General features: G+C 49.8%; 1 protein-coding gene across 1 annotated transcript; it reads left to right on the top strand.

Annotated features, from left to right (window-relative positions):
* The first annotated feature begins 34637 nt into the window (after window positions 1-34637).
* Window positions 34638-35507, top strand: LOC123752019 (golgin subfamily A member 6-like protein 4). The gene has a single exon (XM_045734082.2). It carries the CDS (start codon window positions 34638-34640, stop codon window positions 35505-35507), a length of 870 nt encoding a protein of 289 aa, XP_045590038.2.
* The last annotated feature ends 36582 nt before the right edge of the window (window positions 35508-72089 follow it).

The raw sequence follows: 72089 nt of genomic DNA, 5'->3' as shown, positions 1-72089 counted from the left end.
TAAAAATGGATTGTTAGTCCTAAATAAAGTTTACGTTTCATACTATTAGTATACTCCGGTAAACTATATCGGATGGATACCCGGCGTTGCTCGGGTGACGCAGGCCATATCTTCACTATACATGTGTCTTCCTCGCTGTAACTATCTTCACTATACGCGACCTTCATCACTGTAACCACCTTCGGCATGTAGGCCCCGTCGGGTACCCTATCTAACCACATCATTATCATCACCATCATCACCATCACCGTCACCATCATCACCATCATCCCTACTCTTCACTACCTTCGCGACCGTACTGGAGAAATTGCTGACCTGGAGAGCATGCAGAGATCCTTTACTGCTAGAATCCACTCAGTAAAACATCTGAACTATTGGGACCGACTAAAGAGCCTAAATCTATATTCTCTTGAGCGCAGGCGGGAGAGATACATAATAATTTACACATGGAAAATAGTAGAGGGGCTGGTCCCAAACCTGCACACAGAAATAACATTACATGAGACCAGAAGGCATGGCAGGATGTGCAGAATACCCCCGTTGAAGAGCAGAGGTGCAACAGGTACTCTGAGAGAGAACTATCAACATCAGAGGCCCGAGACTGTTCAACACGCTTCCACTACACATAAGGGACATAACTGGCCTGCCCCTCACAGTGTTCAAGAGAACTGGATAAACACCTCCAAAGGATACCTGATCAACCAGGCTGTGACTCATACGTCAAGCTGCGAGCAGCCGCGTCCAACAGCCTGGTTGACCAGACCAGCAACCAGGAGGCCTGGTCGACGACCGGGCCGGGGAATGTTGACCTCCGGAATCACCGCAAGGTAACATAACCCTTCACCACATTTCCAACACAATATATCCTCTTCAAAATATATCAACAAATATATTCTTTTCAAAATATATCAACATAATATATCTTTTTCAAAATATATCAACATATATATCCTCTTCAAAATATATCTTGAGATACCCAACCGCTGGACGGTAGAGCGACGGTCTCGCGTCATGCAGGTCGGCGTTCAATCCCCGACCGTCCAAGTAGTTGGGCACCATTCCTTCCTCCCCCCCTCCCCGTCCCATCCCAAATCCTTATCCTGACTCCTTCCAAGTGCTATATAGTCGTAGTGGCTTGGCACTTTCCCCCCTGATAGTTACCTTCCCTAACAACGCTACCATAATGTTGAGATAATTTTGGGGTCAGCGTAACCGCGGCCCGGTCCTCGACCAGGCCTCCTTTTTGTTATACACCCCCAGGAAGCAGCTCGTAGCAGCTGTCTAACTCCCAGGTACCTATTTACCGTTTGGTGAACAGGGGCATCAGGGTGAAACCAATTCTGCCCATTTGTTTCCGCCTCCATCAGGGATCGAACCCGGAACCTCAGGACTACGAACCCCGAGCGCTGTCCACTCAGCCGTCAGGCCCCCTTCACCGCTTATCAACAAATATATTCTCTTCAAAATATATCAACATAATATATATGCTAGACTAAATATATTACACTATATCCTGAAGGGAAATATGTCATAAAGAAATGGTATATTTTCCAAATCAAAATATCTTTACCGAGCTGAGAGTGATGGGAGATGGGCTGACAAAGACGAGGAATGTGAGGGAAGGGGTGAGGCGCCCCCTCCCCCCCATCACCAGTGGGGGGGGAGGGGGGGGGGCGATAAACATAACAGTACGCTGTGGTAATTACCCTTGTTTTGGGCAGCGGTTCGTGACTGGTTCACTACCACCTTCCCCCACCTCCAGCACATGCCCCCTCCTCCTCCTCCTGCTGCTGCGACCTGGGGCTTGCCCGCGGTGACTCCATGCCCAGGCCGCCGGGATGGGTGGGTGGGATATGCAGGAGTGGGTGGTTATGTTGTTAAATGGGTGGAGGGCGGTTTGATGGTTGGGTGGTTAAACTCCATCTCGGCCGACCAGCTCTGAGACGTCACCACCACCACCACCACCACCACCACCAGACACCCTGGTAGACGCCTACACTGGGGCTAGTAAGCGGGTACCTGGCCATGATGGGCGAGACACACAAGTACGACACTCTTGTCTTCCGAGGCAGACACTGACACACACATCTATTTCAAGTTCTGATGAGTTTTGTCATTGGTAGAGAATACTTGTCACGTCTCGAGTGTAGAGCAGCCCTCAGATGTGTGGGTGGGTGTGGGTGTGTGTGTGTGTGTGTGTGTGGGTGGGTGTGGGTGCGGGTGTGTGTGTGGGTGTGGGTGGGTGTGGGTGTGTGTGTGTGTGGTTTTTGGTACGGATATGTTTCTGGAGGATGGGGGGGTATGTTTGTTTGGGGTGGGGTTGGGAGAGCCTCGATTTACTAGAGGCAAACTCAGCCCCACAATACATAATTCTCAGATGAAATACTGACCAGAAATCCTTCCCCCAATAATTGGATAAATTTAGTATGTATGTGTATAGTTGTGTATATGCATATGTATACGGGTATATATGTATAGGTGTATGTATGAATAATTCAATAAATAATAATAATAAAATAAAGAGCCTTAAACAGAACAACATGTGTGGAAGCATCGGAGTGTGTATATATGAATGCTACACAGTATTCATCTATGGACATCCATATATGGTGAAACACATGTGAAGAACCTCTCACACACTCACAGCTCCCTGACAAGAGGGAGCCAGCTTAGCTTAGCTGCCAACACCCACACATCGTGTCAGCAAGGCGGACAGCCCGCCTGCTTTCATACCTCTCACTGTATTTCCCACTTCTATACTTCCCTTCACCTATGCCTCTCCTTCCTCTTTACTCCCCCAAAAAAGGTGGGAGTGCTTGTCATTAAATTTGTGTTGTACTCACCTAATTCACCTAATTGTGCTTGCGGGGGTTGAGCTCTGGCTCTTTGGTCCCGCCTCTCAACCGTCAATCAACAGGTGTACAGGTTCCTGAGCCTATTGGGCTCTATCATATCTACACTTGAAACTGTGTATGGAGTCAGCCTCCACCACATCACCCCCTAATGCATTCCATTTGTCAACCACTCTGACACTGAAAAAGTTCTTTCTAATATCTCTGTGGCTCATTTGGGCACTCAGTTTCCACCTGTGTCCCCTAGTGCGTGTGCCCCTTGTGTTAAATAGCTTGTCTTTATTTACCCTATCGATTCCCTTGAGAATCTTGAATGTGGTGATCATGTCCCCCCTAACTCTTCTGTCTTCCAACGAAGTGAGGTTTAATTCCCGTAGTCTCTCCTCGTAGCTCATACCTCTCAACTCAAGTTCTAGTCTGGTGGCAAACCTTTGAACCTTTTCCAGTTTAGTCTTATGCTTGACTAGATATGGACTCCATGCTGGAGCCGTATACTCCAGGATTGGTCTGACATATGTAGTATATAATGTTCTGAAAGATTCCTTACACAAGTTTCTAAAGGCCGTTCTTATGTTAGCCAACCTGGCATATGCTGCTGATGTTATCCTCTTGATATGAGCTTCAGAGGACAGGTCTGGCATGATATCAACCCCCAGGTCTTTCCCTCTCTCTGATTCTTGAAGGATTTCATCACCCAAATGATACCTTGTATCTGGTCTCCTGCTCTCCTGTTGTCTGTGTTTGTGTGGGTGGGTGTGGGGGTGTGGGTGTGGGTGTGGGGGTGTGGGTGTGGGGGTGTGGGTGTGGGGGTGTGGGGGTGTGGGTGTGGGGGTGTGGGTGTTCATGGTGTTGTATGAAGCTATATAGAGAGAGAGGAGGAGGGAGTTCTACTCATAAGTATCATGTACCCTAACCTAACCTTTTTCCCACGTACGTACATATCTTAGCGGCTCTAACACACATAAACTTCTGGAACTTCTTCCAACAACATCAAATTCTCTTGTGTTGTTAAGAGTTCCTCGCTGTCAGTCTGATTGGCAGCCTTGTCTGTCAGACCTGTCTGTCAGTCTTCGTCGTATGTATCATCAAGCTTATGTGAGTAATATTATCTTTCACCTTTCCATCATTCTCTCTCTCTCTCTCTCTCTCTCTCTCTCTCTCTCTCTCTCTCTCTCTCTCTCTCTCTCTCTCTCTCTCTCTCTCTCTCTCTCTCTCTCTCTCTCTCTCTCTCTCCCTTTCTTTCTCCACAAACCAACCCGTCTACCTTCCTCCCCCTCCCCCCCCCCCCCCCCCCCCTCCCCAGAACCAGACCCAACTTATGCACAAACTCCACACACAATTTTCGGTTTAAGCCACAAACCACCTGATCCAACTATTAATATTTAAACCAAATATACAAACATAAAACAGCGCGGGTTAAAAAATTTTGCCAACTTGGAAAACTTCTCGAGGTGAACTGAGTATCGAAATTTAAAGTCGATGTTTTTAAGTATTGTGACATGTGGACTCCGGTATAATTGAGGCGCCTGTCAGGGAGCCATCGCTCCGGCCCCGCCCGCCCATCTTACCACTATTTAACAATGCAACTGTTGAAAAATGCCATGACAAAACGTGTTTATAGTGCTCGAGAGTTCCATGTGGGATTTGTAAAGCGTTTCCTGAAACCTGACGATGGAGAGTGACAGTTGCGTGTGTTGACCTATTTCTGCAGCGAGACCTGGTGACCTATTCCCTATATGCAGCGAAGGTCAGACCCACTCTTGAATGTGTGTCCCCAGTATGGAACCCTTTCCTGAAAAAGGACAGGGAGAAACTAGAAAGATCCAAGAATATGCAACGAGACTCGTTCCGGAGTTGAGGGGATTGAGCTATGAAGAAAGACGGAAAGAACCTGACCTTGCCACACTGGAGGAAAGGAGAAGTGAGATCTGATAAGACATATGTGATTGCAATGGTTAAGTGTCAGCTCCTGGGCTCGCCTTATAACATAGTGGAGGCCGCCTCCACTGTTCACTCACCTCCTCAGTACTGCCTGTGCCTGTTCACGTGATATTTCTAAGCAACTAAACACATCAGTAATAAATGAATTCATTCCTGTTGTAGGGGACAAAGAGCCTGTTTATATATATATATATATATATATATATATATATATATATATATATATATATATATATATATATATATATATATATATATATATATATATATATACGGTAATTGGTCTTTCCTATGTCTTAACTTAAACAATTTATACCCATTGTTTCGTGTTCTGTCTTGTGTTGATACTTTTAATACCCTATTAATAATGTGACAATGTGACATTGTCACATTCTTAATCACGTGTTTATTTTCGTGATATACACACACACATATATATATATATATATATATATATATATATATATATATATATATATATATATATATATATATATATATATATATAAATATATGCCCCCCCCCTCTTCCAACATTTAACTACTGGCCCTCCCCAGGGTGCAGCCCCACAACAGTTGCCTAAAACCCAGGTACCTATTTATTGCTAAGTGGACAGCGACATTAGGTGAAAGAAAACGTGCCCAACCATTTCTGTCACGCCCGGGGATCGAACCCGGGATCCCAGATTGTGAGTCAAGAAGGAAATAACCCAACTCACACTTGGGAACTGAAATAAAATCAATGATATGTTAGACCGGCGTAGACCTTATCAATAATAATAATAATATAGATGATAATGATAATAATGCCGTCAGCCAGAACACACAGTCTCGTTGTTCAACAGTGATACCAAATTTATGGTTTTGTGGCAAGTTGAAGAGTTCTGTTGACGGGTTCATCCGTCTCCTTCCTCTCTGTCTTCAACATTCTCTCTCTCTCTCTCTCTCTCTCTCTCTCTCTCTCTCTCTCTCTCTCTCTCTCTCTCTCTCTCTCTCTCTCTCTCTCTCTCTCTCTCTCTCTCTCTCTCTCTCTCTCCCTCTCTCCCTCTCTCTTCCTGCTACCTTTACTTCTACATATTTTTGAACTTAGGAAAGCGCCTGTGGACATTAATTACTAAAATTGTTTAGTGGTCTCTGAGGCAGCGTGGCGGGCCGGCCGCCTGGCTCCGGCTATGGTGTCCACACCTGCTAAGGTGTACGTCCACACCTGCTGAGGTGTACGTCCACACCTGCTGAGGTGTACGTCCACACCTGCTGAGGTGTACGTCCACACCTGCTGAGGTGTACGTCCACACCTGCTGAGGTGTACGTCCACACCTGCTGAGGTGTACGTCCACACCTGCTGAGATGTACGTCCACACCTGCCGCGCTAACACCACACTGTGGCCGGCGGTTATGTGGTGTGGCTGGCCAATGGCTGCCGGAAACGCTGTGCGTATTAGTGGTTTTAGGCATAGTATGTACTAGCTCTATCTAGCTCTAATACTAGCTCTATCTAGCTCTAATACTAGCTCTATCTAGCTCTAATACTAGCTCTATCTAGCTCTAATACTAGCTCTATCTAGCTATAATACTAGCGCTATCTAGCTCTAATACTAGCTCTATCTAGCTCTAATACTAGCTCTATCTAGCTCTAATACTAGCTCTATCTAGCTCTAATACTAGCTCTATCTAGCTCTAATACTAGCGCTATCTAGCTCTAATACTAGCTCTATCTAGCTCTAATACTAGCTCTATCTAGCTCTAATACTAGCGCTATCTAGCTCTAATACTAGCTCTATCTAGCTCTAATACTAGCTCTATCTAGCTCTAATACTAGCTCTATCTAGCTCTATATAGCTCTAATACTAGCTCTATCTAGCTCTAATACTAGCTCTATCTAGCTCTATATAGCTCTAATACTAGCTCTATCTAGCTCTATATAGCTCTAATACTAGCTCTATCTAGCTCTATATAGCTCTAATACTAGCTCTATCTAGCTCTATATAGCTCTAATACTAGCTCTATCTAGCTCTATATAGCTCTATCTAGCTCTATATAGCTCTAATACTAGCTCTATCTAGCTCTATATAGCTCTAATACTAGCTCTATCTAGCTCTATATAGCTCTAATACTAGCTCTATCTAGCTCTATATAGCTCTAATACTAGCTCTATCTAGCTCTATCTAGCTCTAATACTAGCTCTATCTAGCTCTAATACTAGCTCTATCTAGCTCTAATACTAGCTCTATCTAGCTCTATATAGCTCTAATACTAGCTCTATCTAGCTCTATATAGCTCTAATACTAGCTCTATCTAGCTCTATATAGCTCTAATACTAGCTCTATCTAGCTCTATATAGCTCTAATACTAGCTCTATCTAGCTCTATCTAGCTCTATATAGCTCTAATACTAGCTCTATCTAGCTCTATATAGCTCTAATACTAGTTCTATCTAGCTCTATCTAGCTCTATATAGCTCTAATACTAGCTCTATCTAGCTCTATATAGCTCTAATACTAGCTCTATCTAGCTCTATCTAGCTCTATATAGCTCTAATACTAGCTCTATCTAGCTCTATATAGCTCTAATACTAGCTCTATCTAGCTCTATATAGCTCTAATACTAGCTCTATCTAGCTCTATATAGCTCTAATACTAGCTCTATCTAGCTCTATATAGCTCTAATACTAGCTCTATCTAGAAATCCAACATTCAGGGTGTAACTCATCCTGTATGTATGTAATTTTACCAGAATAAACATATATTTATTTATTTACATGAGATATAGTTGCTCACTTACAATAGGGCGCCGTGTTTGGTGCCATAGTTAAGTTATTATAGAACAAGACATTATTAAACTAACTGAAATGGTCAACAATTACTGTCCCACCTGGGGTTCGAACCCGGGACTGCGAGTCGAGGACGGGTTGCATTACAGTACCTCATTACCCACTGCTCCTGTGACCAACATAAGCCTGTGAGACCTGCCAGAAGTCATCAACAAAACTAAGAAAAAGGGGATCACCATAGCCCGTGCTACTTGGAACGTTTTGTTCCAAGTAGCGAATCTTAAACAACAACAACATAAGAAGGAGGGACAGAGAAGAGAAGGAGGGATAGAGAAGAGAAGGAGAGACAGAGAAGAGAAGGAGGGACAGAGAAGAGAAGGAGGGACAGAGAAGAGAAGGAGGGACAGAGAAGAGAAAGAGGGATAGAGAAGAGAAGGAGGGACAGAGAAGAGAAGGAGGGACAGAGAAGAGAAGGAGGGATAGAGAAGAGAAGGAGAGACAGAGAAGAGAAGGAGGGACAGAGAAGAGAAGGAGGGACAGAGAAGAGAAGGAGGGACAGAGAAGAGAAAGAGGGATAGAGAAGAGAAGGAGGGACAGAGAAGAGAAGGAGGGACAGAGAAGAGAAGGAGGGATAGAGAAGAGAAGGAGAGACGGAAGGTAGATGGAGAAGACCGAGCCACTAAACAAACAAACAAACTTTACCAATCAGCCAAGCGTCACCTTGTAGACAAGAGTAAGAAATCCAGCAAGGCCAAAATGACCCAATTACCTGCAGTTAATGCTGGGGTTCTCGACCCTGTAGGAGGCTGGGCGGAACCACTCCATCCCGGTGTGAGGTCTCCAACACCAGTGTCCTAACAGTGCAATTTCCTCTACAGGTTCGGTTCCCCCGTAATTGTCATATTGTCGGTGCTGCAAAAAACTACAGAGCTTCCATTGAAAGGAAAATGGGAAGTGGGTCGTAGTTTCAGCGGGGCTAATCCTCCTTGGAGTGGGTTTTAGGGGGGATTGTGGGTGTTTAGGGGGATTGTGGGGTGTTTAGGGGGGATTGGGGGTTTTTAGGAAGGGATTGTGGGTGTTTAGGAAGGATTGTGGGTGGTTAGGGGGGATTGTGGGGTGTTTAGGGGGGATTGGGGTGTTTAGGGGGATTGGGGGTGTTTAGGGGGGATTGTGGGTGTTTAGGGGGGGATTGTGGGTGTTTAGGGGGATTGGGGGTGTTTAGGGGGGATTGGGGATGTTTAGGGGGGATTGTGGGTGTTTAGGGGGATTGGGGGTGTTTAGGGGGGATTGTGTGGTGTTTAGGGGGGGATTGTGGGTGTTTAGGGGGGGATTGTGGGTGTTTAGGAGGGATTGTGGGGTGTTTAGGGGGGAAATGTGGGGTTGTAGGAGAGATTGGGCGGGAAGAGTTTCGAGTCTACTCTTTGGGTCATGTTTTCGTAATTAACAGAATGTAAACTTAGCAGAGGAGTTAAAGCATACATTAGTTTACTGTGTATATGTAAGGCGATGGTTTACCAAGGGTATCATCACATGAGTATCCCAGAGAGAGAGAGAGAGAGAGAGAGAGAGAGAGAGAGAGAGAGAGAGAGAGAGAGAGAGAGAGAGAGAGAGAGAGAGAGAGAGAGAGAGAGAGAGAGAGAGAGAGAGAGAGAGAGAGAGAGAGAGAGAGAGAGAGTGAGAGTGAGAGAGAGAGAGAGAGAGAGAGAGAGAAGGATTAAGTTAAAAGGGTTGGGATAAATTAGGATGAAGAAGGATGGTGAGGGATTGTGGAAGACTTCCAGGACAAGAATACTTGAGAATGTGATGAAGGTGAAGATGGTATGATTAGGGATGGTGAGGAATGGTGAGTATAGTGAGGGATAATATGGTGAGGAATGGTGAATATTGCGAGAAATGGTGTAAACGGCGAGTACGGTGAATGATGGTGTGTGTAAGGTGATGGGTGGTATAGTTGAGGGATGGTGAGTATGGTGAGGGATGGTGTGTATGGTGAGGGATGGTGTGTATGGTGAGTATAGTGAGCACGGTGATGGTGTGTATGGTGAGTATGGTGAAGGATGGTGTACTCACCTAATTGTGTTTGCGGGGGTTGAGCTCTGGCTCTTTGGTCCCGCCTCTCAACTGTCAATCAACTGGTGTACAGGTTCCTGAGCCTACTGGGCTCTATCATATCTACATTTGAAACTGTGTATGGAGTCAGCCTCCACCACATCACTGCCTAATGCATTCCCCATGTTAACTACTCTGACACTGAAAAAGTTCTTTCTAACGTCTCTGTGGCTCATTTGGGTACTCAGTTTCCACCTGTGTCCCGTTGTTCGCGTACCGCCAGTGTTGAATAGTTTATCCTCGTCTACCCTGTCAATTCTCCTGAGGATTTTGTAGGTAGTGGTCATGTCTCCCCTCACTCTTCTGTCTTCCAGTGTCGTAAGGTGCATTTCCCGCAGCCTTTCCTCGTAACTCATGCCACTTAGTTCTGGGACCAGTCTAGTGGCATACCTCTGAACTTTTTCCAGCTTCGTCTTGTGCTTGACAAGGTACGGGCGCCATGCTGGGGCCGCATACTCCAGAATTGGTCGCACGTATGTTGTGTACAAGATTCTAAACGATTCCTTACACAGGTTCCTGTAGGCTGTTCTGATGTTAGCCAGCCTCGCATATGCCGCAGACGTTATTCTTTTTATGAATTACGTAATTCTTCAGGAGACAGGTTTGGTGTGATATAAATTCCTAGATCTTTCTCTCTTTCCATTTCATTAAGTACTTCATCTCCTATTCTGTATCCTGTGTCTGGCCTCCTGTTTCCACCGCCTAGTTTCATTACTTTGCATTTACTCGGGTTACACTTTAGCAGCCATTTGTTGGACCATTCATTCAGTCTGTCTAGGTCGTCCTGTAGCCTCTTACTATCATCCTCTGTTTCAATCCTCCTCATAATTTTTGCATCATCAGCAAACATTGAGAGAAACGATCCTATACCCTCTGGGAGATCATTTACATATATCAGAAACAGTATAGGCCAAGGACTGACTCCTGCGGGATTCCACTTGTGACGTCACGCCAATCCGAGACCTCACCCCTCACAGTGACTCGTTGCCTTCTGTTGCTTAGGTACTCCCTTATCCAACGGAGTACCTTCCCTTTCACTCCCGCCTGCATCTCCAGCTTTTCCACTAGCCTCTTGTGTGTGGCACTGTATCAAAGGCTTTTTGACAATCCAAAAATATGCAGTCTGCCCACCCCTCTCTTTCTTGCCTGATTTTTGTTGCCTGGTCGTAGAATTCAAGTAACCCTGTGAGGCAGGACCTGCCATCCCTGAACCAATGTTGATGCTGTGTTACAAAGTTCTTTCGCTCCAGATGTTCCACTACCTTTCTTCGCACAATCTTCTCCATCAGCTTGCATGGTATGCAGGTTAGGGACACTGGCCTGTAGTTCAGTGCCTCCTGTCTATCCCCTTTCTTGTATATTGGAACTACATTAGCTGCCTTCCAAATTTCTGGCAGTTCCCCTGTTGCCAGTGATTTATTATACACTATGGAGAGTGGTAGGCACAGTTCTTCTGCTCCTTCCCTTAGTATCCAAGGGGAGATTCCATCTGGACCTATAGCCTTTGTCACATCCAACTCTAGTAAACACTTGTTTACTTCCCCGCTGGTAATCTCAAACTCTTCTAGTGGTTTCTGGTTAACTATTCCCTCTCTTATCTCTGGAATCTCTCCTTACTCTAAGGTAAAGACCTCCTCGAATTTCTTATTCAGTTCCTCACACACTTCCTTGTCGTTTGTAGTGAATCCTTCTGCCCCTATCCTTATATTCATTACCTGTTCCTTTACTGCTGTTTTTCTCCTGATGTGACTATTCAGCAATTTAGGTTGAGTCTTTGCCTTGTTTGCGATGTCATTTTCGTATTGTCTTTCTGCCTCTCTTCTTATCCTAACATATTTATTCCTGGCATTCTGGTATCTTTCTCTGCTCTCAAGTGTCCTGTTATTCCTATAGTTTCTCTATGCCCTTTTACTTTGCTGCTTAGCTAGCCCACATCTCTGACTAAACCATGGGTTTCTCATCTTCATTTCATTGGTTTCCTTTTGGACTGGAACAAACTTGTTTGCTGCTTCCTTACACTTGTGTGTGATGAAGTCCATCATGTCTTGGGCCGTCTTTCCCCTGAGCTCTGTTTCCCATGTTATATCTGTTAGGAATTTTCTTAACTCCTCATAGTTTCCCTTTCCGAATGCCAGTTTTTTGTTTTCAGTACCCCTCCTCGAGTTCAATAACCCTTCTTCATCCAGATACTCAAAAGCCAGTACACTGTGGTCGTTCATTCCTACTGGGGCCTCATAGCCGAATTCCCTTATGTCGGAGTCGTTCAGAGTGAAGACTAGGTCGAGTCTCGCTGGTTCATCGTTTCCTCTCATCCTAGTTGGTTCCCTGACATGTTGGCTTAGAAAGTTTCTTGTCGCCACCTCCATTAGTTTGGCTCTCCATGTATCCTCGCCTCCATGCGGTTCCTTGTTCTCCCAGTCTATCTTTCCGTGATTGAAGTCTCCCATGATGAGCAGATGGGATCTATTTCTACAGGCAGCAGAGGCTGCTCTCTCAATTATAGTGTTAACTGCCATGTTGTTGTTGTCATACTCTTGCCTTGGTCTTCTGTCATTTGGTGGAGGGTTGTATATCACTGCTACTACTACTTTTGGTCCTCCCAATGTTATGGTGCCTGTTATGTAGTCTCTGAAGCCCCCGCAGCCCGGGATAACCATCTCCTTGACGCTCCATTCCTTTCTCATTAGTAGGGCCACTCCACCTCCTCCCTCTCTTTCCTTATTACAGTGCAGTTCTGGGGAAACACCGCATTCATTATGATACCTGAGAGTTTTGTTTCTGTGAGTCCGATTACATCTGGGTTCACTTCTTGTATGGTGAGTATTGTGAGGGATGGTGATGGAGGTGGTGAGGGAAGTGAGAGTCCATCAGTTAGTGGAGGACCAGCTGCTGGAGGACCAGCTGGTGAAGGACCAGCTGGTGAAGGACCAGCTGGTGAAGGACCAGCTGGTGAAGGACCAGCCTGGGATGAAACACCACTAAAGCATCAAGTTACAGAAAGACAATCAGGTTTGCTCCACTAATTAAGCAAAACAATGGCACAGTGTAGATGAGTGGGGGGGGGGGTGAAGGTAGTTATAGGGAGGGGGGAATAGAAGGGGTACTGGTAGGAGGGGAGGGAAGGTAGGGGGGGGGAGGAAAAGTAGCGGGGAGGGAAGGTAGGGGGGAAAGAGAAAAGGTAGGGGGGAGAAAAGGTAGGGGGTGGGGGGCTGTATAGGTGAGGGGACAACTCCTCAAGTATTCTACACACGTATGTATCATGTCTTAATAGCACATTACATTTTCACGCAAGTGGTTAATTGACAACATGAATATAGGCGCCTAATTTGCATACATTAAGTAGGCCAGGCCAAATGGAGCCCATAAAGCCTGGCGCTAAGGAATTGGTTTAATTAAGGATGAGGAGACGTATAATTTTTTTTATAAAGTAATCTACCTGGGTTCATAAAGTAGGTGGAAGCTTTATATGCGCGCGCGCACACACACAGACACACGCGCGCGCACACACATCGGCACACAGGTGGAAACACAGTTGGAAACTGAGTACCCACATGAGCCACAGGGACGTTAGAAAGAACTTTTTCAGTGTCAGAGTAGTTAAGAGATGGAATGCATTAGGCAATGATGTGGTGGAGGCTGACTCCATACACAGTTTCAAATGAAGATATGATAGAGCCCAGTAGGCTCAGGAACCTGTACACCAGTTGATTGACAGTTGAGAGGCGGGACCAAAGAGCCAGAGCTCAACCCCCGCAAGCACAACTGGATGAGTACAACTAGGCGAGTACACACAAGCACACACACACACACACTCACACACACACACACACACACTTACACACACACACACACTCGCACACACACACGCACACGCAAACAATAATCTTATAGGATCCACTACATAGCCTAAAGTCTTTTTTCCTCAACAAAATTTATGTATAATGACAGGTGTGTACAGTTAATGAATATTGACAGGTGTGTACAGTTAATGAATATTGACAGGTGTGTACAGTTAATATTTTATTTTACATTTAGCCTTTAAAATAAATTATTTTGCTCGTAAAATTGCTAAATATAATCTGTGATTGTTAAACATTTTCATTATAATAATTAATATTATTTTGTATAAATGATTAACAAAATATTTATATTATGACAATGTTTTGCTTACCACTATTTCTCTATAATTTGGTATTTTGGTCCATAAGTCAGTGTGGCAAAGTTGCTGTTCCTATGTGTTGTTGTTGTAGAGTCAGCTACTTGGAACAATACGTTCCAAGTAGCGCGGGCTATGGTGAGCCCGTAGTGGACTTACCTGGCACAGGAGCGGCAAGTAGCACGGGCTATGGTGAGCTCTCAGTGAACTTTATATATTGCTATTTATTAAAAACTGTTGTTGTTGTTGTTAAAGATTCGCTACTTGGAACAAAAATTTCCAAGTAGCACGGGCTATGGAGAGCCCGTGTATTAAAAACTAGCAGTACCCGGCCACGCATTGCTGCAGAAGTATGTACTCAGCAACGCATGTGCGTTGCTGAGCCACAGCAACCTTCCCTTGTGTCTCAGTCCTCCCCACCATTTCCCCCCTCACCCGTCTCCTCGGCCTTCCAACCATTCCCCACTCCCCCATAACCTTGTCTTTCCCCACCATTACCTCCCTCCCTTGTCCCCTCGTCCTCCCCACCATCTCTCACTTCCGTCCCCTCGTCAACCCCACCATTCCCCACTCCCTCGTCCGATGCCTTCCCAAATGGTCTGATGTTCCCATCAGAAAATTGGGAACATCAAGTGAGCTGATGTTCCCATCACTGAAATATAAGAAAAACTGTTAAAAATGAAGTGAAAATATGAAAAAATACAAAAATAAACTATACTCACGAAATGAACGGTATGGTAAACAACACAGCTTAATTCCAATGCAATTCACACAAAATAATTAAATAAAAATGAAAATAAATCAAAATCTATAAAAATTCAATTTATTAATGCAATCAGAAACATTGAAATGAACTTGTAATATATTTAGTATAGCGTATGTGTGTTGCTCTCATATGTAACAGATGGCGCTGTTTTTCAAGAAAAGCATAGTTTTACCTGTCACAGGTGTGGCATCTATACTTATACTTACGAAATGAACAGTATGGTAAACAACACAACTCAATTCCAACAAAATGTCACACAAGATAATTCAATAAAAAAATCAAATAAATCGAAATCTATGAAAATAGAATTTATCAAAGCAATCGGAAACATTGAAATGGCATTCGTGACATATTTAGTATAACGTGCATGTTGCTATTATGTGCAACAGATGGCGCTGTTTTTCAAAAACGCATGTTTATAAATATCAGAGGGGTGGCTTCTATATAGTAGGCATATAAAAAGACGCGCCTATTCGAATGCAATGTTGTGTCAAAATTTCATAGCAATCAGTGAAGAATTTTCGGAGATTACAGCATGTGTTGCTCTTACGTCCAACAGATGGCGCTGTTTAAAAAAAAAATGTTTTTTCCTGTCACAGGTGAGGCATGTATATAGTAGATATATAAAAAAGACGCGCCTATTGGAATGCAACGTTGTGTCAAAATTTCAAAGCAATCGGTAAAGAGGTTTCGAAAATTTCTCACATAAAAAACAATTTTTTTCAGAAAAAGCATGTCTTTTTACCGTCACAGACGTGACATCTATACAGTATGTATATAAAAACCTGCTCGGATGCGAATGGAACGTTGTGTGAAAATTTCAAAGCAATCGGTGAAGAACTTTCGGAGATTAACGATTTTGAACAAACGAACATTTCCAGTTTTATTTATATAGACTGCTTATCCCTATAAATAAAAAATAACTATATAAATATTCTATATAATTATAGAGGCTATAACGAATATAAATATTCAGTTTATAGCCTCAAACTTTGTTTCTGTGAAGGACGATCATATTTGGAAATTTAACTGCCAAAATTGCTGCTTTTCTTTCACATAAAGTCAGAAAAAATTACAATATACGGATCAAAGTTAACTTGTATTTATATTAAACTTATACCAAAATTACCACAACAAATTTAAAAGTAGTTTATCGAGATTTACAATTTAACTGTAAATCACTTTCAGGAATCCGCCCCGGAATGTACTTCTGGCTACAGTGTGTTTGGGAGAGTCGTTCACGGTACAGGGTACTGTGAACGGTGGTAGTGCTTCCTCCTCTGAGTACTCTCTCATGCTCTTGAATTTATCATGATAAACATCAAGGGATATGGACTTTGAGGGAGCTCTTTGTGCCGTAGTTCTTCACCAGTCTCACCTTGGGCTGGACGGTAGAGTGACTGTCTCGATTCATGCAGGTCGGCGTTCAATCCCCGACCGTCCAAGTGGTTGGGGCACCATTCCTTCCCTCCGTCCCATCCCAAATTCTTCCCAGCGAGTTTCTTGAGAAGCGAAGTTTATTCCTTGCACTCCGGGCAGTCACGTGTCCACTTCGGCCGCTTGAGCTAAACTGAACTAGTGGGCTTAATTCCCCTGTATTACTACTATTTATATTGCTAGAAAGATCTAGAGAGTTCTAGATGTTTCTCCAAGTTTACTCAGCACTGAATCTATCTGGAATGTTCTGGAAAATAGATAATTTGCAAAATGTAACTGTCCTGGTCACAGAGGCAAAGTGTGAGGGGGAAAAACAGGTATTTTCTATATTTTCATGACAAACAATTAGCAAATAACACTTAATATCCAGGAATATTATTGCTTTTAGACAGTTATCTGGCGTAATGGTGATGAAAGAACGTTGAAATTGCAGAGTTCGTGCATAAGGGAACACGTGTCTGGTAATCACTTGTGTTACACCTGTCGGTAGTTGACTTTACCTTGAGGTTATCATGAGATGGTTCCCAGGACCCCTGTCCAACGACCCGGCCTCTAGGTGAGCCTCCTGATTGGTGGTCTGGTCAACCAGGCTATTAGACCAGCCCGTCCTCCAAACAAAGATCCAAAAGTGATTCCATGCACCCGCCAAACCCCCTGTTTATGAATGAAAAACGGTTTACACACGACTCACAACTGCTGACGTTCGAACATATCCGGATCAAGTGCTTCACTGACGAATTTTGTTCGAATCACAACGCTGTAAATGCTTCACCCACGTACTACAAATACAAATAATCGCCAACAGAATCTAAACACCTAACCTAACCTATCCTATGCCTATATATATACACAATATGCTAATATATTATAATATTAATTTATACTTGAGAAAATTCCCGTTTTGAATGAGCAACATGTTAAAATTTATGAATGCGTCTGTGGGGTCGACCGCTGGATGTAATGGACTTGAGTCGAGGAAGGGTTGATTAGACACCGTTGATCAGGTGGATAACGCTTTCTTTAACTTTCTTTAAAGTTAAAAAGTAACTTTCTTGCCCTTGGGCAATGTTGTTTTCAGATTTGTTATGCCTCCGAAGCATAGAAAATGGAGGTCATTCCCAGCTCAAATTTTGCCTTGACTTTTGCTTGAGGAGTCCATTCTCAGAACACATCCATTACCATAAGCAACTATCCACCCCGTCAAACCACCTGGAACAACTATCCACCCCGTCAAACCATCTGGATAGTTATCTAGATATGTGTGATGGTCTAAAAGCACATGGTTCCTGTAATAGTGTTCTTGTAAACTGGCAAGCGAACCTTTGTCCTAAACAGAGATTATTCTCTAATTAAAACTTTTATGTATTATAAATCGTTGGTTTAAAATATAAAAACTGTATGTTGAAAACGTTTTCTTAGAAACTGTCTGAAAAATTTGGTTTTCTGAAAACGAAATTCAAGGGTACACTTAAATAGTTTTCGAATTCCATATTTCCCATTTTGTACTGTATTATACTGTATTAACGTAATGAAACCTACCCTAACCTAACCTGACCTTAGTCTAAAGTAACCTTAATCCAACATAACCATGGATAGAGTAGATAATAATGCTAATTACATACTCGTTCTGAATCCATTATCAGGAGCAGATGTTCTCCCTGAGGACAGTCTGGCTTTATACCGCTTAGGGAACACGCCCTGAAGGTCCCTGGAGGTCCCTGAGGGTCCCTGGAGGTCCCTGAGGGTCCCTGGAGGTCCCTGAGGGTCCCTGGAGGTCCCTGGCGGTCCCTGAAGATCCCTGGAGGTCCCCGAAGGTCCCTAGAGGTCCCTGAAGGTCCCCGGAGGTCCCTGAAGGTCCCTGGAGGTCCCAGGAGGACCCTGAAGGTCCCTGGAGGTCCCCGGAGGTCCCTGGAGGTCCCCAGAGGTCCCTGGAGGTCCCTGGAGGTCCCTGAAGGTCCCTGGAGGTCCCTGAAGGTCCCTGAAGGTCCCTAGAGGTCCCTAGAAGTCCTTGGAGGTCCCTGAAGTTTGGCCACTTCATCTAGAGCTGTCACAGTTTGTTGCAGCTAGATGTATACTACCCTGTGGTACACTACCCTGGGGTACACTACCCTGTGGTACACTACCCTGGGGTACACTACCCTGGGGTACACTACCCTGTGGTACACTACCCTGGGGTACACTACCCTGTGGTACACTACCCTGGGGTACACTACCCTGGGGTACACTACCCTGTGGTACACTACCCTGTGGTACACTACCCTGGGGTACACTACCCTGGGGTACACTACCCTGGGGTACACTACCCTGTGGTACACTACCCTGGGGTACACTACCCTGGGGTACACTACCCTGGGGTACACTACCCTGGGGTACACTACCCTGGGGTACACTACCCTGTGGTACACTACCCTGTGGTACACTACCCTGGGGTACACTACCCTGGGGTACACTACCCTGGGGTACACTACCCTGTGGTACACTACCCTGGGGTACACTACCCTGGGGTACACTACCCTGGGGTACACTACCCTGGGGTACACTACCCTGGGGTACACTACCCTGTGGTACACTACCCTGGGGTACACTACCCTGGGGTACACTACCCTGTGGTACACTACCCTGGGGTACACTACCCTGTGGTACACTACCCTGTGGTACACTACCCTGGGGTACACTACCCTGGGGTACACTACCCTGGGGTACACTACCCTGGGGTACACTACCCTGGGGTACACTACCCTGTGGTACACTACCCTGTGGTACACTACCCTGGGGTACACTACCCTGTGGTACACTACCCTGGGGTACACTACCCTGTGGTACACTACCCTGGGGTACACTACCCTGTGGTACACTACCCTGTGGCACACTACCCTGGGGTACACTACCCTGGGGTACACTACCCTGTGGTACACTATCCTGGGGTACACTACCCTGGGGTACACTACCCTGTGGTACACTATCCTGGGGTACACTACCCTTGGGTACACTACCCTGGGGTACACTACCCTGGGGTACACTTCCCCGGGGTACACTATCCTGGGGTACACTACCCTGGGGTACACTACCCTGGGGTACACTACCCTGTGGTACACTACCCCGGGGTACACTACCCTGGGGTACACTATCCTGGGGTACACTACCCTGGGGTACACTACCCTGTGGTACACTATCCTGGGGTACACTACCCTTGGGTACACTACCCTGGGGTACACTACCCTGGGGTACACTACCCTGGGGTACACTACCCTGAGGTACACTACCCTGGGGTACACTACCCTGAGGTACACTACCCTGGGGTACACTACCCTGTGGTACACTACCCTGGGGTACACTACCCTGAGGTACACTACCCTGGGGTACACTACCCTGAGGTACACTACCCTGGGGTACACTACCCTGGGGTACACTACCCTGTGGTACACTACCCTGGGGTACACTACCCTGTGGTACACTACCCTGAGGTACACTACCCTGTGGTACACTACCCTGGGGTGCACTACCCTGTGGTACACTACCCTGTGGTACACTACCCCGGGGTACACTACCCTGGGGTACACTATCCTGGGGTACACTACCCTGGGGTACACTACCCTGTGGTACACTATCCTGGGTTACACTACCCTTGGGTACACTACCCTGGGGTACACTACCCTGGGGTACACTACCCCGGGGTACACTACCCTGGGGTACACTACCCTGGGGTACACCACCCTGGGGTACACTACCCTGTGGTACACTATCCTGGGGTACACTACCCTGGGGTACACTACCCTGGGGTACACTACCCTGGGGTACACTACCCCGGGGTACACTACCCTGGGGTACACTACCCTGGGGTACACTACCCTGTGGTACACTACCCTGTGGTACACTCCCCTGGGGTACACTACCCTGAGGTACACTACCCTGGGGTACACTACCCTGAGGTACACTACCCTGGGGTGCACTACCCTGGGGTACACTACCCTGTGGTACACTACGCTGAGGTATACTACCCTATGGTACACTACCCTGAGGTACACTACCCTGTGGTACACTACCCTGGGGTACACTACCCTGTGGTACACTACCCTGGGGTGCACTACCCTGTGGTACACTACCCTGTGGTACACTACCCCGGGGTACACTACCCTGGGGTACACTATCCTGGGGTACACTACCCTGTGGTACACTATCCTGGGGTACACTACCCTGGGGTACACTACCCTGGGGTACACTACGCTGAGGTATACTACCCTATGGTACACTACCCTGGGGTACACTACCCTGGGGTACACTACCCTGGGGTACACTACTCTGGGGTACAGTACCCTGTGGTACACTACTCTGGGGTACACTACCCTGGGGTAGTGTACTTCACAACATACTGAATTGAAGACCTTTACACCAGGTGATTATGGATCGCGAGCCTGGACCCAAGAGCCGAGGCACAACCAGGTGAGTATAGACAGTGTTGCCAACGCTCCCAGCATGCCAGCCTCGCCTGGCCATTTGAAGTAACGAGGCATCACATAAATCTGGCAACACTGATGCTTGAAACTAAAAGTTATCACAGGAAAAAAAAATGTGAAGAATCTTATCTTCACTTATTACTTTTTATTTGTATTAATATATTTAACGATACACACACACTCACACACACACACACACACACACACACACACACGCACACACACACACACACACACACACACACACACACACACACACACACACACACACACACACACACACACACATACACACATACACACACACACACACACACACACACACACACACACACGCACACACACACACACACACACACACACCCTCGGTTGCCATCAATCTGAACATAATAGCATCAGACAAAATAAGGCTAACTGAAATTATTAGAGGTGCCATATATCAGGTGAGCCTCCAGTGCCCAGGGCGAGAGACACAAGTGAGAAGAGTGGGAGTGGCTCGGCTGATAAGAAGGAATGTGGACTTTATCTGGTTACCACGACAACATCTCACGAGTAACAGCCCTCAAGAGTGTTGTGATCAACAACAATAAAGTAGACAGTGATCAACAACCCTGTAAAAGGCAGAGAGAGACCCCCCCCCCCAAGCACGAATGATGAGTAACAGGAAATAAATTAACCCAGGTAGAAAGTAGACATGGAGAGAAAAGCTAGTAGAGACAGCGTAAAAAACTTTCTGACATGTTAGTGAGGAAACAAGAGAAGATGACCTTTTCTGTCTTATGAAACAGGGATGTTCACCAAGTGGGTAGATAACACTCCAGTCACACCTTCAGGTGTATATATGCTAGAGCACCAGAGCATCAGGAGTCGCTACACTGGATGAGAGGTGGCCCTAGAGCTACAGTCCGTCCTCCGCTGACGCAGATATACACCAATATTTCAGAAGAAAGCATAGAGAATGGCTTGACCCAAGAGGAAGGTTGGTCAGCCAAGCACCACTGAAGAACGCAGTAATTACCAAGGAAATAGAGAAGTATCTGACTAAACTAGGTATAACATTTTCTATGGGACAGGACAACGTATGATTAATTTTGTCGGGGACAGGTAGCCTGCGTTTATATACACCATAAGCTTATAGTATATATATAAGGTATAACTACTGACCCTCCCCATGAAGACACTCCATAACAGTCACCTAACTACCGGGTACCTATTTACTGCTAGGCAAATAGATGAATTAGGTGAAAGGAATCATGCCTAACCATTTCTGTCCCACCCTTGAATCGAACTCGTGTCGCCAGATCCTACATAAATCACAGGTATTATCGTGGATACTGATAGATGGAGCTGAAGTCCTGTGCTAGCCACTCCCTTAGGTACGCAGCGAGTCACTGGCTCCTTTAGCACAGTAGTCTACATCCTCGTCTCACAACTCAAGGACCCGGGTTCAATGCCCGAGCAGGACTAAAAAAATGTAAAACACGTTTCCTTTCACCTGATGCCTCTGATCACCTAGCAGTAAAGTAGGTACCCGAGAGTTAGACAACAGTTGTGGGGTTGCATCCTGAGTACAATCAGCACTTGACCTAAGGGCGACCACGATAAGCCAAAAATCAGGCTTCCTGTCCCCGATAACAGAGAATAATAGAACTGCCAAAGAGCCGGAAGACAGCCATATCAGGAGGTGAAGACGTGTGTGGCGGCCGCAGTAGCCACACTCTCCCACACCTGCAGGTTACTTGATGATAAGGAACATACAATTAGACACACTGATGGAACATCTGGAGAAATGGTCACTTAAGACCTAAGTAACATAACGTAACTAAATTATCTGTAAAGTAACCCAAACGTGACGTACATGACACCTGAGAGACGTCAACACACCTGAGAGACGTCAACACACCTGAGAGACGTCAACACACCTGAGAGACGTCAACACACCTGAGAGACGTCAACACACCTGAGACAAGTCAACACACCTGAGACAAGTCAACACACCTGAGACACGTCAACACACCTGAGACACGTCAACACACCTGAGACACGTCAACACACCTGAGAGACGTCAACACACCTGAGACAAGTCAACACACCTGAGACACGTCAACACACCTGAGAGACGTCAACACACCTGAGAGACGTCAACACACCTGAGAGACGTCAACACACCTGAGAGACGTCAACACACCTGAGACAAGTCAACACACCTGAGACACGTCAACACACCTGAGAGACGTCAACACACCTGAGACAAGTCAACACACCTGAGACACGTCAACACACCTGAGAGACGTCAACACACCTGAGAGACGTCAACACACCTGAGAGACGTCAACACACCTGAGACAAGTCAACACACCTGAGACACGTCAACACACCTGAGAGACGTCAACACACCTGAGAGACGTCAACACACCTGAGACAAGTCAACACACCTGAGACACGTCAACACACCTGAGAGACGTCAACACACCTGAGAGACGTCAACACACCTGAGACAAGTCAACACACCTGAGACACGTCAACACACCTGAGAGACGTCAACACACCTGAGAGACGTCAACACACCTGAGACACGTCAACACACCTGAGAGACGTCAACACACCTGAGAGACGTCAACACACCTGAGACAAGTCAACACACCTGAGACACGTCAACACACCTGAGAGACGTCAACACACCTGAGAGACGTCAACACACCTGAGACAAGTCAACACACCTGAGACACGTCAACACACCTGAGAGACGTCAACACACCTGAGAGACGTCAACACACCTGAGACACGTCAACACACCTGAGAGACGTCAACACACTTGAGAGACGTCAACACACCTGAGACAAGTCAACACACCTGAGACAAGTCAACACACCTGAGACACGTCAACACACCTGAGACAAGTCAACACACCTGAGAGACGTCAACACACCTGAGAGACGTCAACACACCTGAGACAAGTCAACACACCTGAGACACGTCAACACACCTGAGACAAGTCAACACACCTGAGACACGTCAACACACCTGAGAGACGTCAACACACCTGAGAGCCGTCAACACACCTGAGAGACGTCAACACACCTGAGAGACGTCAACACACCTGAGAGACGTGAGTGATTAGAAGAGTACAAGAGAGAGGAGGAACAAGCAACATAAAACAGTCCATTATGTCCATTGTCTGACTCCTCCCCCCCCCCCTCTCTCTCTCTCTCTCTCTCTCTCTCCCCCCCTCTCTCTCTCTCTCTCTCTCCCCCTCTCTCTCTCTCTCTCTCTCTCTCTCTCTCTCTCTCTCTCTCCCCCCCTCTCTCTCTCTCTCTCTCTCTCTCTCTCTCTCTCTCTCTCTCTCTCTCTCTCTCTCTCTCTCTCTCTCTCTCTCCCTCTCTCTCTCTCTCTCTCTCTCTCTCTCTCTCTCTCTCTCTCTCTCTCTCTCTCTCTCTCTCTCTCTCTCTCTCTCTCTCTCTCTCTCTCTCTCTCTCTCTCTCTCTCTCTCTCACTCTCTCTCCCCCAGGTTATCAGGTCTCCTCCGCCCCTCCTTCCAATCAGCGCACAATACATCCCTCACTCCAAAACGCCAGAGATTTAGACGGCCACAAATAAGTGTGGAGGGAGGGAAGGTTGACCCTGGTAGACGGCAGCCCCCACCAGGCTGCCCACTGCGCACCCCCGGGAACCTTCCAGGCTGCCCACTGCGCCCCCCCCCGGAACCTTCCAGGCTGCCCACTGCGCACCCCCGGGAACCTTCCAGGCTGCCCACTGCGCCCCCCGGGAACCTTCCAGGCTGCCCACTGCGCCCCCCCGGGAACCTTCCAGGCTGCCCATTGCGCCCCCCCCCGGGAACCTTCCAGGCTGCCCATTGCGCCCCCCCCGGGAACCTTCCAGGCTGCCCATTGCGCCCCCCCCCGGGAACCTTCCAGGCTGCCCACTGCGCCCCCCGGGAACCTTCCAGGCTGCCCACTGCGCCCCCCCGGGAACCTTCCAGGCTGCCCACTGCGCCCCCCCCCGGGAACCTTCCAGGCTGCCCACTGCGCCCCCCCGGGAACCTTCCAGGCTGCCCACTGCGCACCCCCGGGAACCTTCCAGGCTGCCCACTGCGCACCCCCGGGAACCTTCCAGGCTGCCCACTGCGCACCCCCGGGAACCTTCCAGGCTGCCCACTGCGCCCCCCCGGGAACCTTCCAGGCTGCCCATTGCGCCCCCCCGGGAACCTTCCAGGCTGCCCATTGCGCCCCCCCGGGAACCTTCCAGGCTGCCCATTGCGCTTCCCCCCCGGGAACCTTCCAGGCTGCCCATTGCGCCCCCCCGGGAACCTTCCAGGCTGCCCACTGCGCCCCCCGGGAACCTTCCAGGCTGCCCATTGCGCCCCCCCGGGAACCTTCCAGGCTGCCCATTGCGCCCCCCCCCGGGAACCTTCCAGGCTGCCCACTGCGCCCCCCGGGAACCTTCCAGGCTGCCCATTGCGCCCCCCCCCCGGGAACCTTCCAGGCTGCCCATTGCGCCCCCCCCGGGAACCTTCCAGGCTGCCCACTACGCCCCCCCCCCTCCTGGGAACCTTCCAGGCTGCCCACTGCGCCCCCCTCCCGGGAACCTTCCAGGCTGCCCACTGCGCCCCCCCTCCTGGGAACCTTCCAGGCTGCCCACTGCGCCCCCCCTCCCGGGAACCTTCCAGGCTGCCCACTGCGCCCCCCCTCCTGGGAACCTTCCAGGCTGCCCACTGCGCCCCCCCCTCCTGGGAACCTTCCAGGCTGCCCACTGTGCCCCCCCTCCTGGGAACCTTCCAGGCTGCCCACTGCGCCCCCCCCCCTCCTGGGAACCTTCCAGGCTGCCCACTGCGCCCCACCCCCCGGGAACCTTCCATGCTCCCCACTCCCCACTGTCATTCTCTGTGTACCTGTCCTCTCCCACCCTAAGTGTCATCACCTGTTCCTTCACTGTTGTCTTCCTCCTGATGTGACTGTGTAGTAGCTTTGGTTCGGTCTTGGCTTTATTAGCTATATCATTTTCATACCTTTTCTCAGCTGCTCTTCTCACACTGACGTACTCGTTCCTGGTTCTCTGGTATCTCTCTCTACTTTCTGGTGTTCTGTTATTACGGAAGTTCTTCCACGCCCTTTTGTTCAGCTCCTTTGCTTTCATACATTCCCTATTAAACCACGGATTCTTCTTTTGCTTTCCGTTTTTTTCCTGTCGGGCCGGGATAAACCTGTTTACCGCCTCCTGACACTTTTGGGTGACATAGTCCATCATGTCTTGTACGGACTTGGTTCTGAGTTCTGTGTCCCAATGTATATCCCATAGGAATTTATTCATCTCCTCATAGTTTCCCTTTCGGTATGCCAGCCCTTTGGTTCCCAGTTCTTTTTTGGGGGTGATAATTCCCAGCTCAACCAGGTACTCAAAGCTCAATACACTATGATCACTCATTCCCAAGGGGGCTTCCAACTTAACTTCCCTTATATCCGACTCATTTAGGGTAATTATCAGATCAAGCAAGGCTGGTTCATCCCCTCCTCTCATTCTTGTCGGTCCCTTGACGTGTTGACTTAGAAAGTTTCTTGTTGCCACATCCAGCAGCTAAGCTCTCCATGTGTCTGGTCCTCCATGTGGGTCTCTGTTCTCCCAATCTATCTTTTCATGGTTGAAATCTCTTATGATTAGTAGTCTGGATCCGTTCCTGCTAGCAATAGAAGCTGCTCTCTCTATTATATTGATGGTGGCCATGTTATTTCTATCATATTCCTGTCTGGGTCTACTATCGTTTGGTGGGGGGTTATATATGACTACTACTATGATTTTCTGTCCTCCAGTTGTTATGGTGCCTGATATGTAGTCTCTGAAACCTTCATAGCTCTGATTAACCATCTCCTCAAAACTCCAACCTTTTCTTATCAGCAAAGCTACACCACCTCCTCTCCCTTCTCTCTCTTTCCTCACTACATAGTAGCCCTGTGGAAACACTGCATGTGTACTTGCTCGCGTGCACAGGTGTTTCTCCTGTGGTTATCTGTGTGTCTGTTGCTCGTTTGACCAGCCTGTTTGCTCATGTGTTTGTTTGTGAATGTTTTAATGGTTCCAGTGAACCACACACCAACTATGTTTAGAATGCTGGATGTCTCTCTCTCTCCCCCCCCCCCACGTATCTCAATAATCAAGTCATCCTTAAAATCAGAATGAATGTTGACCCAAACAGACACAACAGAGTCTTTCTGACCATAATTTATGCCCCCAGATAACAACGGGAGGAAAATTACTATATATTTCCCGCCAGATAGTGCTCGCAGCTCCACGCGCCCGGCCCTCACTACTTGTGCCACGCTTCCTGCTGCTTGAAAAAATTATTAAATTTGTTATGTAAATAGGTGCTGGAATAGGGACGGAATTCTTAATGCTTGATTCGCACGGATTGCTTTGAGTTAAGAGAAGGAGAGAGAGAGAGAGAGAGAGAGAGAGAGAGAGAGAGAGAGAGAGAGAGAGAGAGAGAGAGAGAGAGAGAGAGAGAGAGAGAGAGAGAGAGAGAGAGAGAGAGAGAGAGAGAGAGAGAGAGAGAGAGAGAGAGAGAGAGAGAGAGAGAGAGAGAGAGAGAGAGAGAGAGAGAGAGAGAGAGAGAGAGAGAGAGAGAGAGAGAGAGAGAGAGAGAGAGAGAGAGAGAGAGAGAGAGAGACAGAGAGAGAGACAGAGAGAGAGACAGAGAGAGAGACAGAGAGAGAGAGAGAGAGAGAGAGAGAGAGAGAGAGAGAGAGAGAGAGAGAGAGAGAGAGAGAGAGAGAGAGAGAGAGAGAGAGAGAGAGAGAGAGAGAGAGAGAGAGAGAGAGAGAGAGAGAGAGAGAGAGAGAGAGAGAGAGAGAGAGAGAGAGAGACAGAGAGAGAGACAGAGAGAGAGACAGAGACAAGAGATATTAAAAGAAACAAACAAGAGATAAGAGGACAAAACCTCTTTACCAGTGTCACTGGTGAATATATTAACATTTTGAGAACAGGAGTGTGTGCGGTTTGGCCGTAAATCGAGGGTCCGGGGTAGACCCCACCGTGGAGCCCTCACATCTCAGGGATGCCAATAGCTGTACTCCGGGGAACCACTTATTCTGGGAGCAGCGCTAACCTTGGTTTACCGCTCCCAGCAAACCTACAGTCCTGTTTAACAATGGGGGTTTGCAAGCTTGTGCTACATTCAGTGATGCAATGCGGCCCCAGGCACACAAATTGTGTTAGACTAATAAACAGAAAGATTCAAACCAGAGGGGGCAAGGCTCAGCAGCCGAAGAAGACCAAAATGGATATCAATAGAGGATGCGACATACTTAGTCTGTCTGCTATTCTCTGGCCAAAAGCGAGGCTTCACAGGCAACAGTCAGACGAGCTTTTACAAGCTTGTGTACAACTAAAAGGGGTCATGTAGCCGTGTGGGACTCTTAAAGAGGGGTCCTGTAGCTTACCACCCCCCTCTCACAACCCCCCCTCACAACCCCCCTCACAACCCCCCCCCCTCACAACCCGCCTCACAACACCCCTCACATGAAGCAACACTCCTCACAACACCCCCCCCCCCTCACAACACCCCTCACATGAAGCTACACCCCCTCACAACCCCCCTCACAACACCCCCCCCTCACAACACCCCTCACATGAAGCTACACCCTCTCACAACACCCCCCTCACAACACCCCCCCTCACAACACCCCTCACATGAGGTAGTCAGCAGCAAGACGGAGCTCTACAGTAAACAAGAGCCCTCATTAAAGAGGCAGAGAGGTGTGAGAGAGAGAGCAGTACATCTTACAACTAGTAGCGGAGACCTGACGATTAACGGGGCCTTCCACAATGGTCAGTGTTCTCCTTACCTATTATGTCTAGTTCTCTGATAATGGTGTCTGATGTGAGGGAGGGGGGGGGAGGGGTGGAGCAGGGGGTGGAGCAGGGGGGTGGAGCAGGGTGGAGGAAGAGCAGGGGGTGGAGCAGGGGGGTGGAGCAGGGTGGAGGAAGAGCAGGGGGTGGAGCAGGGGGGTGGAGCAGGGTGGAGGAAGAGCAGGGTGGAGGAGGTAGAGCAGGGTGGAGGAAGGGCAGGGTGGAGGAGGAAGAGCAGGGTGGAGGAAGTAGAGCAGGGTGGAGGAGGAAGAGCAGGGTGGAGGAGGTAGAGCAGGGTGGAGGAGGTAGAGCAGGGTGGAGGAGGTAGAGCAGGGTGGAGGAGGTAGAGCAGGGTGGAGGAGGAAGAGCAGGGTGGAGGAGGAAGAGCAAGGTGGAGGAGGTAGAGCAGGGTGGAGGAGGTAGAGCAGGGTGGAGGAGGTAGAGCAGGGTGGAGGAGGAAGAGCAAGGTGGAGGAGGTAGAGCAGGGTGGAGGAGGTAGAGCAGGGTGGAGGAGGAAGAGCAGGGTGGAGGAGGTTGAACAGGGTGGAGGAGGTAGAGCAGGGTGGAGGAGGTAGAGCAAGGTGGAGGAGGTAGAGCAAGGTGGAGGAGGTAGAGCAGGGTGGAGGAGGAAGAGCAGGGTGGAGGAGGAAGAACAGGGTGGAGGAGGAAGAGCAGGGTGGAGGAGGTAGAGCAGGGTGGAGGAGGAAGAGCAGGGTGGAGGAGGTTGAACAGGGTGGAGGAGGAAGAGCAGGGTGGAGGAGGTAGAGTAGGGTGGAGGAGGTAGAGCAGGGTGGAGGAGGAAGAGCAGAGTGGAGGAGGTAGAGCAGGGTGGAGGAGGTAGAGCAGGGTGGAGGAGGAAGAGCAGAGTGGAGGAGGTAGAGCAGGGTGGAGGAGGTAGAGCAGGGTGGAGGAGGTAGAGCAGGGTGGAGGAGGAAGAGCAGAGTGGGGGAGGTAGAGCAGGGTGGAGGAGGTAGAGCAGGGTGGAGGAGGTAGAGCAGGGTGGAGGAGGAAGAGCAGAGTGGAGGAGGTAGAGCAGGGTGGAGGAGGTTGAACAGGGTGGAGGAGGAAGAGCAGGGTGGAGGAGGTAGAGCAGGGTGGCGGAGGTAGAGCAGGGTGGAGGAGGAAAAGCAGAGTGGAGGAGGTAGAGCAGGGTGGAGGAGGTAGAGCAGGTGGAGGAGGTTGAACAGGGTGGAGGAGGAAGAGCAGGGTGGAGGAGGTAGAGCAGGGTGGAGGAGGAAGAGCAGGGTGGAGGAGGTAGAGCAGGGTGGAGGAGGAAGAGCAGGGTGGAGGAGGTTGAACAGGGTGGAGGAGGAAGAGCAGGGTGGAGGAGGTAGAGCAGGGTGGAGGAGGTAGAGCAGAGTGGAGGAGGTTGAGCAGGGTGGAGGAGGTAGAGCAGAGTGGAGGAGGTAGAGCAGGGTGGAGGAGGTAGAGCAGGGTGGAGGAGGTAGAGCAGGGTGGAGGAAATAGAGCAGGGTGGAGGAGGAAGAGCAGGGTGGAGGAGGTAGAGCAGGGTGGAGGAAGTAGAACAGGGTGGAGGAGGAAGAGCAGGGTGGAGGAGGTAGAGCAGGGTGGAGGAGGAAGAGCAGGGTGGAGGAGGTAGAGCAGGGTGGAGGAGGTAGAGCAGGGTGGAGGAGGAAAAGCAGGGTGGAGGAGGAAGAGCAGGGTGGAGGAGGTAGAGCAGGGTGGAGGAGGAAGAGCAGGATGGAGGAGGTAGAGCAGGGTGGAGGAGGAAGAGCAGGGTGGAGGAGGCAGAGCAGGGTGGAGGAGGTAGAGCAGGGTGGAGGAGGTAGAGCAGGGTGGAGGAGGAAAAGCAGGGTGGAGGAGGAAGAGCAGGGTGGAGGAGGAAGAGCAGGATGGAGGAGGTAGAGCAGGGTGGAGGAGGAAGAGCAGGATGGAGGAGGTAGAGCAGGGTGGAGGAGGAAGAGCAGGGTGGAGGAGGTAGAGCAGGGTGGAGGAGGCAGAGCAGGGTGGAGGAGGAAGAGCAGGGTGGAGAATAAAGTTTCAGAGCAAGAGGAGCAGTAGACCAAATTTAGTGGTCAAGGCTCCTTTAAACAACCCAACTGTCAACCAAACAACACAATGGCCACAATTCCTAAACTACCGTCAGATCACCCACAAGTCGACGTCATCAACGTTGACTGACCGTCAGATCACCCACAAGTCGACGTCATCAACGTTGACTGACCGTCAGATCACCCACAAGTCGACGTCATCAACGTTGACTGACCGTCAGATCACCCACAAGTCGACGTCATCAACGTTGACTGACCGTCAGATCATCCACAAGTCGACGTCATCAACGTTGACTGACCGTCAGATCACCCACAAGTCGACGTCATCAACGTTGACTGACCGTCAGATCATCCACAAGTCGACGTCATCAACGTTGACTGACCGTCAGATCACCCACAAGTCGACGTCATCAACGTTGACTGACCGTCACTCCGACGTCGAACCAGCGCCCATCTTGGACACTGTCCAAGGGAATGTAACACAAATTAACGTAGACAAATAACGATAAAATGTAAATAAATTTGAGCGTCCAAAAACCAATGATAAACGAAGTAACAGGAACAATAGCAATAATCACAGCAATTACTCACAAATAATAATAACAGGAGATAATTAAGATAATTACGTCCTTGGGGTTCGTGATTACTAGGTTGTTTGGTGCCAATTAGCAACTGAACAAGCGCCTCCAGTCTGCGAGTGTGGGTACAGCCAGGGGTTACCTTAATACAGTCAGGGGTTACCTTAATACAGCCAGGAGTTACCTTAATACAGCCAGGGGTTACCTTAATACAGTCAGGGGTTACCTTAATACAGCCTGGGGTTGCCTTAATACAGTCAGGGGTTACCTTAATACAGCCTGGGGTTACCTTAATACAGCCTGGAGTTACCTTAATACAGCCAGGGGTTACCTTAATACAGCCTGGGGTTACCTTAATACAGCCAGGGGTTACCTTAATACAGCCTGGGGTTACCTTAATACAGCCTGGGGTTACCTTAATACAGCCTGGAGTTACCTTAATACAGCCTGGGGTTACCTTAATACAGCCAGGGGGTTACCTTAATACAGCCAGGGGTTACCTTAATACAGCCTGGGGTTACCTTAATACAGCCTGGGGTTACCTTAATACAGCCTGGAGTTACCTTAATACAGCCTGGGGTTACCTTAATACAGCCAGGGGGTTACCTTAATACAGCCTGGGGTTACCTTAATACAGCCTGGAGTTACCTTAATACAGCCTGGAGTTACCTTAATACAGCCTGGGGTTACCTTAATACAGCCAGGGGGTTACCTTAATACAGCCTGGGGTTACCTTAATACAGCCAGGGGTTACCTTAATACAGCCTGGGGTTACCTTAATACAGCCTGGGGTTACCTTAATACAGCCTGGAGTTACCTTAATACAGCCTGGGGTTACCTTAATACAGCCAGGGGGTTACCTTAATACAGCCTGGGGTTACCTTAATACAGCCTGGAGTTACCTTAATACAGCCTGGAGTTACCTTAATACAGCCTGGGGTTACCTTAATACAGCCAGGGGGTTACCTTAATACAGCCTGGGGTTACCTTAATACAGCCTGGGGTTACCTTAATACAGCCAGGGGTTACCTTAATACAGCCTGGGGTTACCTTAATACAGCCTGGAGTTACCTTAATACAGCCTGGGGTTACCTTAATACAGCCAGGGGGTTACCTTAATACAGCCAGGGGTTACCTTAATACAACCTGGGGTTACCTTAATACAGCCTGGGATTACCTTAATACAGCCAGGGGGTTACCTTAATACAGCCAGGGGTTACCTTAATACAGCCGGTGGTTACCTTAATACAGCCAGGAGTTACCTTAATACAGCCAGGGGTTACCTTAATACAGTCGGTGGTTACCTTAATACAGCCAGGAGTTACCTTAATACAGCCAGGGGTTACCTTAATACAGCCAGGGGTTACCTTAATACAGCCAGGAGTTACCTTAATACAGCCAGGGGTTACCTTAATACAGCCAGGGGTTACCTTAATACAGCCGGTGGTTACCTTAATACAGCCAGGGGTTACCTTAATACAGCCGGTGGTTACCTTAATACAGCCGGGGGTTACCTTAATACAGCCAGGGGTTACCTTAATACAGCCAGGGGTTACCTTAATACAGCCAGGGGTTTCCTTAATACAGCCAGGGGTTACCTTAATACAGCCAGGAGTTACCTTAATACAGCCAGGGGTTACCTTAATACAGCCAGGGTTACCTTAATACAGCCAGGGGTTACCTTAATACAGCCAGGGGGTTACCTTAATACAGCCAGAGGTTACCTTAATACAGCCAGGGGTTACCTTAATACAGCCAGGGGTTACCTTAATACAGTCAGACGATCACAGTTCGCTGCTCACACTCACCTGGAATATAAAACAGTTCATTAATACAGTTGTATGGCTGTAATTACCATACACAAACAGGTGGGTGAGGGCGATACAACAGTATACAACATACAACGAGTATACTGTGTTATACACCATTAAATGACTAGAACGTAACATTGTAAGAAAAAATTGAGACATCGCAATAGGATCGAACGTGCGCCCCTTGAAACACTATATATAAACTAAATATAAATTCTGGAAAGACCTGGGGTAAATACTGGTTTGGAAGTTGAGCTGTTAATTTATGGAATATATTACCGGGTAACATGATAGTCGTGGATTGGCGTATAGGGACGCAGGTTCGATCCCGTCATACTTACTCAGTATTTTATCACATGTAGTATTTAAAGGAAACAAATCAATATTTTTCCCCTTTAATATTACTTGAAAATCTCTTCCAAAAATATTGGCTGAGATTTGTAATATATGTAATTTTTGTGTGCAAATCTACACAAATTTTGTTAGGACCATAGCTAGGACCCACGGACCACAGCTAGGACCCACGGACCACTGCTAGGACCCACGGACCACTGCTAGGACCCACGGACCATAGCTAGGACCCACGGACCATAGCTAGGACCCACGGACCACAGCTAGGACCCACGGACCATAGCTAGGACCCACGGACCACAGCCAGGACCCACGGACCATAGCTAGGACCCACGGACCATAGCTAGGACCCACGGACCACAGCTAGGACCCACGGACCACTGCTAGGACCCACGGACCATAGCTAGGACCCACGGACCACAGCTAGGACCCACGGACCACTGCTAGGACCCACGGACCATAGCTAGGACCCACGGACCATAGCTAGGACCCACGGACCACAGCCAGGACCCACGGACCATAGCTAGGACTCACGGACCACAGCTAGGACCCACGGACCACAGCTAGGACCCACGGACCACTGCTAGGACCCACGGACCATAGCTAGGACCCACGGACCACAGCTAGGACCCACGGACCACAGCCAGGACCCACGGACCATAGCTAGGACCCACCGACCACAGCTAGGACCCACAGACCACAGCTAGGACCCACGGACCACAGCCAGGACCCACGGACCATAGCTAGGACCCACGGACCACAGCTAGGACCCACAGACCACAGCTAGGACCCACGAACCACAGCTAGGACCCACAGACCACAGCTAGGACCCACGGACCACAGCTAGGACCCACGGACCACAGCTAGGACCCACGGACCACTGCTAGGGCCCACGGACCACAGCTAGGACCCACGGACCACAGCCAGGACCTACGGACCACAGCCAGGACCCACAGACCACAGCTAGAACCCACGGACCACAGCCAGGACCCACGGACCACAGCTAGAACCCACGGACCACAGCCAGGACCCACCTACCTTGAGGCTACCTTGAGGTGCTTCCGGGGCTTAGTGTCCCCGCGGCCCGGTCGTCGACCAGGCCTCCTGGTTGCTGGACTGATCAACCAGGCTGTTAGACGCGGCTGCTCGCAGCCTGACGTATGAGTCACAGCCTGGTTGATCAGGTTGATCCCACGGACCATAGCTAGGACCCACGGACCACAGCCAGGACCCACGGACCACAGCTAGGAGCCACATCCGTCAAAGACTCCCCCCATCTCCCTCACGGTAGAGGGGGAGATGAACGGTAGAGCGACGGCCTCGCTTCATGCAGGTCGGCGTTCAATTCCCCGACTGTCCAAATGGCTGGACACTATCCCTTACCCCCCCCCATCCCAATTCCTTATCCTGACACTTTCCCCGTGTGCAATGGCTTGGCTCTTTCTCCTGATAGTTGCCTCGTCTTCCCCCCCCCCAGGTTACCTCCCCCCCTGCAACCCCCCCCTCCCCCCCCCCCCGCCAAGACTGGGGAGTGATTTACATCTGGCCTCGACAGGGATTTACATGCAAGATCTTGCAAGAGCCCAGAAGATCTTGCAAGAGCCCAGAAGATCTTGCAAGAGCCCAGAAGATCTTGCAAGAGCCCAGAAGATCTTGCAAGAGCCCAGAAGATCTTGCAAGAGCCCAGAAGATCTTGCAAGAGCCCAGAAGATCTTGCAAGAGCCCAGAAGATCTTGCAAGAGCCCAGAAGATCTTGCAAGAGCCCAGAAGATCTTGCAAGAGCCCAGAAGATCTCGCAAGAGCCCAGAAGATCTTGCAAGAGCCCAGAAGATCTTGCAAGAGCCCAGAAGATCTTGCAAGAGCCCAGAAGATCTTGCAAGAGCCCAGAAGATCTTGCAAGAGCCCAGAAGATCTCGCAAGAGCCCAGAAGATCTTGCAAGAGCCCAGAAGATCTTGCAAGAGCCCAGATCTTGCAAGAGCCCAGAAGATCTTGCAAGAGCCCAGAAGATCTTGCAAGAGCCCAGAAGATCTTGCAAGAGCCCAGAAGATCTCGCAAGAGCCCAGAAGATCTTGCAAGAGCCCAGAAGATCTTGCAAGAGCCCAGAAGATCTTGCAAGAGCCCAGAAGATCTTGCAAGAGCCCAGAAGATCTTGCAAGAGCCCAGAAGATCTTGCAAGAGCCCAGAAGATCTTGCAAGAGCCCAGAAAATCTTGCAAGAGCCCAGAAGATCTTGCAAGAGCCCAGAAGATCTTGCAAGAGCCCAGAAGATCTTGCAAGAGCCCAGAAAATCTTGCAAGAGCCCAGAAGATCTTGCAAGAGCCCAGAAGATCTTGCAAGAAGCAAGGCAAGACTAGCGGGAGAGGGTTGTCCACGTCTCCCCCACACCTTCGGAGAGTAGGACTTCTTTTACGATCGTTTAGTATCCAGTTGTAAATGATTTACACCAGCAGGTGCTGGCTCTGTGGGGGAGGGGGGAGGGGGGGGGGGTGAGGGACGGGTGCGCTGTGCGGACCGCTGACGACTGCCAGCTGATTCCACTGTTTTTCTGTGCATGTGTTGTTATGGTTGGCGACGTTTGTCTGTGGTAATCACAGCAAATGGTGACGTTTAGCAGTTTACATAACGGGTGCTTGTGCAAGCATGCTCCTGCGTACACACGGATGCACACACACGCACGCACGCCCACACGTACGAACCCACACACACACACACACACACACACACACACACACACACACACACACACACACACACACACACACACACACACACACACACACACACACACACACCTGGTGGATAGCCAGGTGGATAGCTGGTGGATAGCGCGCAGGACTCGTAATTCTGTGGCGCGGGTTCGATTCCCGCACGAGGCAGAAACAAATGGGCAAAGTTTCTTTCACCCTAAGTGCCCCTGTTACCTAGCAGTAAATAGGTACCTGGGAGTTAGTCAGCTGTCACAGGCTGCTTCCTGGTGTGTGTGTGTGTGTGGGGTGGGGAAAAAAAAAAAAGTAGTTAGTAAACAGTTGATTGACAGTTGAGAGGCGGGCCGAAAGAGCAAAGCTCAACCCCCGCAAATACACAACTAGTAAACACACACACACACACACACACACACACACACACACACACACACACACACACACACACACACACACACACACACACACACACACACACACATGGGCCTCACGGCTGAGTGGACAGAGCTTTGGGGTCGTAGTCCTAACGGCTCGGGTTCGATTCCCGGATGAGGCGGAAACAAATAGGCGGAGTTTCCTTCACCCTGATGCACCAGGTCACCATTCAGTAAATAGGTACCTGGAAGTTAGACAGCTGCTACGGGCTGCTTCCTGGGGATGTACGCACCTATTTATACTCACCTATTTGTGTTTGCAGGATCGAGCATTGACTCTTGGATCCCGCCTTTCCAGCCATCGGCTGTTTACAGCAATGACTCCTGTCCCATTTCCCTATCATATCTAGTTTTAAAACTATGAACAAAGTTTGCTTCCACAACCTGCTAAGTGCATTCCATTTTCCCACTACTCTCACGCTAAAATATAACTTCCTAACATCTCTGTGACTCATCTGAGTTTCCAGTTTCCACCCATGTCCCCTCGTTCTGTTATTATTCAATGTGAACATTTCGTCTATTTAATCTCTGTCAATCCCCCTGAGTATTTTATTCGTTCCTATCATAATCCCCCCTCCCCCTTTCCCTTCTTTTTTCTAGTGTCGTAAGGTTCAGTTCCTTCAGGCGCTCTTCATATCCCATCCCTCGTAACTCTGGGACAAGCTTCGTCGCAAACCTCTGAACCTTTTCCAGTTTCCTTATGTGTTTCTTCAGATGGGGACTCCATGATGAGGTGGCATACTCTAAAACTGGCCTCACGTAGACAGTGTAAAGCGCCCTAAAATCCTCTTCACTTAGGTTTCTGAATGATGTTCTGCCAGTGTAGAGTACGCTGTTGTCGCTATCCTATTTATATGTGCCTCGGGAGTTAGATTAGGTGTTACGTCCACTCCCAGGTCTCTTTCTCGAATCGTCAGAGGTAGGCAGTTCCCCTTCATTCTGTGCTAACCCTTTGGTCTCCTATCACCTAGTCCCATTTCTATAATTTTACATTTGCTCGTGTTGAACTCCTGTAGCCATTTCTCTGACCATCTCTGCAACCCGTTCAAGTCCTCTTGGAGGATCCAACAATCCTCACAATACAATACACTATCCAATACACACTCCTACAATACAATACACACACACACAAACACACAATGTGTGTGTGTGTGTGTGTGTGTGTGTGTGTGTGTGTGTGTGTGTGTGTGTGTGTGTGTGTGTGTGTGTGTGTGTGTGTGTGTGTGTGTGTGTTAGAGAAATATATGTAGTAGATATAATAGAGGAAAAATAGTTTGGTTAGAAAGGCGGGGTCCAAGAGCTAATAGCTCGATTCCACAGATTTCTCAAATGTAAAGTAGCGAGGTCTGCAGGCCCCCGGACTATGTCGCCTGCCAGAGGTCCCAGGACTCGAGGACTGGTGAGAGGACTCCTGCCAGAGGTCCCAGGACTCGAGAACTGGTGAGAGGACTCCTGCCAGAGGTCCCAGGACTCGAGGACTGGGGAGAGGACTCCTGCCAGAGGTCCCAGGACTCGAGGACTGGGGAGAGGACTCCTGCCAGAGGTCCCAGGACTCGAGGACTGGGGAGAGGACTCCTGCCAGAGGTCCCAGGACTCGAGGACTGGTGAGAGGACTCCTGCCAGAGGTCCCAGGACTCGAGGACTGGGGAGAGGACTCCTGCCAGAGGTCCCAGGACTCGAGGACTCCTGCCAGAGGTCACCACGACAGATGGGGACGTCATAGAGGCTGATGGGTCCTGTATGGTAATGCTTAGTTCTGTCATTTAGATTCCGTGGCTATGACATGTTAATCGATTTTCAGCTCGATAATGGTCTGGGAGACGGGTATTTGGTGAGGAACTTGGTCGACCAGGCTGGGAACACGCTGGGTAAGACTGGTCGACCAAGAGAACAACACGGTGGGTGAGATTGGTCGACCAAGAGAACAACACGGTGGGTAAGACTGGTCGACCAAGAGAAGAACACGGTGGGTAAGACTGGTCGACCAAGAGAACAACACGGTGGGTAAGACTGGTCGACCAAGAGAAGAACACGGTGGGTAAGACTGGTCGACCAAGAGAACAACACGGTGGGTAAGACTGGTCGACCAAGAGAAGAACACGGTGGGTAAGACTGGTCGACCAGGAGAACAACACGCTGGGTAAGACTGGTCGACCAAGAGAACAACACGGTGGGTAAGACTGGTCGACCAGTCGGGTAAATAAGACCAGAATCAATGGTAACATTCTGAAAACTACTTTGACAAATTAACATAGTTTAATTACTGTCGTATCGTCTCATATTTGGTCCAGGGAAGGTTGGTCCTGTGTGGATGTCTCCCTGGGCCTCCAGCCCCATGTCCCCCCCCTCCCCACGTGTGGAGGCTGGGCATATGGGTCAACATGTATGGGGAAGAGCACCCCAAGAGAGGCATTAAGGGGTGAGGCATAACGTGGGGGATAGGATAAGCAAAGTGAGGAAGACGAGTATGTGTAGTGGAATAGAGGATCGAGTGCCAGGGATGAACCGAACTCCTCTCTTGTTTTGATCCGGCTCTGATACGGTTCAGCAACTCAGTCGGCGCAAGCAACATTGTCTTCTAACTGCTTCTTCGTCTTGAGACTGCGTCTTTACACGCACACATACACCCAAGGGGTACCCGGCGGTGCCCGGGATAGGCTGTATCTTCTCCCACCCGTCATCTGCCATCTCCCCCACCCACTTGGTCCTCACCCCCCTCCCAGTTTCCCCCTCTACCTCTTCTCTCTGAAAATGTATCAGTCTCTTCCCCCCCTCCCCTCCCCACCACCTATCTTGAGGTTATCTTGAGATGATTTCGGGGCTTTTTAGTGTCCCCGCGGCCCGGTCCTCGACCAGGCCTCCACCCCCAGGAAGCAGCCCATTGAGGTACCAATTTACTGCTAGGTAACAGGGGCATAGGGTGAAAGAAACTCTGCCTATTGTTTCTCGCCGGCGCCTGGGATCGAACCCGGGACCACAGGATCACAAGTCCCGCGTGCTGTCCGCTCGGCCGACCTACGTGGTGGGGAATTTACAAGCATCGAAACTTCCCAACAATAATGTTGTTATTGTTATGAACAACCGCCAAGTGCTTCGGGGCGCATAAACTGTTTATTATACGTAAACAAAGCCGCCAGGATTATGGAAAGATGTACAGGTTTCGTAAGTGGTCATGTTTAGTGTTTAATGATTTCCGGTGCAACTGTGCAACTGTGCAGCTGTGCAACTGTGCAACTGTGCAGCTGTGCAACTGTGCAACTGTGCAGCTGTGCAACACACTTCCAGAACAGTGTCTCTGAGTGGTCCCGAATGGTGAGGTCTGTAGGGCAGAAACTTGCTGCCCTAGGATGATGCAGTGTACTGGGGTCCCAGCCTCTCCCTGAGACCCCAGGAGGGAGGGAGACCCCAGGAGAGAGACCCCAAGAGACCCCAGGAGGGAGACCCCAGGAGAGAGACCCCAAGAGACCCCAGGAGAGACCCCAGGAGGGAGACCCCAGGAGGGAGACCCCAAGGAGAGAGACCCCAGGAGAGAGACCCCAGGAGAGAGACCCAGGAGATAGACCCCAAGAGAGAGACCCCAGGAGGGAGACCCCAGAAGAGAGACCCAGGAGATAGACCCCAAGAGAGAGACCCCAGGAGGGAGACCCCAGGAGGGAAACCCCAAGAGTGAGACCCCAGGAGGGAGACCCCAAGAGTGAGACCCCAGGAGGGAGACCCCAAGAGAGTGACCCCAGAAGAGAGACCCCAAGAGTGAGACCCCAAGAGAGACCCCAGAAGGGAGACCCCAGAAGGGAGACCCCAGGAGACCCTCAGGAGAGATGTGGAGATAATGTTCAGGGTCTCTAACATCTCTAAATGAGACATCAACATCTCCAAGTGGGTGTCAATAAATCAAAGTGTCATCGTCCACCAGACTGGCCGCGGGGCAGGAGGCTGCTAAGACACACGTGCAACTAGAGTAGGAGTTCTGGGACACGAGCTGGGAATCTGGCCCTTACGGTGGGTAGGGCCAATAGCGCTGCCCTCCCCAGCGCCCAGCTTCGCTTGGAAATGATGATGGTTCACAGAAAACGGGTTCCGGGAGACCCGGTTCATTTTTTTTGCTCAAAAGAATTTAATAATTAAAAAAAAATAGTGTATACAGGAGCAATAATATTAGTTTTAATAAAAGTAGTAACAAAATAATACTGTATTATGCTACAGTTATGGTATTAGGCTTGAAACATATTACAGTCATTTTTGTATTATAAAGACTAACCATAAAATGGGTAATATGTATTAATAGATGTATTAGGTTAAGACAAATTATGATTACTGTATTTTATGCAGTAATTTATTCGTAATTCATGTTTATGCAGCGGGATCTTTCATCTGATACGACGAATTCATGACAGACTCGACCTGTCCGTTAAAAATACGACGTATTTGTAAATATTAAACCACCGTAATAATGACGATTTCTGTGCATCGTCCTCGATAGGTTAGGTGGGTTGCTTGGGTTCGTACATTTAGGGTTAGGGGGGGGGGGGGAGTGCATATATGCCACAGCGTCAAAATCCTGGTGCTTTAGTGGTATTAATAACACTGAAATATTAACGTTTCTTCGGGGGGGAAAACCACTTCAAATCTAACGCTTTTCAAATCACGTTAAACATCCGAATATTTACGTAAACATCAATCATCAATGCTAAAATAATGTATTGGAGACAACATATGGAACTGCAACCGGTCACCCTAGAGAGGGTGCAGCACTCAGCACGGGGTGGGAGCTGACAATATATTGGCGGCATTATAACATAATTAAACCCAAACCAAAATTATATAAGCCCGTTTTTTAAAACGAATTATTCAGATATAAAATGCAATCTCAACTAAAGGATTAAAATAATTATATATATATATATATATATATATATATATATATATATATATATATATATATATATATATATATATATATATATATATGACAATGTCAGACCACGGAGGAAAATGAAACAGGAATTTCCTTAAGTACTTTCGTATATTAAATACATCTTCAGAAGGAAGATGGGGTCAGATTCATCTTCAGATTCCTTCTGAAGATGTATTTAATATACGAAAGTACTTAAGGAAATTCCTGTTTCATTTTCCTCCGTGGTCTGACATTGTCACATTCTTAATCACGTGTTTATTTTCGTGATATACACACACACACACACACACACACACACATATATATATATATATATATATATATATATATATATATATATATATATATATATATATATATATATATATATATATATATATATATAATTGGCCAGTAGATGATGTCGTGGAGACGAAAAATGATATATAAAGATTGAGTAAGGAAAAGGAAGACAGAAGAGAGGGAGGGAGGGAAGGAGAGGAGAGAAAGAGAGAGGGGGGGGGGGGGGGAGAAAGAGATAGGAGAGTAGAAGGGGGGGGGTGGAGAAGGGGTCAGCTACCACATCGTCCTCACTACAAATGAACAAAACTTGTCAACAACCATTAGCTCGCTCATTAAAATTTAAAATGAACTCGAAACTGTAGACGATCACTATCAAGGATGGTTGATGTGGGGGGGGGGGGGGGGTTGAAGGTGTGGCTGGTGGTGGGTGCATCCACCTGATGGCTCATTCATCACCCATCTCCAGCCACACCATCATCCACCACCCTCCCAACCACACCTCTACAAGATAGGGTAATTCAATCAATTTAATACAAAGTATATTTGAAATTACACCACCTGACCTATTTTCTCCCCTTAGCTCTATTTGAGTGCATTTTATTACTAATTTTTTTTAGTTTTACTTAAGAATATTTAATGTTAATCATTCAATTAAAAATAATTTTCATATTTTAAATTAATAACTACAATTGGCAACGATGGAACAATTAATTGGCCATTTATTATTTGTGCACATTCCACCACAACTGCTCGTTTAGTGTCCCAACCAATATTGCAAATGATGAAATGTTGCACTCTGTAATGCTTGATCATTACAAAATGTTGCACTCTGTAATGCTTCATCATTACAAAATGTTGCACTCTGTAATGCTTCATCATTACAAAATGTTGCACTCTGTAATGCTTCATCATTACAAAATGTTGCACTCTGTAATGCTTCATCATTACAAAATGTTGCACTCTGTAATGCTTGATCATTACAAAATGTTGCACTCTGTAATGCTTCATCATTACAAAATGTTGCACTCTGTAATGCTTCATCATTACAAAATGTTGCACTCTGTAATGCTTCATCATTACAAAATGTTGCACTCTGTAATGCTTCATCATTACAAAATGTTGCACTCTGTAATGCTTCATCATTACAAAATGTTGCACTCTGTAATGCTTCATCATTACAAAATGTTGCACTCTGTAATGCTTCATCATTACAAAATGTTGCACTCTGTAATGCTTCATCATTACAAAATGTTGCACTCTGTAATGCTTCATCATTACAAAATGTTGCACTCTGTAATGCTTCATCATTACAAAATGTTGCACTCTGTAATGCTTCATCATTACAAAATGTTGCACTCTGTAATGCTTCATCATTACAAAATGTTGCACTCTGTAATGCTTCATCATTACAAAATGTTGCACTCTGTAATGCTTCATCATTACAAAATGCAACACAATACCGATTGGGTCATTTTTGTATACATTTAATATTTTATTAATGAGATTCTATTTTTATTAAATTTTTTTCCCTCAGCCTCTCCCCCCCCCCCCCCATACCTGTTTGAAACACACCTGCTTCAAACACACCTGCTTCAAACACACCTACTTCAAACACACCTACTTCAAACACACCTGCTTCAAACACACCTTCAAACACACCTGCTTCAAACACACCTGCTTCAAACCCACCTGCTTCAAACACACCTGCTTCAAACCCACCTGCTTCAAACACACCTACTTCAAACACACCTGCTTCAAACACACCTGCTTCAAACACACCTTCTTCAAACACACCTGCTTCAAACACACCTACTTCAAACACACCTGCTTCAAACACACCTGCTTCAAACACACCTGTTTCAAACACACCTGTTTCAAACACACCTGCTTCAAACACACCTGTTTCAAACACACCTGTTTCAAACACACCTGTTTCAAACACACCTGCTTCAAACACACCTGTTTCAAACACACCTGCTTCAAACACACCGTCAAAAACACCTGTTTGAAACACACCTGCTTCAAACCCACCTGCTTCAAACACACCTGCTTCAAACCCACCTGCTTCAAACACGCCTGCTTCAAACCCACCTGCTTCAAACACACCTGCTTCAAACCCACCTGCTTCAAACACACCTGCTTCAAACCCACCTGCTTCAAACACACCTGCTTCAAACACACCTGCTTCAAACACACCGTCAAAAACACCTGTTTGAAACACACCTGCTTCAAACCCACCTGCTTCAAACACACCTGCTTCAAACCCACCTGCTTCAAACACACCTGCTTCAAACCCACCTGCTTCAAACACACCTGCTTCAAACCCACCTGCTTCAAACACACCTGCTTCAAACCCACCTGCTTCAAACACACCTGCTTCAAACACACCTGCTTCAAACCCACCTGCTTCAAACACACCTGCTTCAAACACACCTGCTTCAAACCCACCTGCTTCAAACACACCTGCTTCAAACACACCTACTTCAAACACACCTGCTTCAAACACACCGTCAAACACACCTGCTTCAAACACACCTTCAAACACACCTGCTTCAAACACACCTGCTTCAAACACACCTGCTTCAAACACACCTGCTTCAAACACACCTGCTTCAAACACACCTGCTTCAAACACACCTACTTCAAACATACCTGCTTCAAACACACCGTCAAACACACCTTCAAACACACCTGCTTCAAACACACCTGTTTCAAACACACCTGCTTCAAACACACCTGCTTCACTTCCACGACGCATTCTTACCGGATTGATTGATTTCGCAAGAACTGATACCCCCTCCCCCTCCCCCCCACACAGAGTTGGGGCGCTGGTGGCTGTGTGGACAGCATGCTAGATAGGTAGTCCTGTGGACCGTGGTTCGATTCCCGGCGCCGGCGGAAACAGATGGACAGAGTTTCTTTCACCCTGATGCTCCTGTTACCTAGCAGTAAGTAGGTATCTGGGAGTTAAACAACTGTTAAGGGCTGCTTCCTGGGGGGGGGATAGTAGTTAGTAACAGTTGATAGACAGTTGAGAGGCGGGCCTAAAGAGCAGAGCTGAACCCCCGCAAGCACAACTAGGGGAATACACACACACACACACACACACACACACACACACACACACACACACACACACAAACACACACACAGTGTGCTCAGGGGCCTTGCGTCTAAGTGAACAGTGCTCTGGGGTCGTAATCCTAAGGGCTCGAGTTCGATCCCCGGCAGAGGCAGAAACAAAAGGGCAGAGTTTCTTTCACCCTGGTGCCTCTGTTCACCTAGCAGTAAATAGGTACCTGGGAGTTAGACAGCTCCAACGGGCTGCTTCCTGGGGATGTGTGCGCGCGCGTGTGTTAGAGAGAAATATATGTAGTAGACACGAGGAAAAATAGATTGGTTAGAAAGGCGGGGTCCAAGAGCTAATAGCTGGATTCTGCAAATAGTAAATATAAACACACACGCACAGGATAACGTGTGTGTGTGGATAGAGGATATTGTCACGTAACTTCCCAGGATAGCAGAGGAAACATCCTCCTCCTACCCACCTTCATGAACATCACACTGCACATCACCTGCAGAGTGATGTGCAGTGTGATGTGCAGTGTGTGATGTGCAGACGACAGCGGCCCCAGATGTGTGTCTGAGGGAGCCCTACCCGTCACGCCCCACCCAACCCTCGACCCCCCAGTGCACCTCCCAGCGCTCCAGCTCACCAAGTTCGTCACCTGTGGCTTACTGCCAGTTACGCTGCCGGCTTCCAGTTGCAGGCCTTGGTGAGGAAGGATGTGGCGTCACCAGTAGCACACCTCGTCAGTCTCCTCGGGTGCTCTAGGGTCATCACTACACTCTTCACTCCTCGTGTGCTTCATGGTGTGTAGGTGGTGGGGGTGGTGATGGGGGCGGTGGGGGTGGTGGTGATGATGGTGGTGGTGGTGGTGATGGGGGTGGTGGGGGTGGTGGTGGTGGTGGGGGTGGTGGTGGTGGTTGGTGGTTGGTGGTGGTGGTGGTGGTGGTGGTGGTGGTGGTGGTGGTTGGTGGTTGGTGGTGGTGGTGGTGATGGGGGTGGTGGTGGTGGTGGTGGTGGTGGTGGGGGTGGTGGTGGTGGTGGTGGGGTGGTGGTGGTGGTGGTGGTGGTGGGGGTGGTGGTGGTGGTGGTGGTGGGGTGGTGGTGGTGGTGGTGGTGGTGGGGGTGGTGGTGGTGGTTGGTGGTTGGTGGTGGTGGTGGTGGTGGTGATGGGGGTGGTGGTGGTGGTGGTGGGGTGGTGGTGGTGGTGGTGGTGGTGGTGGTGATGGTGGTGATGGTGGTGGTGATGGTGGTGATGGTGGTGGTGATGGTGGTGGTGGTGATGGTGGTGGTGGTGGTGGTGGTGGTGATGGTGGTGGTGGTGGTGGTGATGGTGGTGGTGGTGGTGGTGGTGATGGTGGTGGTGGTGATGGTGATGGTGGTGGTGGTGGTGATGGTGGTGGTGGTGGTGATGGTGGTGATGGTGGTGGTGATGGTGGTGGTGGTGGTGGTGATGGTGGTGGTGGTGGTGGTGGTGATGGTGGTGGTGGTGGTGGTGATGGTGATGGTGGTGGTGGTGGTGATGGTGGTGGTGGTGGTGATGGTGGTGATGGTGGTGGTGGTGGGGGTGGTGGTGGTGGTTGGTGGTTGGTGGTGGTGGTGGTGGTGGTGATGGGGGTGGTGGTGGTGGTGGTGGGGTGGTGGTGGTGGTGGTGGTGGTGGTGGTGGTGGTGATGGTGGTGGTGGTGGTGATGGTGGTGGTGGTGGTGGTGGTGGGGGTGGTGGTGGTGATGGTGGTGGTGGTGGTGATGGTGGTGGTGGTGGTGGTGGTGGGGGTGGTGGTGGTGGTTGGTGGTTGGTGGTGGTGGTGGTGGTGATGGTGGTGGTGGTGGTGATGGTGGTGGTGGTGGTGGTGGTGGGGGTGGTGGTGGTGGTTGGTGGTTGGTGGTGGTGGTGGTGGTGGTGATGGGGGTGGTGGTGGTGGTGGTGGGGTGGTGGTGGTGGTGGTGGTGGTGATGGTGGTGGTGGTGGTGGTGATGGTGGTGGTGGTGGTGGTGGTGATGGTGGTGGTGGTGATGGTGATGGTGGTGGTGATGGTGGTGGTGGTGGTGATGGTGGTGATGGTGGTGGTGGTGGTGGTGATGGTGGTGGTGATGGTGATGGTGGTGCTGGTGGTGATGGTGATGGTGATGGTGGTAGTGGTGGTGGTGGTGATGGTGATGGTGGTGGTGGTGGTGGTGATGGTGGTGGTGGTGATGGTGGTGGTGATGGTGATGGTGATGGGGGTAGTGGTGGTGGTGGTGGTGGTGATGGTGATGATGGTGGTGGTGATGGTGGTGGTGGTGTATTGTAAATATTATTCGTGTCACCATTATTTTATGTTTTCTGGTATGATAGTTGTGGGGAATTGACTTGTGAGATTTAGATATATTTATGTTAATGTATATAGTAATTTATATTTTACGTTAATTTATATTTTTCGATAGCAAACTATTGATGTTTACAGTGGACTGTGTGATTTAACATTCTCTCAAATCGCTTTCCTTTCACATTCTGGGGGATGTTTATTGTTTATATATAGTCCTTCATATACATTATGGGTTAGTAGACATTCACTACAGTGTTAGACTACATATATTATTAACTCAAATGGGAAGCCTTGTCTGTAATGTTGTTATGTCCCAGACAACCAGTATGAACACGGGTGAACAAGGGTGAACACGGGTGAACAAGGGTGAACACGGGTGAACACGGGTGAACACGGGTGAACAAGGGTGAACACGGGTGAACACGGGTGAACACGGGTGAACACGGGTGAACACGGGTGAACAAGGGTGAACACGGGTGAACACGGGTGAACACGGGTGAACACGGGTGAACACGGGTGAACACGCCAGTCTCTACACCTTGTGTGTGTGGCTGGCCACCAACTCATCTACTGGTGTACCAGGTTACTAGTGTTAATTCTTCTTCCTCTTCAATTACACCTATCACAGGACACTCACATAGGAATCCTACTATGACAGCTGTATCAGAGGAAATATTGCTATTATTTATGAGATAAGGACCAAGGAATATTTACCTTGGTCTAGTCGCTCTCTCGCGTCCTAACCGGCTTTACCTTATATATATCTACCTTTTTTTTGAGATATATACAAGAGTTGTTACATTCTTGTACAGCCACTAGTACGCGTAGCGTTTCGGGCAGGTCCCTGGAATACGATCCCCTGCCGCGAAGAATCGTTTTTTCATCCAAGTACACATTTTACTGTTGCGTTAAACAGAGGCTACAGTTAAGGAATTGCGCCCAGTAAATCCTCCCCGGTCAGGATACGAACCCATGACATAGCGCTCGCGGAACGCCAGGCGAGTGTCTTACCACTACACCACGGAGACTTCCTACTTCCTTGGCCAGGAAAGCACTAAGATAATAAACGGGTTTCGGCAAGACACTTCCCTTACAGTAGACGTAATTACGAGTTGATAATGAAGCACTTTTCTCCCCTAACAAGGTACGAGGCAGTTTTATAGGAGCTAAATTTGCCCCAGCGACTTCTTGGTAAATTAAATTGACTGGTAAATTTTACAAGTCTCCGTGGTGTAGTGGTAAGACACTCGCCTGGCGTTCCGCGAGCGCTATGTCATGGGTTCGTATCCTAGCCGGGGAGGATTTACTGGGCGCAAATCCTTAACTGTAGCCTCTGTCTCAACAGTAAAATGGGTACCTGGTTGTAATAACGATTCGTCGTGGGGGTCGTATTCCAGGGACCTGCCCGAAACGCTACGCGTACTAGTGGCTGTACAAGAATGTAACAACTCTTGTATATATTTCAAAATTAAATAGCGACTCTGTGGCCCTCTCTGCCTCACGCATCCTGGCTCTCTGGTCCAGCTGTCAAAGTAGTTAGAGGGCCTACATGTACTCGATTTTAGTACTGATAATTAAGTTGATTCTAGGGAGATGTTGTTATGATGTTGACAGTCCAGAGACTGCTGTATTAAGAATGTTTCCCAATATTAAGAGGTGAATTTAATGACGGCATGTGGCAATGATATCTCGTTTTCTACGGGAGGCAAATTCCACTGTGGCACGTGTTCTAGGAGTTAATTTATTTATTACATAACGGAAGCAATATTATCTGCCTATTGTATTGAATGTTAGTAAATGGTGTCGGGTTTTCCGACAATAGCCAGGTGTATGTTAACAGGTGTATGTTAACAGGTGTATGTTAACAGGTGTATGTTAACAGGTGTATGTTAACAGGTGTATGTTAACAGGTGTATGTTAACAGGTGTATGTTAACAGGTGTATGTTAACAGGTGTATGTTAACAGGTGTATGTTAACAGGTGTATGTTAACAGGGGTTCAGGTACCATTTTTTCACGTGTTTGTTAATATTCAATATTAGAGTAAATTGTGTTAAGTTTCTGTTTGATTATTGTTTATATCCTGTGCCATGTTTACACTGCGAGGGCCAAAGCAGCACTTTTATTATTGATGTGAAGTGAGGTTACATAACATGTGCCCGGTATCGCTGCGCTACTGTTTCAAGTCACAATATCTATATCAAGAGGATAACATCAGCGGCATATGCCAGGAACGGCCTTTAGAAACTTGTGTAAGGAATCATTCAAAACCTTGTATACCACGTATGTCAGACAAATCCTGGAGTATGCAGCTCCAGTATGGAATCCATATCTTGGCAAGCATAAGACTAAATTGGAGAAGGTTCAAAGGTTTACCACCAGACTTGTACCCGAGCTGAGGGGTATGAGCTACGAGGAGAGACTACGGGAATTAAACCTCACTTCGGTGGAAGACAGAAGTTAGAGGGGACATGATTACTACATACAAGATTCTCAAAGGAATTGATAGGGTAGACAAAGGCAGTTTATTTAACACAAGAGGCACACGCACTAGGGGACACAGGTGGAAACTGAGTGCCCAAATGAGCCATAGAGACGTTAAAAATTTCTAATGTTAATGTTAACAGATGGAATGCATTAGGCAGTGATGAGGTGGAGGCTGACTCCATACATAGCTTCAAATGTAGATTTTATAGAGCCCAGTAGGCTCAAGAATCTGTAAACAGTTGAGAGGCGGGACCAAAGCGCCGAAGCTCAACCTCTGGAAGTACAAGTAGATGAGTACACAACCCCCCCCCCCACAGACCCTCTCACCCAGCACACAATTACCAGTGGAGGAAGAGAGGGTTCAAGAGGCAGGCTTACACTGGCTGGAGTCGTGTCGTCACCCTAGACCACCAGCTTAGTCGCTAGTCACCCTTAACTCTCAGGGAGAGTGTCTCTCTCTCTCTCTCTCTCTCTCTCTCTCTCTCTCTCTCTCTCTCTCTCTCTCTCTCTCTCTCTCTCTCTCTCTCTCTCTCTCTCTCTCTCTCACTCTCTCTCTCTCCCTCCCCAGCTCATCAGGTGCCTGGCCACTCTCCAATATTAATAACCAGCCCAGAATCTGCATCTCATCCTCATTTTCTCAGTGTCAGATTGTTATCATTAACCCCAGTGGATAAAGTGGCCGTCACTCACCCTTGTAGCGAGTCAAAGCCCACTAACTTTACCGAAAAAACTCTCTCAGTTAATCCCGGGAGAATAATATCCAGGTATTCTCACCGCACTAATCAACACTAAGGTATTACCTCCATCTTCTAACTGTTCTGCGAAACTATTTGCTTATTTGAATAACAATGAAATAATCTTAATAGTATCTGGCTTTTTTTCGAAGTTGGTTTAAATACTGTTTTAATTTATTCGCGGTCTACCTTTTTTATATTTTGAGTTAGTAATTTAGCACACAAAGCCGTAGTTCTCTGATAGGAAACTAAGAGAAAAGGGTTGAAACTACTTCCAAGGAGGTTCTGATTCCACATATTGATAAATGACCTAATCTCATGATGGCAGGAGTAATTATGACTGGCCAATCTCAGCTGTGATAGTCAACACAGGAGAGTAACCTTAACTGTCCAATCGCTAACGAGGTAATTATCACGAAAGTAATCGTGACCAATAACACTCCAGGTAATTAACACACAACTGACCAATCACAACCCAGGAAATCAACACACACCTGACCAATCACAACCGAGGTAATCAACACACACCTGGGAATCGCTGCCAACAGACTTTATGATTGTGGTTCTTGAGGGAAAAGAGAACCAAACAAATCCTCATCTGCTACGTAACATTGCACAGATGCATATAGAAGCAAACTTGGCATCCGACAGCTTCACTTACTTCACAGATGGATCAGTAGACCAGCAGGGACAAGAAACCGGAGCTGCAGTTAAAGCAGGAAACTCTGTAAATAGTTGGAGACTCTCAAATGGGTGTTCGACTTTACAGAGATGCTAGCCATTCAAAAGCCTTTGGAACATGCTCTTGCTGAACACCAACAACATGTTATCATATATACAGATTCGAGAACTGCCATTGAAACCTTGCAACAAGAACACATATGTGATAACGTCTATCTGATCACAAATGTCATATTATTAATGCAAGCACTCAAACAACAAGGCCGACGGGTACTTATCAACTGAGTGCCAAGTCATGTGGGAATAATAGGAAATGACATTGCAGACGAAGCTGCAAAACTTGAAACTAAGCGAAGAAATGTAGACATTTATATACCACAGAGTCTATCACAGATTAAAAAAGTAATTAGAAATAAAGCAATGCAAAAGATGCACAGTGACCACAACACAGCAGTTGCAACATCAGGATCTGCGGGTTGGTACAAGAATTCAATCAACTACGAACCACTTTGTTTGATAAAAGGGAGCAGTAGAACAACGGAAGTACACTTACATCGCATCAGGCTTGGATACCCATGTGCATGGGAAATAGGCTTACAGGTTCCGGAAGATGAGAGGAAATGTCAGCACTGTGGAGAAATGCCCGACAGATCACTGGAACATTATCTAACACAGTGCACAGTTATAAACCCATTAGGGTTTCAACTTAGATTCAACAGAGCAGAAGTTGTTAAACACGTGGGACAAAATCTTACTGAAGCGACCATACGAGTCATAAATACTCACACTCCGCCCAAGTAAAACAGAAACAAGCAACACTTAGTGGGCCAGCCAGAGGCTTAGGGCCCGCGCAGGATTATCCCTGCAAAAAAACACACCTGACCAATCACAACCCAGGTAACCAACACACACACCTGACCAACCACAACCCAGGTTACCAACACACACCTGACCAACCACAACCCAGGTAACCAACATACACCTGACCAACCACAACCCAGGTTACCAACACACACACCTGACCAACCACAACCCAGGTTACCAACACACACCTGACTAATCACAACCCAGGTACCCAACATACACCTGACCAACCACAACCCAGGTTACCAACACACACCTGACCAACCACAACCCAGGTAACCAACACACACCTGACCAACCACAACCCAGGTAACCAACACACACACACACAACTGACCAACCACAACAACACAGCTGGTCCATAAAGACGTGCACTATTCCCAGGAGGAGGGACGCCCGCAGTGATAGTCAATTCATTGTCCTGGGGATAAAAATAATCAGCATGGGTCAAAATATAGTCAAGCGAAATCATGGTCATTTGTTCTAGTGGTGTTCTGGCCGGGGTTGTCAAGTGGGGGGGGGGGAGGGGGGTTGCCAGGGGGGGCAGCCGGGGGGGGGGGGCAGCCAGGGGGGGGCAGCCAGGGGTGGAGGGGGGCAGCCAGGGGTGGGGGGGGGGCAGCCAGGGGGGGCAGCCAGGGGTGGGGGGGGGGGAACAATCAGGGAATATTCTCAAGGAAAGTGAACACTGCTATGAACACCAACATAGGGAAGGTGAACCTTGTTGTGAGTTCAGACGAGTACACACAACGGTGTGAGGAACTGTTGTGGGTTTACCACCACAGCAACAATCACCAACAACACAATCACCCCAGCACCACCACAGCACTCACCCACACTTCAATCACCACCACCACCAACACAACAATCACCACCACCAACACAACAATCACCACCACCAACACAACAATCACCACCACCAACACAACAATCACCACCACCAACACAACAATCACCACCACCAACACAATAATCGCCACTGCCAACACAACAATCACCAACACAACAATCACCACCACAACAATCACCACCACCAACACAACAATCACCACCACCAACACAACAATCACCACCACCAACACAACAATCACCACCACCAACACAACAATCACCACCACCAGCACAACAATCACCACCACCAACACAACAATCACCACCACCAGCACAACAATCACCACCACCAACACAACAATCGCCACCACCAACACAACAATCACCACCACCAACACAACAATCACCACCACCAGCACAACAATCACCACCACCAACACAACAATCACCACCACCAGCACAACAATCACCACCACCAACACAACAATCACCACCACCACCAACACAACAATCACCACCACCAATACAACAATCAGCACCGCCAACACAACAATCACCACCACCACCACAACAATCACCACCACCAACACAACAATCACCACCACCACCACAACAATCACCACCACCAACACAACAATCACCACCACCACCACAACAATCACCACCGCCACCAACACAACAATCACCACCACCACCAACACAACAATCACCACCACCAATACAACAATCAGCACCGCCAACACAACAATCACCACCACCACCACAACAATCACCACCACCACCACAACAATCACCACCACCAACACAACAATCACCACCACCAACACAACAATCACCACCACCACCACAACAATCACCACCGCCACCAACACAACAATCACCACCACCAACACAACAATCACCACCACCACCAACACAACAATCACCACCGCCAACACAACAATCACCACCACCAACACAACAATCACCACCACCAACACAACAATCACCACCACCAACACAACAATCACCACCACCAACACAACAATCACCACCACCACCACAACAATCACCACCACCAACACAACAATCACCACCACCACCACAACAATCACCACCACCAACACAACAATCACCACCACCAACACAACAATCACCACCACCAACACAACAATCACCACCACCGCCAACACAACAATCACCACCGCCAACACAACAATCACCACCACCAACACAACAATCACCACCACCAACACAACAATCACCACCGCCAACACAACAATCACCACCGCCAACACAACAATCACCACCACCAACACAACAATCCCCACCACCAACACAACAATCACCACCACCGCCAACACAACAATCACCACCACCAACACAACAATCACCACCACCACCAACACAACAATCACCACCACCACCAACACAACAATCACCACCACCACCAACACAACAATCACCACCACCACCAACACAACAATCACCACCACCACCAACACAACAATCACCACCACCACCAACACAACAATCACCACCACCACCAACACAACAATCACCACCACCAACACAACAATCACCACCACCGCCAACACAACAATCACCACCGCCAACACAACAATCACCACCACCAACACAACAATCACCACCACCAACACAACAACAATCACCACCACCACCAACACAACAATCACCACCACCAACACAACAATCACCACCACCAACACAACAATCACCACCACCAACACAACAATCACCACCACCAACACAACAATCACCACCACCAACACAACAATCACCACCACCCACACAACAATCACCACCACCAACACAACAATCACCACCACCAACACAACAATCACCACCACCAACACAACAATCACCACCACCAACACAACAATCACCACCACCAACACAACAATCACCACCACCAACACAACAATCACCACCACCCACACAACAATCACCACCACCAACACAACAACCACCACCACCAACACAACAATCACCACCACCAACACAACAACAATCACCACCACCAACACAACAATCACCACCACCAACACAACAATCACCACCACCAACACAACAATCACCACCACCAACACAACAACAATCACCACCACCAACACAACAATCACCACCACCAACACCATCAGCTCTCCAACAACTGAGGAAAAACTTAAACTGGTTCCCAGATCAGTTTTTCCCCGCAAGTATGAGCGTTGATAATGGTTTAACATATATACTTAGGATGAGGTATAACGTGTGGATATACTCCGCATCCATCATAAGGGGGGGCGTGTTCTCTCTCTCTCTCTCTCTCTCTCTCTCTCTCTCTCTCTCTCTCTCTCTCTCTCTCTCTCTCTCTCTCTCTCTCTCTCTCTCTCTCTCTCTCTCTCTCTCTCTCTATCTTTCTCTATCTCTCGCTCTTTCTCTCTCTTGCAATATTCAAACTAAGATTTGGGTTCATTAGAAATAGCATTCATGTTTCTAGTGTAAATGCAAGCACGAGCTGTTATCCTATCCGCTCATCTGAAGCCTGTTCTTTGAGACATTTATTTCATCAGGCTATTATTTATATTCCATTAGGAATAATCTAACTTTATTGCTGAGTAACTATCATGCAAAGAACGGTATGGACCATATGGTTGGTTGACACAATGTCACCAGTGTGCAAGTGTTTGGCGGACAAGTGCCAGATGCCACTCAGCCTCGGAATGATCACTAATGGAGTGATCTTCTCGAATTAAAAAGCCTTACTGGCATATAAGGCTGTTGCTGGCTGAGCGCCTTGTGTTACTAGTGCCATCTTCTGGTTGTCCATTATGAACGTTCACGGATAACCAGAAGTATTCCAGCTTCAGAATGCTGGCCTTATATAACAGAAACTCCACCGGGGTTCCTCTGGTGTTGATGGCTATAATAAGCAGATGAGTCTGACCAGACTTGCCCAAGACTAGAGACGAGTATTCTCCCATATTTCTCTACCGTGTCTAGAATTGTGGTAAATGACTGGGAGCAGACAGTCCAGGAGAGTGGTACATACTGTGAATATAAGGTTTTATAAGGAATATAAGGCCTCGTATATAAGATTTTGCAACCGGTTTGGTCAAGTAAGAGATGCAACTTAAGGCTGCAAGCATCCTGGCTACCTTGCTTGCTAGTTGCAACATATGACTTTTCATGGTCATTGAAGAGTCAAACTTCATTTCCAAGATGACAATGGAACACTAGACATTTGCTTCCCATTTGTCTGTGTGACATGCAATAGTTTGTCTTGTTATCACCATTGACTCCTTGTCTCAGGCGCAAAAATGTACCTTGATAGGTAGTTTATTTCTTCATTATGCACCCCATACCCATACCCATACCCATACCGTGGGTGGTGGTGTTAAGGGTTACAGAAGCACATAATCGGTTCAGGAACTGAACCCTCTAGTTCGTTTAGCTAAGCAAATAAATTTTTTTGACGCTAGTTATACAATTATTAATGTTATATATACATGTATACATACTCATACATACATGTATATATATATATTATATATATATATATATATATATATATATATATATATATATATATATATATATATATATATATATATATATATATATATATATATATGGTCTCCTCTGAATACTTTTTATTTTCTTCTCCGAGGCTATGGGTCCCCACATTGGCACCAGAGGTGGTACCCTCACTATATAAAAATATATATATATATATATATAGTAGACCAGGTTGCCATTGTAGATAGACCATTGTAGACCAAGTTGCTGCAGAGTGCCTGGGTGCTGCAACAACACAACACGACATTGCTCGCCTCACAGCAGTAGCAGCACCACATGCAGGGGATTTCCTGTTAGCAACCCCAATGTCGGCAACTGGCACGCATCTCACACCACACGCCCTCCGAATTGCTGTGGCCCTCCGCCTTGGTGCTCCAATCCACACCAGATATTGGTGTATTTGCGGTGAGGTGGTGGCTGACAGGTACGGCCACCATGGCCTACTCTGCCAAAGCACAGGGGGATGGCACTCGAGGCACAATGAAGTTAACGACATCATCAAGAGAAGCCTCACCACAGCTGGATGCTCAGCTGAAAGAGAGCCCCGTTACCTAACGCCCCGTAACTCTGATGCTCTTATTGGTCGCCCGGATGGTATCACAGTGAACCCCTGGAAGAATGGCAAGCAGTTGGTATGGGACTACACGTGCGTATCAACCCTGGCTAACACCTACATTAACCTCAGTGTTGCTCAACCAGGTGGCGCTGCCACCCACAGGGAAGCAGCCAAATCCCCTAAGTATAGAGAACTGGATCACCACTACAATTTTGTCCCCATTGCTTCTGAGACACTCGGCGCCTGGGGTAAAAGTGCTACCAGTTTTTTGAAGGAACTGGGTTCTAGGCTCATTGAAACAACAAGGGACCCAAGAGCTGCAAGCTTTCTTTTCCAGCGCCTCAGTGTGGCGATACAGAGGGGAAATGCGCACTGCATCCAGGGTTCCTGCCCGCCATCTGAGGAGCTGGAGGAACTCGACAACCTATGATAACCATCTTTGTAACCCATATGTAACTCCTTTTTTGTAACAAAGTTCAAATAAAGTAAATATATATATGTGTACATACAAAAGAATGGGGGGTGGTAGGAGAAGATAATATTAGTGTTCAGTGAGAAACCACAAGGTCTCCTCTGAATACTTTTTATTTTCTTCTCCGAGGCTATGGGTCCCCACATTGGCACCAGAGGTGGTACCCTCACAAACTTTTATATATATATATATATATATATATATATATATATATATATATATATATATATATATATATATATATATATATATATATATATGTCGTACCTAATAGCCAGAACGCACTTCTCAGCCTACTATGCAAGGCCCGATTTGCCTAATAAGCCAAGTTTTCCTGAATTAATATATTTTCTCAAATTTTTTTCTTATGAAATGATAAAGCTACCCATTTCATTATGTATGAGGTCAATTTTTTTTTATTAGAGTTAAAATTAACGAAGATATATGACCGAACCTAACCATCCCTACCTAACCTAACCTAACCTATCTTTATAGGTTAGGTTCGGTTAGGTAGCAGAAAAAGTTAGGTTAGGTCAGGTTAGGTAGGTTAGGTAGTCGAAAAAACATTAATTCATGAAAACTTGGCTATTAGGAAAATCGGGCCTTGCATAGTAGGCTGAGAAGTGCGTTCTGGCTACTAGGTACGACATATATATATATATATATATATATATATATATATATAAGGGGTACCACCTCTGGTGCAAATGTAGGGACCCATAGCCTCAGAGAAGAAAATAAAGAGTACTCAGAGAAGACCTTTTGGATCCTCACTGAACACTTTGATATTTTCTTCTCCTACCACCCCTATTCTTTTGTTAAGTGTGTATATTTATCTAACTTTATTTGAAAATGTCATTACACAAAAAAAGTTACAATATTGATTACATACAGGGTACAAGGCTGCTTGTCATAAGTTGAATAGCTCCTCCAGCTCCTCAGATGGCGGGCACGAACCATGGATGCAGTGAGCATTTCCTCTCTGGATTGCCACACTAAGGCGATATATATATATATATATATATATATATATATATATATATATATATATATATATATATATATATATATATATACTCTCTCTCCATCTCTCCCTCTCTCTCTCTCCCTCTCTCTCTCCCTCTCTCCCTCTCTCCCTCTCCCTCTCCCTCTCTCTCTCTCTCGCCCTCTCTCCCTCTCTCCCTCTCTCTCTCTCTCTCTCTCTCTCTCTCTCTCTCTCTCTCTCTCTCTCTCTCTCTCTCTCTCTCTCTCTCTCTCTCTCTCTCCTCTCTCTCTCTCTCTCTCTCTCTCTCCCTCTCTCTCTCTCTCTCTCTCTCTCTCTCTCTCTCTCTCTCTCTCTCTCTCTCTCTCTCTCTCTCTCTCTCTCTCTCTCTCTCCCTCTCTCTCTCTCTCTCTCTCCCTATCTCTCTCTCCCTATCTCTCTCTCCCTATCTCTCTCTCCCTATCTCTCTCTCTCTCTCTCTCTCTCTCTCTCTCTCTCTCTCTCTCTCTCTCTCTCTCTCTCTCTCTCTCTCTCTCTCTCTCTCCCTCTCCCTCTTTCTCCCTCTCCCTCTTTCTCCCTCTCCCTCTCTCTCTCTCTCTCTCTCTCTCTCTCTCTCTCTCTCTCTCTCTCTCTCTCTCTCTCTCTGTCTCTGTCTCTGTCTCTCTCTGTCTCTCTCTGTCTCTCTCTCTCTCTCTCTCTCTCTCTCTCTCTCTCTCTCTCTCTCTCTCTCTCTCTCTCTCTCTCTCTCTCTCTCTCTCTCTCTCTCTCTCTCTCTCTCTCTCTCTCTCTCTCTCTCTCTCTCTCTCTCGCCCTCTCGCCCTCTCTCCCTCTCTCCCTCTCTCTCTCTCTCTCTCTCTCTCTCTCTCTCTCTCTCTCTCTCTCTCTCTCTCTCTCTCTCTCTCTCTCTCTCTCCCTCTCTCTCTCTCTCTCTCTCTCTCTAATCAGAACCAAATCTTGGACACGGGAGAAGACAAGGAAGCCTTTATCAGCAGACAACCTGGTACATGTTGCCCATGTGATAATGGCGTACATGCGCACACGCACGCGCGCGCGCGCACACACGCACACGCGGGGCTTCGTAGCCTGGTAGATAGCGCGAAGGACTCGTAATTCTGTGGCGCGGGTTCGATTCCCGCACGAGGCAGAAACAAATGGGCAAAGTTTCTTTCACCCTAAGTGCCCCTGTTACCTTGCAGTAAATAGGTACCTGGGAGTTAGTCAGCTGTCACGGGCTGCTTCCTGGTGTGTGTATGTGTGTGGTGGTTAGTAAAACAGTTGATTGACAGTTGAGAGGCGGGGCGAAAGAGCAAAGCTCAACCCCCGCAAACACTGGTGGGGGTGACTGGTGGGGGTGACTGGTGGAGGTGACTGGTGGAGGTGACTGGTGGAGGTGACTGGTGGAGGTGACTGGTGGAGGTGACTGGTGGAGGTGACTGGTGGAGGTGACTGGTGGAGGTGACTGGTGGTGGTGACTGGTGGGGGTGACTGGTGGGGGTGACTGGTGGAGGTGACTGGTGGGGGTGACTGGTGGGGGTGACTGGTGGGGGTGACTGGTGGAGGTGACTGGTGGAGGTGACTGGTGGAGGTGACTGGTGGGGGTGACTGGTGGGGGTGACTGGTGGGGGAGAAGGAAGTATAGGGAGATGCTACTGGTGGGGAATATGAGAGGAGGAAGAATTTGGAAAGGGAGGTAAGGGGCAAATGAATTAGGAGAGATGGGGTGGGAAGGGGGGTAAGGTTAGAGGGGGGGGAGATCAAGGTATGATAAATGGGGGAATGACAGTGAGAGTTAGGGAGGAGGAAGGGGGGGGGGTGAGAAGGGGGTAACAGAAAGGAGATGGAATGGGAGGGGATGGTGAAGGGAAAGAAGGAGAGACAGGAACAGATGGAGGGCTCGCAAGTAGAGGTAGCAATAACGAAACAGTTATCACGTAAAAACGCTCATCAGGAGAAGTCAAACCAGAGGGGATAGGGCTCCGTGGCTTATCGCAGGAGCACCGTTTCCTTTCCTATACATTAAGCACAATAACACCTTCACAAACCACACATACACAACTGTCCTCCACCTTCCACTGTTTCCCAGAGCAAACGTCCACATGCTCCCACTCGTTTTTGTTATCATCGGTATCTTGAACGTTGTGATCATGTCTTTTTACCATCTCAAGCTCCTACAAGCACAGTCCCCCCAGAAGGGCCATTCCCTCAGAGGTCTGTGGGCTCACCTCACCCCCCCCCCTCCTCAGTGCCACCAACTAACTCATTACTCTGCCACTATACTTGCTGTAATGAGGAAAGTTTCACACTTGTTCATGATATATAACCCGATCTTGCAAGCGTTTTTTTTTTACTATCACAATGGCGGTCTTAAGTGAACTCCCAAGACGCCGCCCGTCACTCCACACCCACCAACCTCTCCCGCACTTCATGCACGTCAATTTGGACGCTTCCTACCCCCGCGCCGTCAGGAGTAACACCAACGCAATACTGACGTTTTCTGGACTAATGAGTATTGGTCTCCACTGATCTTGTCGGAAGCTTGGCACGATATTGCCAGGGAGAAGCACCTTGTATTGGTCCTGTCTAACCTTTGGGAGGGGTTGGTAGTGTACTCACCTAATTGTACTCACCTAATTGTGCTTGCGGGGGTTGAGCTCTGGCTCTTTGCTCCCGCCTCTCAACCGTCAATCAACAGGCGTACAGGTTCCTGAGCCTATTGGGCTCTATCATATCTACACTTGAAACTGTGTATGGAGTCAGCCTCCACCACATCACTGCCTAATGTATGCCATTTGTCAACCACTCTGACACTAAAAAAGTTCTTTTTAATATCTCTGTGGCTCATTTGGGCATTCAGTTTCCACCTGTGTCCCCTAGTGCGTGTGCGCCTTGTGTTAAATAGCCTGTCTTTATCTATCTTGTCGATTCCCTTGAGAATCTTGAATTCTCTTGAAGTGTGGTGATGTGAAGGTGGCCATACACCATACACCCCCCAGGATACACCATACACCCCCAGGATACACCCCCAGGATACACCACACACTCCCAGGATACACTCCCAGTATACACCCCCAGGATACACCATACACCCCCAGGATACACCATACACCCCCAGGATACACCATACACCCCCAGGATACACCATACACCCCCAGGATACACCATACACCCCCAGGATACACCATACACCCACAGGATACACCATACACCCCCAGGATACACAATATACTCCCAGGATACATCATACACTCCCAGGATACACCATACACTCCCAGGATACACCATACACTCCCAGGATACACCATACACCCCCAGGATACACCACACACTCCCAGGATACACCATACACACCCAGGATACACCACACACTCCCAGGATACACCATACACCCCCAGGATACACCATACACCCCCAGGATACACCATACACCCCCAGGATACACCATACACCCCCCAGGATACACCATACACCCCCAGGATACACTCCCAGTATACACCATACACCCCCAGGATACACCATACACCCCCAGGATACACCATACACCCCCCAGGATACACCATACACCCCCAGGATACACTCCCAGTATACACCATACACCCCCAGGATACACCATACACCCCCAGGATACACCATACACCCCCCAGGATACACCATACACCCCCAGGATACACTCCCAGTATACACCATACACCCCCAGGATACACCATACACTCCCAGTATACACCATACACCCCCAGGATACACCATACACCCCCAGGATACACCATACACCCCCAGGATACACCACACACTCCCAGGATACACCACACACTCCCAGGATACACCATACACCCCCAGGATACACCATACACCCCAAGGATACACCATACACTCCCAGGATACACCATACACCCCCAGGATACACCATACACTCCCAGGATACACCATACACTCCCAGGATACACCACACACTCCCAGGATACACCACACACTCCCAGGATACACCATACACACCCAGGATACACCATACACTCCCAGGATACACCATACACCCCCAGGATACACCATACACTCCCAGGATACACCATACACCCCCAGGATACACAATACACTCCCAGGATACACCATACACACCCAGGATAAACCATACACCCCCAGGATACACCATACACCCCAAGGATACACCATACACTCCCAGGATACACCATACACCCCTAGGATACACCATACACCCCCAGGATACACCATACACCCCCGGGATACACCATACACCCCCAGGATACACCATACACTCCCAGGATACACCATACACCCTCAGGATACACCACACACTCCCAGGATACACCACACACTCCCAGGATACACCATACACCCCCAGGATACACCATACACCCCCAGAATACACCATACACCCCCAGGATACACCATACACCCCCAGGATACACCATACACCCCCAGGATACATCATACACTCCCAGGATACACCATACACTCCCAGGATACACCATACACCCCCAGGATAAACCATACACCCCCAGGATACACCATACACCCCCAGGATACACCATACACTCCCAGGATACACCATACACCCCAAGGATACACCATACACTCCCAGGATACACCATACACCCCTAGGATACACCATACACCCCCAGGATACACCATACACCCCCAGGATACACCATACACCCCCAGGATACACCATACACCCCCAGGATACACAATACACTCCCAGGATACACCATACACCCCCAGGATACACCATACACTCCCAGGATACACCATACACCCCCAGGATACACCATACACCCCCAGGATACACCATACACCCCCAGGATACACCATACACACCCAGGATACACCATACACTCCCAGGATACACCATACACCCCCAGGATACAGCATACACTCCCAGGATACACCATACACTCCCAGGATACACCATGTTCTCCCAGGATACATCATACACTCCCAGGATACATCATACACCCCCAGGATACACGATACACCCCCAGGATACACCATACACTCCCAGGATACACCATACACCCCCGGGATACACCATACACCCCCAGGATACACCATACACTCCCAGGATACACCATACACCCTCAGGATACACCACACACTCCCAGGATACACCACACACTCCCAGGATACACCATACACCCCCAGGATACACCATACACCCCCAGGATACACCATACACCCCCAGGATACACCATACACCCCCAGGATACACCATACACCCCCAGGATACACCATACACTCCCAGGATACACCATACACTCCCAGGATACACCATACACCCCCAGGATAAACCATACACCCCCAGGATACACCATACACCCCCAGGATACACCATACACTCCCAGGATACACCATACACCCCAAGGATACACCATACACTCCCAGGATACACCATACACCCTCAGGATACACCACACACTCCCAGGATACACCACACACTCCCAGGATACACCATACACCCCCAGGATACACCATACACCCCCAGGATACACCATACACCCCCAGGATACACCATACACCCCCAGGATACACCATACACCCCTAGGATACACCATACACCCCCAGGATACACCATACACCCCCGGGATACACCATACACCCTCAGGATACACCATACACTCCCAGGATACACCATACACCCTCAGGATACACCACACACTCCCAGGATACACCACACACTCCCAGGATACACCATACACCCCAGGATACACCACACACTCCCAGGATACACCATACACCCCCCAGGATACACCATACACTCCCAGGATACACCATACACCCTCAGGATACACCATACACCCCCAGGATACACAATATACTCCCAGGATACATCATACACTCCCAGGATACACCATACACCCCCAGGATACACCATACATCCCAGGATAAACCATACACCCCCAGGATACACCATACACCCCCCAGGATACACCATACACACCCAGGATACACCATACACTACCAGGATACACCATACACCCTCAGGATACACCATACACCCCAGGATACACCACACACTCCCAGGATACACCATACACCCTCAGGATACACCACACACTCCCAGGATACACCATACACTCCCCAGGATACACCATACACACCCAGGATACACCATACACTCTCAGGATACACCATACACCCCCAGGATACACCATACACCCCCAGGATACACCATACACCCCCCAGGATACACCATACACACCCAGGATACACCATACACCTCCAGGATACACCATACACCCCCAGGATACACCATACACCCCCAGGATACACCATACACCCCCAGGATACACCATACACCCCCAGGATACACCATACACCCCCAGGATACACCATACACCCCCAGGATACACCATACACCCCCAGGATACACCATACACCCCCAGGATACACAATACACTCCCAGGATACACCATACACCCCCAGGATACACCATACACTCCCAGGATACACCATACACCCCCAGGATACACCATACACCCCCAGGATACACCATACACCCCCAGGATACACCATACACCCCCCAGGATACACCATACACACCCAGGATACACCATACACTCCCAGGATACACCATACACCCCCAGGATACAGCATACACTCCCAGGATACACCATACACTCCCAGGATACACCATACACTCCCAGGATACATCATACACTCCCAGGATACATCATACACCCCCAGGATACACCATACACCCCCAGGATACACCATACACTCCCAGGATACACCATACACCCCCAGGATACACCATACACTCCCAGGATACACCATACACTCCCAGGATACACCATACACCCCCAGGATACACCATACACTCCCAGGATACACCATACACCTCCAGCATGTATATTATTCTGCGCTCACCCGATGGCGTGTACTGGCTTGCGGTGGGCGTGGCTTGCGGTGGGCGTGGCTTGCGGTGGGCGTGGCTTGCGGTGGGCGAGGCTTGCAGTGGGCGAGGCTTGCGGTGGGCGAGGATTGCAGTGGGCGAGGCTTGCGGTGGGCGAGGCTTGCGGTCGGCGAGGCTTGCGGTGAGCGTGGCTTGCGGTCGGCGTGGCTTTCGGTGGGCGTGGCTTGTGGTGGGCGAGGCTTGTGGTGGGCGTGGCTTGCGGTGGGCGTGGCTTGTGGTGGGCGTGGCTTGCGGTGGGCGTGGCTTGCGGTGGGCGTGGCTTGCGGTGGGCGAGGCTTGCGGTCGGCGTGGCTTTCGGTGGGCGTGGCTTGTGGTGGGCGTGGCTTGCAGTGGGCGTGGCTTGTGGTGGGCGTGGCTTGTGGTGGGCGTGGCTTGCAGTGGGCGTGGCTTTCGGTGGGCGTGGCTTGCAGTGGGCGTGGCTTGTGGTGGGCGTGGCTTGAGGTGGGCGTGGCTTGTGGTGGGCGTGGCTTGCGGTGGGCGTGGCTTGTGGTGGGCGTGGCTTGCGGTGGGCGTGGCTTGCGGTGGGCGAGGCTTGCGGTCGGCGTGGCTTTCGGTGGGCGTGGCTTGTGGTGGGCGAGGCTTGTGGTGGGCGTGGCTTGCGGTGGGCGTGGCTTGCGGTGGGCGAGGCTTGCGGTCGGCGTGGCTTTCGGTGGGCGTGGCTTGTGGTGGGCGAGGCTTGTGGTGGGCGAGGCTTGCAGTGGGCGTGGCTTACGGTGGGCGAGGCTTACGGTGGGCGAGGCTTGCGGTGGGCGAGGCTTGCAGTGGGCGAGGCTTTCGGTGGGCGTGGCTTGTGGTGGGCGTGGCTTGCAGTGGGCGTGGCTTGTGGTGGGCGTGGCTTGTGGTGGGCGTGGCTTGCAGTGGGCGTGGCTTTCGGTGGGCGTGGCTTGCAGTGGGCGTGGCTTGTGGTGGGCGAGGCTTGTGGTGGGCGTGGCTTGCGGTGGGCGAGGCTTGCGGTGGGCGAGGCTTGCGGTGGGCGAGGCTTGCGGTGGGCGTGGCTTGCGGTGGGCGAGGCTTGTGGTGGGCGTGGCTTACGGTTGGCGAGGCTTGCGGTGGGCGTGGCTTGCGGTGGGCGTGGCTTGCGATGGGCGTGGCTTGCGGTGGGCGAGGCTTGCGGTGGGCGAGGCTTGCGGTGGGCGAGGCTTGCGGTGGGCGAGGCTTGCGGTGGGCGTGGCTTGCTTTGGGCGTGGCTTACGGTGGGCGAGGCTTGCGGTGGGCGTGGCTTGCGGTGGGCGTGGCTTGCAGTGGGCGTGGCTTGTGGTGAGCGTGGCTTGTGGTGGGCTAGGCTTGCAGTGGGCGTGGCTTTCGGTGGGCGTGGCTTGTGGTGGGCGTGGCTTGTGGTGGGCTTGGCTTGCAGTGGGCGTGGCTTGTGGTGGGCGAGGCTTGCGGTGGGAGTGGCTTGTGGTGGGCGTGGCTTGTGGTGGGCGTGGCTTGCGGTGGGCGTGGCTTGCGGTGGGCGTGGACTATGAGAGGTCAAACCTACCAATAAAAAACAGGACTAACTCCTTTGCGGTGTTGCCATGTTTAAAGCCATCTCTTTTTCAAGCCAAGAGCTGCCACCTTTAAAGAGTCGTGATCAGCTGTTTGTCAGTCTAGATCAGCTGTTTGTCAGTCTAGATCAGCTGTTTGTCAGTCTAGATCAGCTGTTTGTCAGTCTAGATCAGCTGTTTGTCAGTCTAGATCAGCTGTTTGTCAGTCTAGATCAGCTGTTTGTCAGTCTAGATCAGCTGTTTGTCAGTCTAGATCAGCTGTTTGTCAGTCTAGATCAGCTGTTTTGTTGAATGAAAACAATTATGAACGAAATATTTTGTGTTTTGTTTTTAAAAAAGCATTTGTGTTCTCTGAGAGATGAACACGAGGCGTCGCTCAATTTGTCACCAGTCATGCCAAACGAGCCTCAAGTCATTGGTTAGTGTAACAAGGCCATCAGACTCCTAAACAATCAAATAACAAGATCATTGCTCTCTCAAACACCTGTGTAACGAGTAGTCTCAGATCAGTGGTTCCTTTAATAAGGTCATTAGACGGTTAAACAACCCCGGACTTGTCTGAACACGGGAGGGGCCCCCGGACTTTGGGGGAAAACGGGAAGGACCTCCGGACTAGTGGGGAACACGGGAAGGACCTCCGGACTTGTGGGGAAGACGGGAAGGACCTCCGGACTTGTGGGGAACACGGGAAGGACCTCCGGACTTGTGGGGAACACGGGAAGGACCTCCGGACTTGTGGGGAACACGGGAAGGACCTCCGGACTTGTGGGGAACACGGGAGGGACCCCCGGACTTTGGGGGAAAACGGGAAGGACCTCCAGACTTGTGGGGAACACGGGAAGGACCTCCGGACTTGTGGAGAACACGGGAAGGACCTCCGGACTTGTGGGGAACACAGGAAGGACCTCCGGACTTGTGGGGAACACGGGAAGGACCTCCGGACTTGAAGAAAGAATTTATTCAGTGCAGAAATTGAAGAGTTATGCCAGTCGAGCGAAAGCTAAAAGCCAGGCCCAGGAGCTAAAACTCGAACTCCGCAAACACCGCTCGTTGTGTATACACACACACACACACACCAACAGCTCTAGCCTAATAACCAAGACGTCTTCGAGTCTCACGCTAATTTAAGCCGTCGTTGGAAGTCAACTTCGCTCGATTGAGAGTCAACGCGATGGAGCCTTTGACACAAGGGAGGAAAAAACACGAAGATAATTAGGATAAACACACAGTTACACACGACGCTTTCCTGGAACTCCAATCCCAAAGGCTGGAAAAATATTCCAAAGCCTGGAAAAGGTCCAAACACACTCGACACCTTCCTGGAACTCCAATCCCAGAGACTGCTATGCTGTCCCAGAGTCTGGAAGAAGCCCAGAATTACACACGTCGACCTTCTGGAACTCCAATACCAGAGTCTGGAAAGCGATTCTAGTGTCTTCAAGAGGCTCCAGGGGCCTGGACCACTTCCACACTCTGGAATTCCAATTCCAGAGAATGGAACGCCATCTTAGAGACTGCAAGGGGTCGAAGAACACACAGGAATATGACAGAAGAAACATATTGAGTTAACAAGCAGAAGTTCTGTACGAGCAGGATCCTCAAGGTCTTAGGTGGGGGCGGGATGGGTGTGGGTGTTGAGGGTGTATAGGGGTTAGCGGGGAAGGTGTGGGTGGGTACGTGGGTTGAGAAAGGCGGAAAGTGAGCCTGGGAAAAGGGGTGGGTGTGGGTGTGGGTGGGATGGAAGCAACGTGGGGAGCGCTGAGCGGGTGCCTAAAGCAAGGTGGGCGGGAGTGTGGCGAATTCTCAGCGAGGTGGGTGGAGGAGGGAGAGGTGGGGGAGGTACGGGGAGGTGGGGGAAGGAAGAGGAGGAGGAGGGCCAGGAGGCCAATGTTTGTCAAAGTTATTACAAGGGGAGAAAACCGGAAAATCGCTGAGAAGCCGCGTTGCACGCAAGGCTTGGTTGGTGTGGGGGGGGGGGGGGGAAGGGGGGGAAGAGGGGGAAGCTTGCGAGGTGGGGAAGATTGGGGGAGGCTGGGGAGGTTAGGACTGGTGGGGACCCATAGAGGGGGGGAGAGGCCACAGGATTCAAGGAGGCTGGGAACCACAGGAGGGTGTGGGACCACAGGAGGGTGAGGGATCACAGGAGGGTGGGGGCCACAGGAGGGTGGGGGAACCACAGGAGGGTGGGGGACCACAGGAGGGTGGGGGACCACAGGAGGGCGTGGGACCACAGGAGGGTGAGGGACCAGAGGAGGGTGGGGGACCACAGGAGGGTGAGGGACCACAGGAGGGTGGGGGCCACAGGAGGGTGTGGGGACCACAGGAGGGTGGGGGACCACAGGAGGGTGGGGGACCACAGGAGGGTGTGGGGACCACAGGAGGGTGTGGGGACCACAGGAGGGTGTGGGACCACAGGAGGGTGTGGGACCACAGGAGGGTGAGGGACCAGAGGAGGGTGGGGGACCACAGGAGGGTGAGGGACCACAGGAGGGTGGGGGCCACAGGAGGGTGTGGGGACCACAGGAGGGTGGGGGACCACAGGAGGGTGGGGGACCACAGGAGGGTGAGGGACCACAGGAGGGTGGGGGACCACAGGAGGGTGAGGGACCACAGGAGGGAGAGGGATCACAGGAGGGTGAGGGACCACAGGAGAGTGGGGGACCACAGGAGGGTGTGGGGACCACAGGAGGCTGGGGACCACAGGAGGGTGAGGGATCACAGGAGGGTGGGGGACCACATGAGGGTGGGGGACCACAGGAGGGTGAGGGACCACAGGAGAGTGGGGGACCACAGGAGGGTGGGGGACCACAGGAGGGTGAGGGACCACAGGAGGGTGAGGGATCACAGGAGGGTGGGGGACTACAGGAGGGTGGGGGACCACAGGAGGTTCTGGGACCACAGGAGGGTGTGGGGACCACAGGAGGGTGGGGGACCACAGGAGGGTGAGGGATCACAGGAGGGTGTGGGACCACAGGAGGGTGGGGGACCACAGGACGGTGGGGGACCACAGGAGGGTGAGGGACCACAGGAGGGTGAGGGATCACAGGAGGGTGGGGGACCACAGGAGGGTGGGGGACCACAGGAGGGTGAGGGACCACAGGAGAGTGGGGGACCACAGAAGGGTGTGGGGACCACAGGAGGCTGGGGACCACAGGAGGGTGAGGGATCACAAGAGGGTGGGGGACCACAGGAGGGTGGGGGACCACAGGAGGGTGAGGGACCACAGGAGAGTGGGGGACCACTGGAGGGTGTGGGACCACAGGAGGATGGGGACCACAGGAGGGTGAGGGAAGACAGGAGGGTGAGGGACCACAGGAGGGTGGGGGACCGCAGGAGGGTGTGGGACCACAGGAGGTTGTGGGACCACAGGAGGGTGAGGGACCACAGGAGGGTGAGGGACCACAGGAGGGTAGGGAACCGCAGGAGGGTGTGGGACCACAGGAGGTTCTGGGACCACAGGAGGGTGAGGGACCACAGGAGGGTGAGGGACCACAGGAGGGTGTGGGGAACCACAGGAGGGTGGGGGACCACAGGAGGGTGAGGGACCACAGGAGGGTGAGGGATCACAGGAGGGTGGGGGACCACAGGAGGTTGTGGGACCACAGGAGGGTGAGGGACCACAGGAGGGTGGGGGACCACAGGAGGGTGGGGGACCACAGGAGGGTGAGGGACCACAGGAGGGTGAGGGACCACAGGAGGGTGAGGGACCACAGGAGAGTGGGGGACCACAGGAGGGTGTGGGGACCACAGGAGGCTGGGGACCACAGGAGGGTGTGGGACCACAGGAGGCTGGGGACCACAGGAGGGTGAGGGACCACAGGAGGGTGAGGGATCACAGGAGGGAGGGGGACCGCAGGAGGGTGTGGGACCACAGGAGGTTGTGGGACCACAGGAGGGTGAGGGACCACAGGAGGGTGAGGGACCACAGGAGGGTGGGGGACCGCAGGAGGGTGTGGGACCACAGGAAGGTGGGGGACCACAGGAGGGTGTGGGACCACAGGAGGGTGTGGGACCACAGGAGGGTGGGGGACCACAGGAGGGTGTGGGGAACCAAAGGAGGGTGGGGGACCACAGGAGGCTGGGGGACCACAGGAGGCTGGGGACCACAGGAGGGTGTGGGACCACAGGAGGGTGGGGGACCACAGGAGGGTGTGGGACCACAGGAGGGTGGGGGACCACAGGAGGGTGTGGGACCACAGGAGGGTGTGGGACCACAGGAGGCTGGGGACCACAGGAGGGTGTTGGACCACAGGAGGGTGGGGACTACAGGAGGGTGTGGGGAACCACAGGAGGATGGGGGACCACAGGAGGGTGTGGGACCACAGGAGGGTGTGGGGACCACAGGAGGGTGTGGGGAACCACAGGAGGGTGGGGGACCACAGGAGGGTGTGGGACCACAGGAGGGTGTGGGACCACAGGAGGGTGGGGGACCACAGGAGGGTGTGGGACCACAGGAGGGTGTGGGACCACAGGAGGCTGGGGACCACAGGAGGGTGTTGGACCACAGGAGGGTGGGGACTACAGGAGGGTGTGGGGAACCACAGGAGGATGGGGGACCACAGGAGGGTGTGGGACCACAGGAGGGTGTGGGGACCACAGGAGGGTGTGGGGAACCACAGGAGGGTGGGGGACCACAGGAGGGTGTGGGACCACAGGAGGGTGTGGGACCACAGGAGGGTGTGGGGACCACAGGAGGGTGTGGGGAACCACAGGAGGGTGAGGGACCACAGGAGGGTGTGGGGACCACAGGAGGGTGTGGGGAACCACAGGAGGGTGTGGGACCACAGGAGGGTGTGGGGACCACAGGAGGGTGTGGGACCACAGGAGGGTGGGGGACCACAGGAGGGTGTGGGACCACAGGAGGGTGTGGGACCACAGGAGGGTGAGGGACCACAGGAGGGTGGGGGACCACAGGAGGGTGGGGGACCACAGGAGGGTGTGGGACCACAGGATGCTGGGGACTACAGGAGGGTGTGGGACCACAGGAGGGTGGGGGACCACAGGAGGGTGTGGGGACCACAGGAGGGTGGGGGACCACAGGATGCTGGGGACTACAGGAGGGTGGGGGACCACAGGAGGGTGGGGGACCACAGGAGGGTGGGGGACCACAGGAGGATGGGGGACCACAGGAGGGTGGGGGACCACAGGAGGATGGGGGACCACAGGAGGGTGAGGGACCACAGGAGGGTGTGGGGACCACAGGAGGGTGAGGGACCACAGGAGGGTGTGGGACCACAGGAGGGTGAGGGACCACAGGAGGGTGTGGGGACCACAGGAGGGTGTGGGACCACAGGAGGGTGGGGGACCACAGGAGGGTGGGGGACCACAGGAGGGTGTGGGGACCACAGGAGGGTGTGGGACCACAGGAGGGTGGGGGACCACAGGAGGGTGTGGGGACCACAGGAGGGTGGGGGACCACAGGATGCTGGGGACTACAGGAGGGTGGGGGACCACAGGAGGGTGGGGGACCACAGGAGGGTGGGGGACCACAGGAGGATGGGGGACCACAGGAGGGTGGGGGACCACAGGAGGATGGGGGACCACAGGAGGGTGAGGGACCACAGGAGGGTGTGGGGACCACAGGAGGGTGAGGGACCACAGGAGGGTGTGGGACCACAGGAGGGTGAGGGACCACAGGAGGGTGTGGGGACCACAGGAGGGTGTGGGACCACAGGAGGGTGGGGGACCACAGGAGGGTGGGGGACCACAGGAGGGTGAGGGACCACAGGAGGGT

This window comes from Procambarus clarkii, chromosome 40, assembly GCF_040958095.1.
Source record: "Procambarus clarkii isolate CNS0578487 chromosome 40, FALCON_Pclarkii_2.0, whole genome shotgun sequence".
In the NCBI taxonomy this organism is placed as follows: Eukaryota; Metazoa; Arthropoda; class Malacostraca; order Decapoda; family Cambaridae; genus Procambarus; species Procambarus clarkii.
This window is presented reverse-complemented; position numbering and strand designations above follow the sequence as displayed.

Bases quoted from the DNA above. Each gene is read 5' to 3' on its own strand.
- LOC123752019 (XM_045734082.2), top strand. From the start codon at position 34,638: ATGCAAGATCTTGCAAGAGCCCAGAAGATCTTGCAAGAGCCCAGAAGA.